This window comes from Triticum urartu, chromosome 6 (assembly GCF_003073215.2).
Source record: "Triticum urartu cultivar G1812 chromosome 6, Tu2.1, whole genome shotgun sequence".
Lineage (NCBI taxonomy): Eukaryota > Viridiplantae > Streptophyta > Magnoliopsida > Poales > Poaceae > Triticum > Triticum urartu.
In genome coordinates this window covers 233,769,355-233,841,443 of record NC_053027.1, presented here as the reverse complement: position 1 = coordinate 233,841,443, position 72,089 = coordinate 233,769,355, and the positions used below count along the sequence as shown (strand labels likewise).

At 44.0% G+C, this 72,089-nt stretch overlaps 1 protein-coding gene and 1 pseudogene across 1 annotated transcript; both read left to right on the top strand.

Moving 5' to 3' along the window:
- Nucleotides 1-13,750: 13,750 nt before the first annotated feature.
- On the top strand, nucleotides 13,751-13,889 carry LOC125517781 (annotated as a pseudogene).
- A 15,397-nt stretch (nucleotides 13,890-29,286) lies between these two features.
- LOC125512739 (protein SLOW WALKER 2) lies at nucleotides 29,287-40,208 on the top strand. The gene is made up of 16 exons (XM_048677827.1): nucleotides 29,287-30,290; nucleotides 31,478-31,553; nucleotides 32,274-32,393; nucleotides 32,779-32,854; nucleotides 33,860-33,928; nucleotides 34,092-34,172; nucleotides 34,284-34,355; nucleotides 34,563-34,655; nucleotides 34,930-35,124; nucleotides 35,275-35,358; nucleotides 35,461-35,604; nucleotides 35,806-35,895; nucleotides 37,269-37,351; nucleotides 37,427-37,708; nucleotides 38,116-38,353; nucleotides 39,166-40,208. Exons 1-16 carry the CDS (start codon nucleotides 29,432-29,434, stop codon nucleotides 39,844-39,846), a joined length of 3,243 nt encoding a protein of 1,080 aa, XP_048533784.1. The 5' UTR covers nucleotides 29,287-29,431; the 3' UTR covers nucleotides 39,847-40,208.
- The last annotated feature ends 31,881 nt before the right edge of the window (nucleotides 40,209-72,089 follow it).

The following is a 72,089-nucleotide window of genomic DNA, read 5'->3' as shown; positions in this document are numbered from 1 at the left end:
TGCACATGCGAAGTGATCGTCCTTCTTGGGTACCATGACAACATTGGCAAGCTGCTCGGAGTGGTAGATTTCTCGGATGAACTCAGCTGCCAGGAGCCGAGCCACTTCCTCCCCAATTGCTTTTCTCTTCTGGACGACGGACCGTCAGATATGTTCCTTGACAGGTTTCACTTTCGGGTCGACTCGCAAACGATACTCAGCCAGTCCACTGGGTACACCCGGCATGTCAAAAGGTTTCCATGCAAAGATGTCCCAGTTCTCACGGAGGAACTGGATGAGCGCTTCTTCCTATTTGCTATCGAGTGTCGTTGAAATATGAGTCGGAGCAGCATTGGGATCGGTTGGGTGAATATGAATCGGTTTCGTTTCTCCAGACGACTGAAATGCAGAGTCTGTGGCAGGCTTCTTAGCTCGCAGCAAATCACTCGGATTTGCATTTTTCTGGTACTCTTGCAAATCTACTACTGCCATTTGTGCATCGGCAATTTTTGAGCCCTTCTGGAAGCACTCTTCTGCCTTTTGCCGATTGCCAGTGATAGTGATCACCCCTCTGGGACCAGGCATCTTCAATTGGAGATACACGTAACATGGTCGAGCCATAAAACATGCATAAGCGGGCCTACCCAGAATAGCATGGTAAGCGCTCTTGAAGTCCACCACTTCAAATGTCAACTTCTCCTTGCGGTAATTCTTGGAATCACCAAAAACCACATCAAGTGTGATCTGGACAAGTGACTGGGCCTTCTTGCCAGGTATAACTCCATGGAAACTCATATTGCTTTCGTTAAGCTTGGACATCGGAATGCCCATCACTTTTAGAGTTTCAGCATAAAGGATATTTAGACCACTGCCACCATCCATCAGTACCTTAGTCAGTCGAGTGCCTTCAACAATAGGGTCGACTACCAGCGCTTGCCTCCCAGGGGTGGCTATATGTGCTGGATGATCTGACTGGTCGAATGTGATGGCAGTCTGGGACCACTTCAGATAACTGGGTGTTGCAGGAGCAACCATGTTGACCTCTCTGTTAATAACTTTCAATCGACTTTTGCTCTCAACATCAGCAAAAATCATCAGAGTGGAATTGACATTGGGAAAACCATCATCATCTTCTTCCCTTTCCTCACCCTTGTCCGACTCCTTTTCCTTCTCCTTGGGTTGTTTCTCTCGGAACTGCTGGATCAGGAGACGACACTGTCGAGTGGTGTGCTTAGGGTAAATGAGATTCCCCTCTTCATCTTTTTTGGTATGAATGTGGCATGGTAAATCCAACACATCATTCCCATCTTGATCTTTAACTTTCTTGGGAGTCCAGGGCCCTTTGGGCTTCCCCTTGAATTTCCCTTGGGCCACAACTAAAGCTTCTCCAGGAGCAGCTGGTTCGGCCTTGCGCTTCTGTTTCCGACTGGAATTCCCTCCTCCGGTTTCTTGGGCGACTGTTTTGTGCTTGCCGCTCCGGAGTCGGTCTTCCTCTTCACCATTGGCATACTTGGTGGCAATCTCCATCATTCGACTCAGGGACATATCTCCTGTCCGACCGAACTTTAGGTTCAACTCTCTGTACTTAACACCTTCCTTGAAGGCACAAACTGCTTGGTGACCCGACACATTCTCCACTGTGTGGTGCAATGTGATCCATCTCTGGATATAATCTCTCAAGGTTTCATTCGGCTTCTGCACATAGGACTGTGACTCTATCAACCCCGCCGGCCTTTTGCATGTACCTTCAAAGGTTCTAACAAACACTCAGGCAAGTTCCTCCCAACTATATATGCTGCCAGGTGCTAACTGATTCAACCACGCCCTGGCTAAGCCCTCCAACATCAAAGGAAGGTGCTTCATGGCTACTTCATCATTGCCGCCACCGATCTACACAGCCACTTGGTAGTCCTTAAGCCAAGTGTCAGGCTTGGACTCGCCAGTGAACTTGCTGACTCCAGTAGCCAACCTGAAGTTGGGAGGAATCACTGCTGCTCTGATGGCCCTGCTAAAACACTCGGGACCTGAAACATGCACCCTGCTTCTAGTCGGATAATCTCTATCATGGCCCTCTCTGTGTGCCCTGTTCCTGTCGACCAGACCTTGAACGAGAATAGATCTCGCATCAAAGCCTGGCTCTCTAGGGTCGACTGGAATTCTTCGTTCGCCGCTATGGGGGCGCCTGTCCTCTTGCCGCCGATGCACGTATGACCCACTCCTCGGAGGAGGCTTGGGCACTCGACGACGGTCATCATGGTCGAGTCGATGATCATACTGCTCACAGTTCCTGTACTGATCCTGCCGATGCCCACGTCCCTCACGCCGCGGAGGCGATCTTGGGCTGTGAGCAGATTGGACAGTGTCTGCCACCACAGATCTGCTATGAATCCTATTCCGCGACTGAGATACTGATGTATTCTGCTCTCCTACTGCCCGGAGTAAAGCCCGGATCTGCATCAAACCTTGGCCAGCTTCCGACTGGGAAGGCTGAATTGACTCTACTATTCGGGCTGCAGCTGTGAGATTCGGGATTGGAGTTCGGTATACCTGAGTCGGAGGCGGAAAAAGTTGTCATCGAGTGGACTCAGGAATTCGTTGCCGAGCACGCTCGTCGAGTGCGCGCTAGAGGTTCTCCAGTCGAGTGCGCCCTGCCAAGTTGGCCAGGAGCGCCTCCTCCAAGGCCCGGGCCTCGGGGGTTTCTCCAACGATAGGAGTGTGAAGTGCATCCATATTGCGGCGGCGAGGATCTTCCCTCTGCTGTGAAGAGAGGGGTTCGGGGCGGTACTCCTTGTGGACGCGCGACGGATCGCCGACTCCATCGCCACCATCATCGCGGGTGTAGCTAGGAGGACTGCATGGTCCATTGACCATCAAGACTTCCGCCGCGGGGTCACTGCTATCGCACTCGGATGCAGTCTCGACGGAGCCAGTCGAACAGGCCATAGAGAGTTTCATCGGGCTCGATTGCCGCGATTTGTGGGGTGGACGATTGGCGGGCCACCGCATGCCTCACCCACCGCTGGAGTCGTGACCGACTGGATCGCTTGCGCCGGCGAGCAGCGGGGAGCGAGGACGCCGTAGGAGCCGACTGATACCGAGTCGACGGCTGTCGAAGAAGGATGCTGCGGACGCACACACGGAAGTGCGTTGCCCCGCGGACGGGGAGCGCGTCGACGTCGAGTGGAGCCTCGTGGAGCCAAGCGGAGCCGTCGGCGATGAAGACGAGCGCACCAAGACGGATCTCACGGCCCTCAGCCAATCCTCCGCCGGAAACCATGATGATGGGAATCGGAAAAATCACAACTTCTCCAACAAACTGCTAAGACACCTGCCCCAAGGTGGGCGCCAACTGTCATGGATCTAAGACTGACAGTAGAATGGGCGGTAGGTATGAGGAGGCAAGATCCTAGCTTTGGAGTAGTTGTACACACGAGTTTACGAGTTCAAGCCCTTCACGAAGGAAGTAACAGCCCTACGTTTTGGTGCTCAGAGGCGGTCAACTGGATTATGTATATGTGTGTGTTTACAAAGGATGCAAACCCTTGTCCCAAAGGAGGGGGGTGACTTATATAGAGTACGCCAGGGCCCCAGCTCCCCTCCGTTACACAGAGTTCAATATACATTAAGAGTGGAAAGTTACTGGTAACGCTAGCATTAAGTGATATAAATGATAATTAAGTCTATGAGTAAACGCCCGACCATTGTTGCGTAGAGTGGCTTTAGGTCTTCTGTACATCGAGTGGTTTCTGTGACGGTCGAGTGTCATTGATTCTTCCGAGTGGAATGCCTCTGATCGAGTGGATGATGGTACCCTTCAAATGCTTCTGGCTTCAGGGCGATGACCTTGGGGAGGGCGTCCAGGTCGGGCCTATGACCCTACCCTAGGTACATAGCTTCATCATGTACTAAGTTTCCGGTTAGTACAATTCTAGCATGAATAATAAACATTTATCATGATATAAGTAAATATAAATAACAACTTTATTATTGCCTCTAGGGCATATTTCCTTTAGTCTCCCACTTGCACTAGAGTCAATAATCTAGATTACATTGTGATGATTCTAACACCCATAGAGTCTTGGTGCTGATCATGTTTTGCTCGCGAGAGAGGCTTAGTCAACGGGTCTGGAACATTCAGATCCGGTATGTATCTTGCAAATCTCTATGTATCCCTCCTTGACTTGATCGCGAATGGAATTGAAGCGTCTCTTGATGTGATTGGTTCTCTTGTGAAATCTGGATTCCTTTGCCAAGGCAATTGCACCAGTATTGTCACAAAATATTTTCATTGGACCCGATGCACTAGGTATGACACCTAGATCGGATATGAACTCCTTCATCCAGACTCCTTCATTTGCTGCTTCCGAAGCAGCTATGTACTCCGCTTCACATATAGATCCCGCCACGACTCTCTGCTTGGAACTGCACCAACTGACAGCTCCACCATTTAATAAAAATATGTATCCGGTTTGTGACTTAGAGTCATCCGGATCAGTGTTAAAGCTTGCATCGACGTAACCGTTTACGACGAGCTCTTTGTCACCTACATAAACGAGAAACATATCCTTAGTCTTTTTTAGGTATTTCAGGATGTTCTTGACCGCTGCCCAGTGATCCACTCCTGGATTACTTTGGTACCTCCCTACCAAACTAATAGCAAGGCACACATTAGATCTGGTACACAACATTGCATACATGATAGAACCTATGGCTGAAGCATAGGCAATGACTTTCATTTTTCTCTCTATCTTCTGCAGTGGTCGGGCATTGAGTCTGACTCAACTTCACACCTTGTAACACAGGCAAGAACCCTTTCTTTGCTTGATCCATTTTGAACTTCTTCAAAACTTTATCAAGGTATGTGCTTTGTGAAAGTCCAATTAAGCGTCTTGATCTATCTCTATAGATCTTGATGCCCAATATATAAGCAGCTTCACCGAGGTCTTTCATTGAAAAATTCTTATATATCCTTTTATGCTATTCAGAAATTCAGTATCATTTCCGATCAGCAATATGTCATCCACATATAATATCAGAAATGCTACAGAGCTCCCACTCACTTTCTTGTAAATACAAGCTTCTCCAAAAGTCTGTATAAAACCATATGCTTTGATCACACTATCAAAGCGTATATTCCAACTCCGAGAGGCTTGCACCAGTCCATAAATGGATCGCTGGAGCTTGCACACTTTGTTAGCACCTTTTGGATCGACAAAACCTTCTGGTTGCATCATATACAGCTCTTCTTTAAGATATCCATTAAGGAATGCAGTTTTGACATCCATTTGCCAAATTTCATAATCATAAAATGCGGCAATTGCTAACATGATTCGGACGGACTTAAGCATCGCTACGGGTGAGAAATTCTCATCATAGTCAACTCCTTGAACTTGTCGAAAACCTTTTGCAACAAGTCAAGCTTTGTAGACAGTAACATTACCATCAGCGTCAGTCTTCTTCTTGAAGATCCATTTATTCTCTATGGCTTGCCGATCATCGGGCAAGTCAACCGAAGTCCACACTTTGTTCTCATACATGGATCACATCTCAGATTTCATGGCCTCAAGCCATTTTGCGGAATCTGGGCTCATCATCGCTTCCTCATAGTTCATAGGTTCGTCATGGTTAAGTAACATGACTTCCAGGACAGGATTACCATACCATTCTGGTGCGGATCTTACTCTGGTTGACCTACGAGGTTCGGTAGTAACTTGATCAGAAGTTTCATGATCATCATCATTAGCTTCCTCACTTACTGGTGTAGGAATCACTGGAACTGATTTCAGTGATGAATTACTTTCCAATAAGGGAGCAGGTACTGTTACCTCATCAAGTTCTACTTTCCTCCCACTCACTTCTTTCGAGAGAAACTCCTTCTCTAGAAAGGATCCATTCTTAGCAACGAATATCTTGCCTTCGGATCTGTGATAGAAGGTGTACCCAACAGTTTCCTTTGGGTATCCTATGAAGACACATTTCTCCGATTTGGGTTCGAGCTTATCAGGTTGAAGCTTTTTCACATAAGCATCGCATCCCCAAGCTTTAAGAAATGACAACTTGGGTTTCTTGCCAAACCACAGTTCATAAGGTGTCGTCTCAAAGGATTTTGATGATTCCCTATTTAACGTGAATGCAGCTGTCTCTAAAGCATAACCCCAAAACGACAGCGGTAAATCAGTGAGAGACATCATAGATCACACCATATCTAGTAAAGTACAATTACGACGTTCGGACACACCATTACGCTGTGGTGTTACAGGTGGCATGAGTTGCGAAACTATTCCGCATTGTTTCAAATGAAGACCAAACTCGTAACTCAAATATTCTCCTCCACGATCAGATCGTGGAAACTTTATTTCCTTGTTATGATGATTTTCCACTTCACTCTGAAATTCTTTGAACTTTTCAAATGATTCAGACTTATGTTTCATCAAGTAGATATACCCATATCTGCTCAAATCATCTGTGAAGGTAAGAAAATAACGATACCCACCGCGAGCATCAACACTCATTGGACCGCATACATCAGTATGTATTATTTCCAACAAGTCTGTTGCTCGCTCCATTGTTCCGGAGAATGGAGTCTTAGTCATCTTGCCCATGAGGCATGGTTCACAAGCATCAAGTGATTCCAAAAGCCCATCAGCATGGAGTTTCTTCATGCGCTTTACACCAATATGACCTAAACGGCAGTGCCACAAATAAGTTGCACTATCATTATTAAACTTATATCTTTTGGCTTCAATACTATGAATATGTGTATCACTACTATCAAGATTTAGTAAAAACAGACCACTCATCAAGGGTGCATGACCATAAAAGATATTATTCATATAAATAGAACAACCATTATTCTCTGATTTAAATGAATAACCGTCTCGCATCAAACAAGATCCAGATATAATGTTCATGCTCAACGCTGGCACCAAATAACAATTATTTAGGTCTAAAACTAATCCCGAAGGTAGATGTAGAGGTAGCGTGTTGACCGCGATCACATCGACTTTGGAACCATTTCCAACACGCATCGTCACCTCGTCCTTAGCCAATCTTCGCTTAATCCGTAGCCCTTGTTTCGAGTTGCAAATATTAGCAATAGAACCAGTATCAAATACCCAGGCGCTACTGCGAGCATCAGTAAGGTACACATCAATAACATGTATATCAAATATACCTTTCACTTTGCCATCCTTCTTCTCCGCCAAATACTTGGGGCAGTTCCGCTTCCATTGACCAGTCCCTTTGTAGTAGAAGCACTTAGTCTCAGGCTTAGGTCCAAACATGGGCTTCTTCACTTGAGCAACAACTTGCTTGCTGTTCTTCTTGAAGTTCCCCTTATTCCCTTTACCCTTTTTCTTGAAACTGGTGGTCTTCTTGACCATCAACACTTGATGCTCCTTCTTGATTTCTACCTCCGCAGCCTTTAGCATTGCGAATAGCTCGGGAATCGTCTTATCCATCCCTTGCATATTATAGTTCATCACAAAGCTCTTGTAGCTTGGTGGCAGTGATTGAAGAACTCTGTCAATGACACTATCATCAGGAAGATTAACTCCTAGTTGAGTGAAGTGGTTGTGGTACCCAGACATTCTGAGTATATGTTCACTGACAGAACTATTCTCCTCCATTTTGCAGTTGTAGAACTTATTGGAGACTTCATATCTCTCAATCCGGGCATTTGCTTGAAATATTAACTTCAACTCCTGGAACATCTCATATGCTCCATGACGTTCAAAACGTTGTTGAAGTCCCGGTTTTAAGCCATAAAGCATGGCACACTGAACTATCGAGTAGTCATCAGCTTTGCTCTGCCAGGTGTTCACAACATCTAGCGTTGCTCCTGCAGCGGGTTTGTCACCTAGCGGTGCTTCCAGGACGTAATTCTTCTGTGCAGCAATGAGGATAATTCTCAAGTTACGGACTCGGTCCGTGTAATTTCTACCATCATCTTTCAACTTAGCTTTCTCTAGGAACGCATTAAAATTCAACGGGACAACAGCACGGGCCATCTATCTACAACAACATAGACATGCAAAATACTATTAGGTACTAAGTTCATGATAAATTAAAGTTCAATTAATCAAATTACTTAAGAACTCCCACTTAGATAGACATCTCTCTAATCGTCTAAGTGATCACGTGATCCATATCAACTAAACCATGTTTGATCATCACGTGAGATGGAGTAGTTTTCAATGGTGAACATCACTATGTTGATCATATCTACTATATGATTCACGCTCAACCTTTCGGTCTCAGTGTTCCGAGGCCATATCTGCATATGCTAGGCTTCTCAAGTTTAACCCGAGTACTCCGCGTGTGCAAAACTGGCTTGCACCCGTTGTATGTGAACGTAGACCTTATCACACCCGATCATCACGTGGTGTCTCAGTGTGACAAACTGTAGCAACGGTGCATACTCAGGGAGAACACTTATACCTTGAAATTTAGTGAGAGATCATCTTATAATGTTACTGCCGGACTAAGCAAAATAAGATGCATAAAGGATAAACATCACATGCAATCAATATAAGTGATATGATATGGCCATCATCATCTTGTGCCTTTGATCTCCATCTCCAAAGCACCGTCATGATCACCATCATCACCGGCTTGACACCTTGATCTCCATCGAAGCATCGTTGTTGTCTCACCAACTATTGCTTCTACGACTATCGCTGCCGCTTAGTGATAAAGTAAAGCAATTACATGGCGATTGCATTTCATACAATAAAGCAACAACCATATGGCTCCTGCCAGTTGCCGTTAACTTTGTTACAAAACATGATAATCTCATACAATAAAATTTAGCATCATGTCTTGACCATATCACATCACAACATGCCCTGCAAAAACAAGTTAGACGTCCTCTACTTTGTCGTTGCAAGTTTTACGTGGCTGCTACGGGCTAAGCAAGAATTGTTCTTACCTACGCATCAAAAACCACAATGTGGTATAGTGATTGCTTTTTGATCTTCAGAAAGAACCATGTTCATTGAATCCAGTTCAACTAAAGTTGGAGAAAATGACACCCACCAGCCACCTGTGTGCGAAGCACGTCGGTAGAACCAGTCTCGCGTAAGCATACGCATAATGGCGGTCTGAGCCGCTTCATCCAACAATACCGATGAATCAAGAATCAACTAGTGACGGCAAGCAATATGTATATACCCACGCCCACAACTCCTTTGTGTTCTACTCGTGCATATAACATCTACGCATAGACCTGGCTCGGATGCCACTGTTGGGTAACGCAGTAATTTCAAAAAAAATCCTACGCACACGTAGATCTATCATGGTGATGCATATCAACGAGAAGGGAAGAGTTATCCACGTACCCTCATAGACTATAAGCGGAAGCGTTATGACAACGCGGTTGATGTAGTCGAATGTCTTCACGATTCGACCGACCCTAGCATCGAAGGTACGACACCTCCGCGATCTGCAGATGTTTGGCTCGGAGATGTCCCGTGAACTCTAGATCCAGCTGAATGTCGAGGGAGAGTTTCGTCAGCATGACGGCCTAATGACGGTGATGATGAAGCTATCGGAACAGGGCTTTGCCTAAGCACTTCAACGATATGACCGAGGTGGATTATGGTGGAGGGGGCATCGCACATGGCTAAGACAATTGTCAACTTGTGTGTCTATGGGGTGCCCCCTCCCCTGTATATAAAGGAGTGGAGGAGGGGAGGGGCCGACCCTATATGGCGCACCCAAGGGAGTCCTACTCCCACCGGGAGTAGGATCCCCCCCTTCCCTAGTTGGATTAGGAGAGGAAGGAAGGGGGAGAGGGGGAAAGGAAAGGGGGGCCGGGCCCCCACCCAATTCGGATTGGGCTTGGGGGGCGCCCCCTCCTAGGCTCCCTTCTCCTCTCTCCCACTATGGCCCAATAAGGCCCATATACTCCGGTACTCCGATATATTCCTGAACTCACCCGGAACCATTACGATGTCCAAACATAGGCTTCCAATATATCGATCTTTATATCTCGACCATTTCGAGACTCCTCGCCATGCCCGTGATCACATCTGGGACTCCGAACAACCTTCGGTACATCAAAACACCTAAACTCATAATACCGATCGTCACCAAACGTTAAGCGTGCTGACCCTACGGGTTCGAGAACTAGGTAGACATGACCGAGACTCATCTCTAGTCAATAACCAATAGCGGAACCTGGATGCTCATATTGGTTCCTACATATTCTATGAAGATCTTTATCAGTCAAACCACATAACAACATACGTTGTTCCCTTTGTCATCGGTATGTTACTTGCCCGAGATTCGATCGTCGGTATCTCAATACCTAGTTCAATCTCGTTACCGGCAAGTCTCTTTACTCGTTCTGTAATGCAACATCCCGTAACTAACCCATTAGTCACATTGCTTGCAAGGCTTATAGTGATGTGCATTACCGAGAGGGGCCCTAAAGATACCTCTCCGATACACAGAGTGATAAATCCTAATCTCGATCTATGCCAACTCAACAAACACCATCGGAGACACCTGTAGAGAATCTTTATAGTCACCCAGTTACGTTGTGACGTTTGATAGCACAGTAAGTGTTCCTCCAGTATTCATGAGTTGTATAATCTCATAGTCATAGGGACATGTATAAGTTATGGAGAAAGCAATAGTAGTAAACTAAACGATCATCGTGCTAAGCTAACGGATGGTTCAAGTCAATCACATCATTCTCTAATGATGTGATCCCGTTTATCAAATGACAACTTTTTGTCCATGGCTAGGAAACTTAACCATCTTTGATTAACAAGCTAGTCAAGTAGAGGCATACTAGTTACACTCTGTTTGTTTATGTATTCACACATGTACTAAGTTTCTGGTTAGTACAATTCTAGCATGAATAATGAACATTTATCATGATATAAGGAAATATAAATAACAACTTTATTATTGCCTCTAGGGCATATTTCCTTCAAACGGATGCACGGTTTGCAAATGACAAGCAAAACAAGAATGATGCAAATCTACGATTAACAGCTTGATAGCACTTAGAATGCAACAAGAAACTATGCTACAGCACTCCAACATAGAAACAAAGCATATGAGCATAAAATACACATGAAGATCTACAAATCATGAACACTAAGCTCCTACTAGTTCCCACTAGAACAAGCTTAAAATAGCATGGCAAAAATGCAAAAGATATCAGCTTCACAGACTTAGAGAAAATACTAAGCATGACAAAACAGCAGCATATAGCAATCTTTAGAGCTAGCAAAAAACATTCTACAGGAACATATCATGGCAAACAAAGGCATGGCATGCTAGTGCTAAACACATAGAACAAAACTCCCTTACTAAACTTTAACCAAAGAGGCATGGAAAATGATGTGGCACCCATGCAAACATGGCAAGTTATATTAACAGTTTCAAACTTAAAAGAAAAACAAGACATGGTAGAAAAAGATTCATGATAGCCACTTTGCAAGCTCATGCCACTCACTACAAAGCATTTCATGGTATAGAAAGGTAACCAACATTAAGTAGACATATTTAAGTAACTAAACATGGCAAGAGCAAGTTCATTGGGTACATGCATCACTAGCAAAACACATGGCAATATGGATTATCATATTAACAATCTGCCAGAAATAATATTTAGCAAAAGTAGAGCAAGGCAATGACATGCTAGAGTACTCCATAATTTCAACCAGAAGCATGAATGGATATATCAATACCACATCTAGAAAACATGCTTACTGAACTATCTCAAAATATTCATGGATATCATGGTAGCAACAAGTTTACATGGCATCAAAATGTAGCAAGAAAAGGACTTAGCAAAATCACTAAGTGTCTGAAATCAGCAACATTATGAAGCCTATTTTGCATGCCTGTGCTAGTAACCACATAGATCACAAAAATACAAGACTTGCACCCCTTTAAAGATGGCATTATGGAGATCATGAAACATTTAGACATCATGCTCATAGGATGCACACACAAAATGCAACGAAAATGACAAATCATCAAGTTCTGCTAAGATCCAGCTGACAACATTTTATAGCACTTTTGCAATGATGATAATGGCATCAATATGGACAGTAACATGCATGCAAATGACTCTAACATGAAGAGAATCACGAGACGAACATTTCGATATATCATATGCATGATTCGGAGCTACGTTCGTGGAGATACGACATGATGAAGGAGGCATAAAATGTTAGGGATCTCCGGGACTTAGAGAAATATACCATCCGAGATCCAGATCTAGGGTTTGCGTGGATGATGAGGTTCACCGGGATCTTCACTGGAGAAGTGGCTGGAGTGGAAGGAGACGGTGGTCGGAGGCGGGGAAGCTCGTCGGAGAAGGCGTCGGCGAGGTGTCCGGTCGGGACGGCGACGGCTTCCGGCGAGCTGCGGGCACGGGGCGGTGGCGGCAGCGCGTGCGGCGAGGCGGCGGGGCCGGCGAGCGGCGGCGGCGCGCGGCGGAGCAGCGCGGGCCGGGCGAGGCGGTGGAGCGCGGGGGCAATGCGGGGCGGCTTGGGGCGGAGGGCCTCCCGCGGGCCCGGCGGGCTTCGGCGGCGGTGGGCGCGCGAGTGCCACGTGGCAGCATGCCGCTGGCTGTGGGCGGCGGCGGCGACTCGTTTGGTGGGATCCGGACGTGTCCAGCAGCGGAGTGGGCGATTTGCTAGGATTTGGACCCAAGATTTTGGGGGGAGATGCATATATATATATATATATAGGTAGAGCGAGCTAGGAGAGTCCAAATGAGGTGCGATTTTCGCCCACACGATCATGATCCAACGATAAAGAGTATGGAGGAGGTTTAGATGGGCTAGTGGGCTGTTTTGGAGGGGTGTTGGGCTGCAACAAGAGAGAGGCTTTTACGGTTACCCGGTTAGCCGTTGGGGCTTCAAACGACCTTCAAATGGAACGAAATTTGACAGGCGGCCTACCGGTGGTGTACCAAAGCCACTCGACAAATCTCGACCCATTTCGAGAACATTTTTCTCCTGCTCACGAAACAAGATTAGAGTGTTAGAATATTGTTAGAGATAGATCTTGATGTATTCGGTTAGCTAAGATAAAGCTAAACCGAACCCTAGGCTGTTCAGATTTGTATCTTATCTCTATCTTCTTGTACCACAAGTTTTGTAACAATCCCTCCATGTAAATGCCGTGATCAAGGGCTATTCTGATCCTATATAAACACGCAACCAGCGGCCTACTACGGTAGGTAGAAACGCTTCCGAAAATTCACATGGTAATCAGAGCCTTCCTTCCAAAATACATCTAGCTTTCCTTCCCAACCGCAGCCATGTCATCGTCCTCCCACAGCACCGCCAATCCCCTGAATAATCAGATCACAGAAAAGCTTACCCGTGACAATTTCCTTCTGTGGAAGACCCAACTCCTTCCCCAGATTCGTGCTGCTTCCCTTTTCGGATACCTTGATGGATCCATCCCTGAGCCGGAGCCTACCATATCCACCACAGACAAAGATGGCAAGGTCACGAACCTGCCAAACCCAGAGCATGCAGCCTGGGTCGTTCAGGACCAGCAAGTGCTGGGCTATCTCCTGACGTCCGTCTCCAAAGAAGTCCTGACACAGATGGTGTCGGTCGAGACGGCGCACGCGGCATGGACCGCCCTGACGAACATGTTCGTCTCCAATTCGCGCTCCCGCATCAACAATCTTCGGATCTCCCTCTCCAACGCAGAGAAGGGAAATCAGTCGGTGGTCGTCTACTTCGCCCGCATGAGGTCGCTTGCTGATGAGCTAGCGGCTGCAGGCAGACCCCTCCAGGACGACGAGCTCATCTCCTTCATCTTGGCCGGCCTCGACATGGAATACAACCCCCTGGTATCCGCCCTCGACGCTCGCACTGAACCTCTCACCCTCGATGTACTGTACTCGCAGATGGCCAACTTCGATCAGAGAGTTGAGCTCCTGCAACGATCCGGTGGTGGCTTCAAATCATCTGCAAACTCAGCTGCTCGTGGGCGTGGTCAGTAGCGCGGACGCGGCGCGCCGCGTGGCCGTGGTGGCGGCCGCGGCGGCGGCAGCCGTGGCCCTGGCAGTGCGCCCCCTGTCTACAACAACAATCGGGGGGGACGCCCTGGACCTGGCGGACTTGGAGGACCCGGGCCAAATGGTGGTGGTGGTTTCCGCAATGATCGCCCCCACTGCCAGATCTGCAACAAGCCCGGTCACATCGCCATGGAGTGCTGGTACAGGTTCACTGATGATTATCTTCCAGAAGAAAAAGTGGGGGGATCGGCCACTACATCCTCCTACGGGGTGGATACCAACTGGTATGCAGATAGCGGCGCTACAGATCACATCACCGGGGAGCTCGAGAAGCTAACCGTTCGAGACAAGTACCGCGGGCATGATCAGATCCACACTGCTGATGGTGCAGGTATGAGCATTAGCCATATTGGACATTCCTCTATTAATACCCCTAGTGATACTCTTCATCTAAACAAAGTTTTGCATGCCCCCACTGCCTCACGAAATCTTATTTCCGTTCATCGTCTCACCCTTGACAATCATATTTATATTGAATTTTGGCCTTATTTCTTTCTTATTAAGGATCAGGCCATGGGGAGGGTGCTGCATCGAGGCAGATGTAGAGGAGGACTTTATCCATTGCTTCCATCTAGGACATCAAATAAACAAGCGTTTGGTGCTGTCAAGATATCTTCATCGCGATGGCACGATCGCCTTGGCCATCCTTCTTTTCAAATAGTTCAACGTGTGCTTAGGAATAATAAACTCTCTTATCATGGGGAGCCAAACTTTGAGTCGGTGTGTGACTCATGCCAATGTACAAAAAGTCACCAATTACCTTATCCCGTGTCTACTAGTGTATCTACCAAACCTCTTGAGTTAATCTTTTCTGATGTATGGGGAGATGCCCCTCTTTCTGTTGGTAGATACAAGTATTATGTTAGCTTCATTGATGATTATACCAAGTTTTCATGGATTTATCTCATTAAGAAAAAATCTGATGTCTTTGAAGTTTTTCATAATTTCCAAGCATTCGTTGAACGTCAATTTGATGTCAAAATACTCACTGTCCAATCTGATTGGGGTGGGGAGTACGAGAAACTAAACTCATTTTTCCAAAAGATTGGAATTGCTCATCATGTTTCTTGTCCACATGCTCATCAGCAAAACGGATCTGCCGAAAGAAAACATCGTCATATCGTTGAAGTAGGTCTTGCACTTCTTGCAAACGCCTCTATGCCCTTAAAATTTTGGGATGAGGCTTTTCTTGCTGCCACATATCTTATCAACATTTTGCCAAGTAGTGTCATCAATTTTGACACCCCGTATGAACGACTATATCAAAAAAAACCCAACTATGAATCCCTACGTGTGTTTGGATGCGCCTGCTGGCCCAACCTCAGGCCATACAACACTCGCAAGCTTGCCTTTCGTTCCAAACAATGTGTTTTCCTAGGTTATAGTCCTCGACACAAGGGGGTCAAGTGTCTAGATGTCTCTACCGGCCGAGTATATGTCTCTCGTGATGTCATATTTGATGAAACTGTCTTTCCATTTGCATCACTTCATCCTAATGCTGGGGCTCTCCTACATAAAGAAATTTTGCTCCTTCCCGATCATCTTCACTCATCCACCTTTTTTGATCATGGGGGTAGTAATGGAGATGACCAAAATAATATGGCTATTACTCGTACTAATCTGCGTTGTCCAGATGATGCAGAAAGTGTAGGAGAAAATTTGGCAGAAAATGATGCAAATTTGGTGCCAAACGGACTAAATATGGGGTCTATACCGTATGTCACGCTAAGAGACAGCGGCACAAGATCCGGTGCAGGTCCGTGCATGCAATCCCATGCAGATATGGGTGCAGACAGCACGGGATCCGGCGCAGCGTCAACGCCAGGCAGTGGCGGCAGCGCGTCAACACCAGACAGCAGCAGCGGCGCGGAGCAATCAGCGGGCGACCGGTCAGCCAGTCCAGCGCGCGCCTCTTCATCTGGCCACCCGCGCCAACAGGCGGACGACATGTCAGCCGGCCCCGCGCGCGCCTCTCCATCCGTGATGAGTGCGCCGTTGCCATCGCAGGCCAGGCGACCAGGTGCTGTGCAAGACACGCTGGTTGGGCAAGAAAACCCGACTTCGTTCCCAGTGCCGCATGGAACAAGTGCTTCTGGATCTTCCGTGCAAAGTGAAGATTCTCCAACTCCAGAAGCTCCTGTTTTAGGGCGTACACGACTCCAAACAGGGATCCGGAAGCCACTGTTGCCTTCATACGGTACAGTTTTATATGAAAAAAATTTCAAAGTTAAATATGCTTCGTTATGTTCCACAGGTGAACCACAGAGTGTTCAAGAAGCCTTGGATGATAAAAGATGGAGAACAGCAATGGATGAAGAATACCAAGCACTCATGAAGAACAAAACATGGCATCTCGTTCCTGCAAACAGTGGTAAAAATATCATAGACTGTAAATGGGTATACAGAATTAAAAAGAAAGCTGATGGTAGCATAGATAGGTATAAAGCCAGATTAGTAGCAAAAGGGTTTAAGCAACGATATGGTATAGACTATGAAGATACCTTCAGTCCAGTTGTTAAAGCAGCTACTATTCGACTTGTTCTATCTATTGCTGTATCCAGGGGTTGGAGCTTGCGACAGCTAGATGTTCAGAACGCGTTCCTTCATGGTGTTCTGGAAGAAGAGGTCTACATGAGGCAACCACCAGGTATTAAAGTAAAAACTCACCCTTTCATGTGTGCAAACTGGACAAGGCACTCTATGGGCTTAAACAAGCTCCAAGGGCATGGTACGCTCGGTTGAGCTCTAAACTTCAGCAGTTAGGATTTGTTCCATCAAAGGCTGACACCTCACTTTTTATCTTCAATAAGTCCATGGTGACCATATTTGTTCTTATTTATGTTGATGATATTATTGTGACAAGCTCTTCTCAAGAAGCAGTGTCAGCATTATTAAAGGATTTGAGCTCAACCTTCACTCTAAAAGATCTGGGAGATCTGCATTTCTTCCTTGGCATAGAGGTAAAGAAAATTGATGATGGTATTGTGTTAACACAAGAAAAATATGCCTTGGATCTTCTAACCAAAGTGGGTATGAAAGACTGCAAGCCAGCACCCACACCTTTGTCTAGTACTGAAAAATTATCAGCTCATGATGGAGAGCTTCTTTCATCAGAAGATGGTACAAGGTACAGAAGTATTTTGGTGCATTACAGTATTTGACTCTTACAAGGCCAGATATCTCTTTTTCAGTCAATAAAATATGTCAATATTTGCATGCACCAACCACAGTCCATTGGACTGCAGCTAAAAGAATTCTTAGATATGTCAAGCACACTATGAATTCAGGATTAGCTTATAGAAAGTCATCCTCTACTCTTTTGAGTGCCTTCTCAGATGCAGACTGGGCAGGTGATATTGATGATAGAAGGTCAACAGGTGGTTTTGCAGTTTACTTTGGTCCAAATTTAATATCTTGGAGTGCCAGGAAACAGGCTACTGTGTCTAGATCAAGTACAGAGGCAGAATATAAATCTGTAGCCAATGCAACTGCAGAAATCATTTGGGTTCAGTCACTTCTAAAAGAACTCCGAGTATTTACTAGACAAATTCCATGTCTTTGGTGTGATAATCTTGGAGCTACTTATTTATCTGCTAATCCTGTGTTCCATGCTCGAACCAAGCACATTGAAATTGACTATCATTTTGTCAGAGAAAGAGTAGCAAACAAACTTCTTGATGTAAGGTTTGTTTCTTCAAAGGATCAGATTGCTGATGGGTTTACGAAGGCATTGCCTGTAAGAAACTTGGAGAACTTTAGGCGCAATCTCACCTTGACCAAGGTGTGATTGAGAGGGGATGTTAGAATATTGTTAGAGATAGATCTTGATGTATTCGGTTAGCTAAGATAAAGCTAAACCGAACCCTAGGCTGTTCAGATTTGTATCTTATCTCTATCTTCTTGTACCACAAGTTTTGTAACAATCCCTCCATGTAAATGCCGTGATCAAGGGCTATTCTGATCCTATATAAACACGCAACCAGCGGCCTACTACGGTAGGTAGAAACGCTTCCGAAAATTCACATAGAGGGGTGCACGAGAGAGCGTCGGATTGCGAAACGGACAACGGGGAAAATGACCGGATGCATGAGACGAACGCGAATGCAAATGAGATGCACATAATGACATGAGATGGAATGCATGACATGAACAAAATACAAAACGAGATGCAAAACCCAACCACGAAAGAAATATCATATCACATAGCACAAAATGGCAAGAGTCGGAGTTACAAATATGGAAAGTTACATCCGAAGTGTTACACCAATCCACTGTTTAACTAGATCAATGTTGCAAAACCAATCCCTGAGGTGTTTGAAGATGTGAAAACCATTTTTCAGCCGTATGGCTGAAAGGTAATGTTACATCATACCTAATTAATTAAGTTTTGACCATTTCTGAAGTGCACAGATGTAACATACTCCCTCCATTTCAGTATACATGTTTTTATTTATGCTTATGTTCAAGGATAGCTTGAATTATCTTGACATGCTTTGCTACTTCTGTCACTTTATAGGTCATTCATTGCCACTGTCCTTGACCTGATCCCGTCGCATTGTTTGTTCCTTGGCGTTATCGGATCTAAGCGCCCCCTGTCCTTGAGGCAGACACGAACAGAGATGATCTTCATGTTTACTACTGAGATCAGAGAGCAACTGAAGTAGTGATAGAACGGTACCCTTTTTAGGTTCTGAATCCAAACCTTCTTACAAACTTAGTCACACTTGTCACTTGTGTGAGCATAAGAAATCTTGATAGTCGGTTGCTTCTACTAAATGTACTTGGTGCATAAATTTGATTGCCTGCTGCAGATGCTGTAAATTTAGAGCTTTAATTGCCGGTATTTGGAGTACTAGGAGAGTTTCTAAACTACTGTCATGTCATCGTGGATAGGACAGCGAACTAATGTAACATATGTATGGTTGTGACCAGGATTTTACATATGCCTTGAAGAACAAGGATCTGAATGTTCAATCATGCATCGGTCACTCAGTTGTCTCAAGTTTCAAGAATACCTTTTGTGGTTATGCAAGAGTAGATGTTACAAGAGAATCATTCATTCAGAGAAGTAAAATCCGGTTTCAATCAATGATGTGATGTCCTTGAGTAAGATGGGGTGCAGGCGGCGGCCATGAGCTCGCCGACTGGGGACCTAATTACTGGCCCCAAATATTCAATTGACTCATCGTCAAAAAAGGGACATCAAAATAACTTTTCATAATGATTAAAAAACATAATTTGTAGAGGTATAAGGTTTTGAATCAAGGGCTGAGAGTTGGCTAGAATAAAAAAACATAATTTGTAGAGACGTAAGATTTTGAAAGAGGTCCGAGAGATGGTGACTAGAATAAAGGTGTAGAGGAAGATGAGTGCGCAAAATCGAAAAAACACAAAAAATAGAAAAGAAATAAAAAAGTTCTGATTTTTTTTGCAAGCAAGGTACTTATGTGCGTGATGTTCGTGCAGAATTTGGTGGAGTTTTGACACTAGAGGAGCACGGGACAAAAAAACAAAATTCGGCTATGTGAGTAAGGTTACTGTTCATGCACTGTTTTGGCCGGTTTTCTCATTTTTGCCACGAGCTCCACAGATGTTCAAATGGAAGTTATGTTTGCACGCACATCCTGCACTCGAACATCTTACAAGCAAAAAAACTTCAATTTCTTTTTGATTTTTTTCTATTTTTCATGGAGTTACTGTTAACTGGGTTCATCTGGACCCGGGCACCGAATTAGATTTTCGTGGAATAATGATATCACTTTGTTTTCTTGTAAAGAGATGGTACTTAACGAGACAAATAATTTCCTAGAATGAGGAGAAGGACAGAAAGTCAGTTTGTCATTATATATGTACGGAAACACAACATGTGGTCATACACGACACACATTATCTAAATTAAAACAAACTTTTAATCACTACTTTTTTTCCGGGGCAATGCACAAGCTTTTCCCTGTCCCACGCAGGGCTGCAGAGCGTAAGGGCTAGGGTGGAGAGCGAGGACGAGAGGGCGGCGGGAGATCGGGCCTAGAAAAGACGGCGGAGGGCCGAATAGAGGTGCACAAAGGTGGCCAGCGAGGGCCGACACGGGAGGCCGATGAAGCGGCAGCGGAGGAGGATGCCAAGCAGGATGAAGATGCGCGGCTTGGAGAGAAGCTTGTGGGCGAAGCAGAGTCGACTCATGTTCCACACACGATGTCCAGGACATTTGTGCCTAGGCAGCGATGCATCGCAAAGCTCGACGCCCCGCTCCATGATGCCCATGGCAGTCAGCTTTAAGGCAGCAACCATGCCGGGACTGTAGAGCGTCTGTACTACTGCGTTAACGACTTGGCTCACATGGACATTGGCAGCGGCTTCCACTCGATCATTAGATTCATCATAAGATTATTTTTCATATTTTATTCATTTAGTATTGTGGATGCCAATATGTTTGGCTCTGAAGTCGGTCCAAATTAAAGAAATTTGACTTAAAAAAGAACAAACACACCTTATATTTGGAACAGAAGGAGTTTTTTGTTGGTGAGTTAGGAAGATCATGGAGTGTGTTTTTCTTTTATTTATAATGCGGTGTTTTAGTGGGCCTTTCGAGGGATAATTACATGTTATCTGCTAATCAACCCATACTTGTGTTGGAAGATTTTCTACGCCTGTGTCTACATATACCATATTTGTGTTGTAATATCACATGTTGACGCTTCTTTTCTTTCTTTCTTTTGATGAGAGGGTGCACAGGTTTGATATATTTGTATATGCCGGTTGCCGCCGATTGATTTGGAAAAGTTGTTGACTCGGTCAAAATTATCGACCAAGTTCTGAATACCTCAATCGAATGGAAACTCCAAATTTAAAAAGCATGGTGACTTAAAAACATTAAATGAAAGAGCTTCTTAAAAAATTGTTGATCGGGTCAAATCGGATGGTCCAATTCTAAATTGAAGACTTCAATGGATGATGAGGCATTAAAACTTAAGGAGCATAGGATTAGTGAGCATGGTGTATTTGTAGAAGCATAGTGAGTATTCTTGACCTGGTCAAAATCAGATACCCAATCTCAAATTTGAGACCTCAATTGATTATGAGGCCTTAAAATTAGGAAGCATACCGTATTTATAGATATGCATTATAGCCTGTAATAACACACGGGTGTTCCACTAGCTGTCAAGGTAGTACAGTTAACCCTTGGGAAAAAATAGTACATTTAAGTATTAGAATAAAAATAATGTAATTTTGTAGGTCCTACTTTATTTCTATGGATGCAATGTACATGAGTACATCCGGGGTTATCCTCCTTTTCTAAAAAAGATTTGAGTACATCTATGTATATTCACATCGTTTTTAAATCACGTGTGTTACCAGCAAGTGCGCTTGGTCTCGAGTCTCGAGCCAGAAGCACTGGGCAACTACACAGTCATTGGAAACAGCTAGTAGGCTAGTTGTAATGGGAGTATCATAGGTAGTATCATGCATGCCAACTAGATAAATTTGATGAGGTGGCATAAAATTAAATGAAGAAAGAGAAAGTTAAGTATCATATAATGATACCGTATCATATTAAATGTTTTGCTACTATGTGTCATGCATGCTAATAAATAAAGTCATCTATAATAATAACATATGATACTATGCACTACGGATGTAGTATTATACACTAGTATGATATGACCAGCCGATAGAACACATATTTAATTCAAGGGGAAACGATGCTTTCGAATACCATTTTGCCGATCGAAAAAGGAACAAAAGTCAGAGTGATCCTCGCTGGAGCAGAAACTTGCTTCCGAGTGCGTGTCTGCAAGACATCAAGTTAAATGCCACGTGGTTCTGCTTGGTTGCGCGAAATTGAGCACACGCTGTCGAGCCTTAAACTAATCCTGCAGCTGCACTTGGACCCAGAAGGAGAGTGCGGCAACCGCAAGGAAGAAAGACTTGGAGTTTGGTTAATTAACCGATGAGCTAGCTCCAGGAACAAGAGATTCTTCTCGTAGCTAGGACATGCAGTTCTCGGAAGACTAGTTAATTAGGCCAAAGGGCAAAGACGTCCTTTTTTCTTTTTGACGGGACAGAGCAACTGTACCCTGAATCTGTGAATTCCTCCAAAATTTCCTACAGTTTGACTGTCAACTCTGCGCGTTGTTGAAATGCTCTGACATGAGAGGCCTGGCCTATTTATACACACCACCTACCTGCTCCACTCATGGTGAGGCTGTGACTGAGAGCAGAGCACAGAGCGAGGAAAAACGCAGCGATGAGGTTCCTTGGCCTTGTGAGCCTGGTTGCTCTGATCTTCCTGTTAAGCTTCAGGTCTTTGCTTCACCAGCAAGTGCTCGTTGGTAAGTTCGTAGAGCAGTAGCCATTGCTGTTACCTTGAGTAGTTCCTAGTATCTTTGCTGCATGAACATTCATTCACTGTCTGTTACTGAAGAAACAGAAGTTTTTTTCCCTTCCGTGCAAGGAGAAGGTGCTGCGACTGCGAGCCATGACGACGGCAGGAGGCAGCACGCCAAGGAGTGGGCCGAGGAGAGAAAGAGGATGAGGTGGTTCATGACCAAGGACTACGGTCATCCGAGGCGCCACACGCCGAGGCACAACCGGCTGCTGTAGAAGAGAAGCTTGCAACATGAGAGAGAAGGCCGACGGCGACGTGGGTCTTTCCTAGCTAGCTAGCTCATCTCAATTTGGTCCCATGCGTGCAGTCCTGATCCGCACGCAAATTTTGAACCCCCCCTGACCAAGTATTAGAGATGTTATTATTATGAACTTATGATAGTACGCACATTAGATATAGGAGTATAAAATGATGTCTCTTTTGGTAGATTCTGTAAGGAGTACAGAGTCTCTTGTAGCTTCATGGTTCCCACTATCTTTGATGGCTTATGAAAAATAGTCGCTTTGCTAAGTCGGTTATTGTTTCTGCCTGAACTCTGAAGTGAGAGTTCAAAGCTGCGTACAAGCTGGTTCATATCTTTTCTTTTCTTGAAGAACCTCATCGCGAGGGAAGAAGCTTCTTGCAATTCATTTAGGAGGATAAGAAAAAACGGATCCAAAAATCTAGCATTTTTCGGGTAATTAGGAAAGACTGAGTAAAAACCTCAAAAAACACAAGAAAAAAAGAAAAAAAAAACACTAGAGCTTGGGGACAGGGAATGGGAGAAGAGGAAATACCGATCATTCATTCAATCAATGTGCAGTTGATCTATCACTGTACTTGTATATGAGTCACTGTAAGCCCAAAGTTTTCCCTTGTTTATTTTGGTAATATTACTGTTGCTGCACTGACCCACAGTGCAAGTGTCGTTTATCATGGTACCGACAGTTAGTCTTTCCAACTGGGAGAAAGTCGGTGCTATTTGGGTGGCCCAAGTCCATGGCACGAGGCTTGTGCTCACCGATGTCTCACATGGAATGGACGTGGTCCTTTTACTCCTCTACTAGTAATAATACGTGAAATACATGTTTATATTAGGTAGGATATTAGTTGCACGTTATATTAGGTAAGATATATCTGCTGCATGTTGATATTTAGTAGTATATCAATTACCTTTTCGCGGGAATGGTAGGATATTAATTACATGACAGATTTCATGGGATAGCGTTGAGTCAAAACGTGTTTATAACCAATAGCAATGGTGGGTAATTAGAGCGTTAAACGTGTTTGGTGCTTACCATTGGAGGGATTTGAACTGTTAGATAACGTGATTTGACGGTTGAGATGATTCGGATCTGCCCCTTTGGATCTTTTTATATTGATATAAATATAGATTACCAAAGTGTTATGAAGCTCGCAGAGTAGACATGTTTTTAACCCAACCTTGGTGGCCGTTCAAGTCAAACGAGGCGGTCATTCCGTTGCCTTGAACCAAAGCAACGCCTCTAACTCTTCGCATCACTTCAGTTAGCAGCGATATGAAACCGACATTGAAATGATTATTTTAGACATAACTGATCCATACACGATGCAGTAGTATTCGATATCTTTGGTTTTGTTATGGAAGTACTCGATGCCCATACACGAGTGTGTGAGTCCTCTATCGTACAGATTTTTTTTCACATGGTAATACGTGTCTTAAAATTATAGTACAAGTCATGTACATACCGACCTAATAAAACTGAAAAGAAAACAGAACACTAGCCTTTGCACAAAGAAACGTCAACCAAGAAGGAAAATTACAATCAAGATTGAAAAATCCTCTGAGCTTAATATCAACGCTTGCCACATGCCTCTGGCACCATGACAACAAACACCAAAGGAAAAATAACAGATCACCTCTCACCCGAGCTCGATGTGACTCCATCGCTGATATACAGTTGTGTGGACCTCCAAAAAGGCACCAAAGACGAAACCATTACCGTTGAATGAATCAGACCGGGGCAACACCCCAGACACGCCATCAGACTCTGGATCTGGCACCCCCACTCGACTAAACATCCAAAGACGAAACTATACCTATCATCCACGAACCACGAACCTAGTGATGACCTGAAATTGCACAGGGTCATGTAGCAATTTCATGAGAAGTAAGGTTTATCGATTCCACCGGGAGCGAACAAGATGGCACCATAATCCCCGCAGCCGTGTTATCACTTAACACAACTACGCTCACACTCAAACCAGGGTTTGGAAACAGTTTACTTAATGAGTATGTTGCTAGGTAACGGTAAAAAGAGAGAATTAAACTCTAGATAATGGAAAATAAATACTAAAATAAACTAAGAAAATAAACTATGAGAAGTACGTGATGTTTTCGATGAGATTGCTGACACCTAGGTACGGCCTAGTTCGGCTCCGGCACGTTATGGAGTTCAACTTTTACGATTATGTCATGAGATGGCTAAGTCAGTACCTGCATTATAGGATACGATGGTCTACTTATGGTGGGTGCTCCCTCACATGACAATATCCCTCAAGACGCGCTATGTTGAGTTAACTCAATCGTCCTACTTCTTGTCTCATGCCTGCAGCTACTAACTTAAAAATATTAAGATCATGGGGATCGGGTGAAGGCAATAAGTTCTATGGACAACTGTGCTCCAAGAATAATTGTGTTCCCCTTAAGATGTTTGCACCTGTCACGTCGCAGGTCTGTTGTTTTTCACAACCATCTATTAACTTCATGTGTGGCCTTGGGAGTTCGATGTCTCCAACTGCGCCAATGGAAAGGGCATTTCCCGTCACTAAATTACCAAAGGCATTAAGCAACGCACATAATTTAAAAACACATATCAAATAACCACTTACTAATCGACCGACCCATAGCAAACAATTACTCAAGTAACATCACATAAAAGGGAGCTCAAGAGTTGTTACAACCCATCACAGAGACCGTGATGCAGGAGGAAGAAGGGATGTTGATGGTGGTGATGAAGGTGGCGCGGATGATGATGGTGATGACGGTGGTGTGGCGGCAGCGGCTCCCTCCAGTCTCCCTCTTGATCGCAACAATGGTGTTTTTGACGTGGACGACGGCTGGACATGGAGATGAATGATGAATGAGGCTTGATGAAGATAATAACAACGGGTAGGGTTGAAGGTGTGTGTATAATGGCTCTCTTAGCCTTGTCCGTTGATGTAGCATCTCTCCTTTGATCCAAGGGCTCTAAGTGAGCCATATCCTCTCCTAGGACATCCCTTAAAGACCAAGAAAGTCGTGAGAACAAACGGGGACGAAGTCCATGAAGAATTATGTCATGAGAGGCAACCTTCGGTGAAGTTTCGGGTTCATACGAGAGTCTGTACGACCATCCATGATCGCATGAAACGTCGTCTTTGGTACCGATGTCTCCCGGTAAAACGACCGTCATTTCTTCATACGAACTCAAAATTTGACGTTCTTGAGTTTGTTAGATTCATATGAATGATGCTGATCCATTTTTGATTTTAGATCTTAATTTTGAGCACTTTGCAAAAATGACTTTTTCACTCTTCGAAATGGCCAAGTCTGGCCCCCTAGATGTCCTCCGTTTGTACATCTTTCATCGTGCTAAGTGCATGGGAAGTCTGCATCACCTACATGACACACAAAGACAAAGAAAACTAGTAAAAACTAAAAGAATAAAGATTATGCAATGCTCACGGTGAAAAGAGTAAAAACTGAAAATCATGCATATGAACACATATTGGCTCAATGGGACATGATATAACTTGGTATACGTAGATAATGTGGAATAAATGAGCTCTAAAAATGTATAAAATATGGATACATCATCTAGCATACGATCCACCATCTTTCAGATGTCGCCGATGCATGCCACATTCTGCATCCGCTCTTGGACTACATCCCAACCACCGTGACGACACTAGAGTACGCCGTCACAACGACGATGCCCGAGGACACAGGTCCACCACAAGGATGCCGCCGCCACACCATCCTTGCTTGAGTAGATTAGTTTTCAAATCCATCCTCAACCATAGGACCAATCACCTTGCCGGGGTAGGATATGAAGAATCTTTATTCAGCACCGCCATCGCCGCCGCCGAAGTCAAGACGCTGAACAACCCAAAACATAAGCTACTAAAGCCTAAAACGATCCACACACATGCATCCGGTGACCCCCTTACCACCGACAACCAAAGTCGTCGGCAGAGGGGAGGCGCCGAAGGGGCGGCAGAAGGAAGCACTCGGCGACAGGTGAGATCGCTTTCTTTCTTCCTCTTGAAGAAAGAAACGGTACAAAGGTTTCTCTTAGCTTACAGAGGTTAGCTACACTGTGCAGATTATCCCTTCGTGGTATAATAACCTTCAATATTCTATGGTGTCACCCTAAAAAAAAGTATTCCACGGTGTCACCCAGCACTCCCCTTGTGTGACCATGCGCTTCCCCTGCTATACTTGTGCTCGTTTCTTCCCAAGGGACGGGTGGTGCAAGTCTACTTTGAAGGGAGCTTCAGAACCAGTTCCGACCCCTACAAGCTTGCAGAAAACGGTGTTCAAGACCAACCCCGACCAAGACGCATCCGAGCTCAGAAACCGGTTCAAGGACTACTAATGGTGTTACGGCGCAGGGGCGTCTCATCATGCCAGATGCTGGCCCATATAGGCTAGCCCATGGCCCCTAGGTCATCTTATGCCCTGGGTCGACGTATCGGCCCTTGACCCCTATAGAAGGAAGGACCCGAAGTACTTGGTGCGCAAGAGAAGAATTGGTGTCCTAGAGAACTGCTCCAACGACTAGCCGACTAGGACTTTTCTAACCCTATGCCTCCGACATCCTTTATAAGTCGGGGTCGGGCTAGTCGATAGGCATATCAAGTCATGACTTAGACACAAGTTAGAATCTCTTGATAGTCGGTACTTGTACTTTATATACTCCAATCGCAATATACAACACAAGTAGGAGTAGGGTTTTACCTCGTAAGAAGGGCTTGAACCTGGGTAAATCTGGTCTCCTGTCTACTCACCTCACCGAGACACTATACCAAGGGATCTGCCAGAATTAGCTCCAACATGTGTGGATGGTGACCATGAGACGTCAACGTCCACTTGTAAATTCACTAATGTCTTAGGTAGTCACTAACCATCTAGAGGAGAGGAGCTAATGTGTTGCTCCATGTAACATGCATCGATCATATTGGATTCATATAAGGTTGATTTTGGAATATTAGATGTCAGATATCGGGTTATATATCAGATGATATGTGGTAACTTGGTATATCACATATATGACTTTCATTACTAATCTTGTTTCAATGAAAGTCATATATGTCGCTCATGCCAAGCAAATGTAAGGAATGCATTGACGGGTCGACCAATTAGGATTTTGTTTTTTCAGGTTTTAGGAACCTCCTAGAAGGTTTTGGTACGGTTTCTCTCATCCCCTTTTTCTTTTCTATTTGTTTCCTCTATCGATTTTCTTTTCGTTTATATATATTTTTTGCTATTGCTTTTATTTATCTGTTCATATTTGTAAAACAAATGTTCTTGAAACTTTAAAAAAATGTTGACAAAAATTTAGAGGCTTTCTAGATCTTCTAAAACGTTACAAACTTTAAAAAAAATCTTCACAATATTTTTAAAAATATCCAAAATAAGTTAGGAACATTGTTCTTGGATTTGAAAAAATGTCGACATTGTCAAAATAAAATAAATCACATATTCTTTTGAAAAGCCAAAGTAAAAATTGGCTGAAAACTAATAAAACCGGAAAAAACCGGCTCTCGACAGGAAATCGCTACACGCTAGCGCTAAATGGTCGGCCAGAGGTAGCACTATGTGCGACTCCCCAATTTAGTCGCAGAGTGACACACAGGAGGTTTAGGGAATTCCTATTCAACGCTTACGGTGCTAGTTATAAGCTTATCGGTAGATAGCGCACACCCGCTCCAGCACGTTCATAGGGAATGGGCCAACCAGTCTAGGGGTTGCGTTTCAGGTTTGTGGTAACTCCCAACATCCAGTTTTGTGAAGCTTCTAGAAGCTTTCAATCGGGGTTTCTTTGTGTTTTCTACTGGTTTATTGCTCATTTTTTCTTATTTTATTTTTTATTTCCCTATTTTAAATTTATGAACTTTTTGTTCAGTTTTGTGTTTCTTGAAAATCTCAAACTTTTTTCAATTTCATGACGGATTTTCAAACATATTTTTTTCAAACCGATGAATATATTTTTCAAATCTGTGAACTGCTTTCCAAAATTCATAATCCTTGAACTTTTTTTCAATCCACAAACCTTTTTTAAATCTGTGAACATTTTTTAAATTTGAAAAACTATGAGCAGTTTGTTTTTCTTGAATAGGAGAGAAACACCAGAATAAAAAGGCTATCAAAAAAAAATTAAACCAGCAAATGGGCGGGCGATCGAGTGAGCATTTCTGCTTTATTGCAGGGACGCGGCACACTCGTAGTTCAACTGTGCCGGCCCATTTACTGTAGCAGATGGTTCCATAAACAATGGTTTATTGTGGTGGGTGATTCCAAAACAAATGTTTTACTGTATCAGACGGTTCAAAAAGTTGTGAACATTTTTTTCAATGAACCTTTTTTTTAAAACTTGTTTATTTTTTAACTTTGTGAACATTATTTGAAACATGAGCAGTTTTTGGACATCTCAAACATTTTCTAAAAGCGAAGACATTTTGAATTCCCAGAAAACAGTACTGAAAAGCTACGCTACGTTAGATAAATGGGCCGGGCCACCCAGAGAGCTCGCCTGTGCGAAAGGGCCATTTATTGGACGCATTTACCGGTATGTTTTTAGGCCGGGCCCAAGAAGGAGAAGGGGTTCGCGGAGAGGCGTTAGTTGCAAATAGGAGTTGCCCTGCCTGCTCAAGCACCCTCAGCCGCCGCCTCCTCCACCTCCAGTCCTCCCCCCACCGGCGCCACCCTCAGCCGCCGCCTCGCCCTCCATACCCCACCTCGCCTCTGCCTGCATATCTCGTCACCGCGGCATCTATCCATGACGGAGCTAAACCCTAAGCCCAAGTCCGCAAAGAAAGCGAGGAAGGCCGCCGCTGGTGGGGAGGAGGAGGGCATGGACTCGCTCAAGTCCGATGTAATCCCCAAGCTGAAGTCCAGCAAGAAATCAAAGAAGCCCGCCGCCGACGAGGGTGAAGAGAAGGGCGCGGACGCGCTCAAGTCCGACGTAAGTCCCGAACCGAATCCCACCAAGAAGAAGAAGAAGAAGAAGAAGAAGAAGCCCGCCGCCGGTGGGGAGGAGGATGGCATTGACGCGATCAAGTCCGACGTCGCCTCGTTCGCCTCATCGCTGGGACTTGTCCCCGGCGCCGGCAACTCCTCCGGGTTCGACGACTCCGACTTCCGCAAGTCGGGCCCCATGAGCGCCCCCAAACCACCCAAGCACCCCCAAACCCCAGAAGCGCCCGCAAACACCGATCCCCCCCAACACCCTAAACCTACCAAGAAGCCGCATCCTCTCGAGCTCCATGGCCCTCATACCGCCGCCACCACCAGTGCCACCACCAATTACCCGCTTGTAAAGGCCGGTGCTCTCTCCGGGCAGTGGTATGCTGATGCTGCTGAGCTGGAGGTCAGGGTCCTAGGCGACCGTAAGCATGCCGCACCAGCAGTGGGGCTTCAGGAGATGCAGCGGATGGTGGAGCAGAAGCGGGAGCTGGCGGAGAAGCTCATGGCGCAATACTCGAGGGAGTATGACTCGGTGCGGCGGGGAACTGGTGATCTGAAGCTCCTGGAGATGTCGGCCAAGTCTGGTACATCAGCCGATAAGGTGTCGGCGTTCACATGTCTAGTCGAGGACAATCCAATTGCAAACATGAGGGCGCTTGACTCTCTCCTCGGTGAGTTGCACTATTGAAATGCTCATCGTGGTTGCGTATTGAACAAATTGAGGCAATAATGCTTCGTAGATCATGGAAACAGAGCTAGATTACATTTGAGATTCTTCCTGTATCTAGACACTGAGCTAGGGAAGAATGTTTTGAAGTGATCCTGATTCCTGACAACTTATCAACTTTTACAATCACAGTGGCAGTTTTTTTAATCTCATGTAAGTATGTAATGCTTGAGTAAAAGTGGCATTTGGAAGCAATTTGATTGCATTAAATGTGACTGCAACTAGGAAAATATCCAGTGTTTCAGATCAAAAATGAATCATGAATGTTAGATGGAAATCGCATAAATGTTAGACCTTTTAAGATATAAAACCAACTTGAAGTCACTAGAAAAACTTAGATGAGTATCATATGTTTGTTATGTGCAGTAGGCTTTATTTAGTGGCAGATGCTCGCCATAGGTTTGGACTATTAGCATTGCTGTCATTCGGTAGTGTATGGTCGGCAACTTAGTATAATCAGTTAATCACTGCCACTGGTCTTATGTGAACACCAGCGAGGTCTTTGTCAGTGAATGCGTTCCTTGCCACTGGAGAAAGATTGCTCAGGTTTATGAGATGACTCACTTTGTTGAGTTGAAGTTACCATCTGCATCTACTTTCATCTTCTCGTAGATTTCCTTTTGAAAACTGAGGTTGCGGTTTTATTCTGGTACTTAATAATATAAGTATATAGTCAATCCTTTTAGAACTAGAACCTCGCCGGGCTATCCAGATACATAAGGCCATCATGACATCGATGAAGTAGCACAATTTTCAGATAAATTCCACCATCTATTGAAAAGTTAAGGTCTATCATGAATGGCAAATCTATATCGTTTCAAATCACAGGCTTTTAATTGTGAACTATCAGTTTTTGCTATATAACATGCAGTTCAGCTAAGATGGATATTGCTTGGACAAAGCTTTATGTCTGTGCATACAGGAAATTAGCTTTCTTGCAGTTCTAAGTTTGTGAAGCATGTTTTGTTTTGTTTTGTTTTGGGTTACTTCATATTTTTTGTTTGCAATCTTCGGTATAGCTGGACTTTCAATGTCAATATGCCGTTTTGGAGATCATCTTGTTTCTGTTCTCTTCTTTGATAAGTATTCTAAAGAGGTTCTTTCTGTTTTTTGGAAACGAAATTACAACAGGTATGGTAGCATCAAAGGTTGGTAAAAGGTATGCATTCACAGGCTTTGATGCATTGAGGGAGTTGTTCGAAATGAGGTTAGCATCTTCTGAACTCTTTTCTTTTGTTACCTTGTAGCTATAGAACCTTTCCCTCCTGAGGACACACTAAAGCAAAATCGGTGGCATTTATCTTGTTATATTTCTTACCTTATTTTCCTTGAATCTTACTGCCATTTCTCAAATTGGAACTCATCCTTGCGGGAGCCACTTGAATGGGCTGCACCATTGGTCTTTTATTAGGCGTAAAGGCTCCCTTCTTTACTGGTGCAAATATGCTTTCCAATTGATTATTCTTTGTTTTGTGTTTTCTAGACTGCTAGGCTTACACAAGTTCAGGCACAAGAAGTTACATGCCCGCAAAAGCATTTCGTAGCACATGCACTTGAAGCTTGCACGGCTTGATTTTCCCGCATAGCAATTTCTTGCTCTTAACATCTGACTAGACTGTCTCATGTTACTGGCTTTGGTTTCCATCTATTCCCTTGTTGGTTCGGGAATGATGTGCAGCTGTTCCATCCCCTGTTCTTTGGTTTTATTGAGACAGTCATGTGGGAATGCTAATTTTAGAAGAATCACGCTGCATGTGTACAAACGAATGGAGAGGGCCACGGCTGTTTTATGAGTGACACTTTCTCGAACATTAACCAGACTAATTAATTAGCACTGCCAGATTTATTTTCTTACGGCATAAGCTCTCTGTTTTCTTTTATTTCTTGTCATCGTGGTTATTGAATATTGATGACATTCTCTTGCTAGGTTATTGCCTGATCGTAAGTTGAAAAGTCTTATTCAGCGCCCATTAGACATTTTACCTGAAACAAAAGATGGCTACTCACTTCTCCTATTCTGGCATTGGGAAGACTGCTTGAAACAGAGGTATTTCTCACTCCACTATGTATCTGGCTATTTACATTTCAGTCATCCAGGATCCAAGTAGATGCCATATGTAGGTCCGGACTCTGGAAGAAATAAGCCTTCAATTTAGGAACACTTTATTATCGAATGAAGGCACTAGACTTTTTATCTTGCCATTGTTATATGTGACACCTTTATTATTATTCTATTGGTCAGCATTTTAAATGTGTCACATATAACAATGGCAAGATATATGTGACACCTTTCTCTTGCCTGGTCATTGTTATATGTGACACCTTGATGGCTGGCATGTGGGACCCATTACCATTGTTACATGTGACACCTTTATCTTGCCTGGTCATTGATTTTTTTTCAGTTTTGAATGTTATGATTAATACTATTACAGGTATGAGAAGTTTGTTATTGCACTGGAGGATGCGTTAAAAGATATGCTGCCAAGCCTGAAGGACAAAGCAATGAAGGTTAGCCCAAATCGTGGATTCATATGGAACAAACTTTTTTATTTGCTCTCATTCTGGGCAAAGACTAGCATTATACCGTCACAGAATGAAAAGAATCAATTGGGGAACTTATAGTGGGGCATATCCTATCATTTTCTACATCACATCTGATACTTGGAAATATCGAAAACAGTAAAGTAGTTGTGAAAAATCAAAACATAATCGCAAACATCCGGCAAGATGCATTGGAGCTGCGATAGAAATTGCTATTACCCCCGTTCCTAAATATAAGACGTTTTGGCGGTTCAAATTGAACTGCCAAAACGTCTTATATATAGAAACGGAGAAGAACAGTACGATTTTGAGGCAGCTAAGCATGGTTTGCCTCGACAAACTTGCATAACATCTAATCTAGCTTTGACCATATTGTGAGTGGAGATATGTTGATGCTGTACCAAATGTACTAAATCTCGGGATCAGCTGTTGAATTGATACCGCGTCATCTTTCAAACCGATTTAACACGGAATTATCAAGCCATAATAGAATTTCAAGTCAGTTTCTTATCCAGATATGTCTTACGTTTTAATATCTTGGCGGAAACTAGCTATTTCCTGCAGGGAACTTGATTCCTGGCAGGCACCAGAAAACTTTAAAACCAAACTAGTTTTGTAACTGAATATGAAGATTTGAGTAGAAGTTTCTGGCGGCAATTTTGTCGAACCAACCGAAGTTCTCCAGGAACTGGTGAAAGCAAAATTACCTAATTAAATAGAAAATCAGGAGGTTCAAAACTGGTCCTTGCCTGCAACTGCTTGGTTTCCAATTCCTGGTCAATCTGGAAGCTCGGCCACTGGTCCTCATGAGATCTGGGAAATGGCTGGCATTTTATTTTGAGGATTTACTTATCCTAGCCTCGTAAAATAGACATGCTTCCAGTGATTTGTGCTATTACTATCATTAAGAGTATTTTGTGTTTCCTTGTCATGAAATGTGTCTTGTTTGTTGTTTTCCTCTTTTCTCTGCAGACAGTTTCTGCCCTTCTAAAGAGTAAATCTGAACAGGAACGCCGGTTACTTACAGCTCTTGTTAACAAAGTAAGTTGTCACTTTTCTGCCATTTCTCCATTTTCACTTGTTATGATGTACCCAAAGCAGATATGATTAATTTATAGTGCAATGCTATATATATTACTTATGATAAGCAATACCTTACGGGCAGCGGCTTTATTCTTAGTCATCGTGATGCAAACTATTGCAGCTTGGAGATCCTGAAAGGAGGGCAGCATCAAGTGCCGCATATCTGTTAACAGGTCTTCTGTCCACTCATCCAAATATGAAGGTATATGCATTTGTGTCTGTTCGATCAGTATAGTTAACTACGTTATATTTTTCTCACGAAATCAATAAAAAACTTAACACTTGTGTGTTCTCGGACATTTTAAATTTGCAGATGGTTGTGATAGATGAGGTGGACTCATTTCTGTTCAGACCACATGTTGGGCTTCGGGCCAAATACCAAGCCGTATGTTATTGTTTCCGTTACTATTTTATTCAAACATTGGTTCTGAATTTCATACACAGAGCGCATTGGTAAATTGGTTTTCTTACAGATAACATTTGTGTAAAGTTTTACTTTCTGAATACCGGGATATGCTCATCTATCCAAACTATGATGCATTTATTTTAAATGTGCTATCTTGCCTTCTAAACTAAAGTTGTTATTGTACAGGTCAACTTTTTGAGCCATATTTTTCTTACCAGTAAAGGAGATGGACCTAAAATTGCAAAACGGTTGGTGGATGCCTACATTGCGGTTTTCAAGGTTTGGACGTGGTTCATAAGTGTATAATTCTTGCTGTGCTTAGGCGTACTTACTGGCGATGACCCTTCTCCTGCCAACGTTTAGTTTACTTTCATCACATCCTCAGTTCGCCATCTTGTTGGCCCTATTTTCTTTTAAACTTCTGAAGTTCACATCATATTTCAATTTTGTTTCTACGGCTTTATGTTCATCCTCATAGTCTCCTCACCTGTATGGGGTTAATTGCTTTTAAATATTTGAAGTTGTCTTTATTGTTCTGTGGCACTGTTGTCAGGTACTCATGTCTTGCCCTTGTGATAGTAAAGGAGAAAAACAAAGTAAACATGGCAAGAAAAAGGTTGAAAATGGGAAAACAAAGGGGCGAGAGGACAAGGTCAACGACTCCAATTCACATGGAAACCATGAAATGGATCCACCAGCAGGAACAGATTTAGAGATGGATTCCCGCCTTCTCTCTGCCCTTTTATCTGTATGTCTCACACTCTGCAGACTTGCCTAGTACTGTCTTCGCTTCGTCGTGTCATGTGCTAACAGTATGCTTACATATGCCCCTTTTTTTGTGCTCAGACTGGTTCCTGACTTGTGTCTCTAGTTCTTATTGATAGTTCATCTTATGCAGGGCGTAAATAGAGCGTTACCATATGTTGCAAGCTCTGAAGTTGATGATATTGTGGAAGTTCAGACACCAATTCTTTTTAGACTGGTGAGGTTATTAACCAGTGAAAGTACATTGCTGAGTTGTTCTCTGAAGGACATAATAGCTTCCTGTAAAGATCCTAACTAGCAATTTTTTTGTTGCATGTAGGTTCACTCTGAGAACTTCAATGTTGGTGTTCAGGCGTTAATGCTTTTATATCAGATCTCCACAAAAAATCAGATAGCAAGTGACCGTTTTTACCGCGCGTTATATGCGAAACTTTTGAGTCCTTCAGCTGTTACTTCATCAAAGGTTTCAGTTGCCGGCCCTTTTGCCATGCTTTCTGTGTGTTCTTTATTTTAGTGCACTTTGATCTTTGAACAATAACATGGTTTATAAATCTCTTCCCTGGCACAAGATAACCATGAAGAAAGTAGCTCTGCGCCTCACCCTTATATGTTGTTAGGCATCTTTCTATAGTTTACCTGACTAATCATGTCTTGCATATTTCAGCCGGAATTATTTCTGGGTCTGTTGGTGAAAGCAATGAAGAACGATGTAATGCTGAAGAGAGTAGCTGCATTTTCGAAGCGTCTGCTTCAGGTATGTTTTCTAACGATGCGAATATATTACTTAAATTTGCTAGAAGTTCGTAATCACAGAAATGGTTGTCGTGGGCTCCCGACATATAAGCCGATTATGCCTTAATCAGTTACCTGTCGCCCAGGACGAGCATAAAGGACTAACATTAGTTACGCTACTACTATACAGCACTAACACCACTGCCCACTGGAACTAAAAACTACACAGCTGCACATGAAAGTTCCAAGTGGAAATTCCCCAGAAGTTGCAAATTCTGTGCAAATGGGATTCATAAGTAAGTCCTAATTTGTAGTAATATGGAAGAGTATGTTGTACATAGATGCAATCATGCAAAATTTCAGGTCTAAATTACGTCATTTCCAACATACAAAGGTAAATACTTGAGTTGTATCACAGCTATGACCACCACACCCTAGGTTGTATCAGAAACGGTGTCTGCTATGCCTCTTGTACTAGTTTTGATGGGCCCACGATGGGGTTAGTCTTAGGGATATGATTACAGGGTGGGAGTGAACAAAAATATCGTTACAAACACTAAATAATAATAAAAAATCCCAATTTTTGTGTGGACAAAGATTCATGAGTGCGTGATGCCCGTGCCAAATTTCAGAGCATTTGGATGTCTGAGTAGCTCTCAGCAAAAAAGACAAATTTGGGGTCTGAAAAACTTTACTGTTTGTGCACTGTTGGGACCTGATTTTGTTGTTTTTGCTGAGAGCTACTCAGATGTCCAGATGCTTTGAAGTTTGGCACGCATCTCACGCACTCAAAGATCTTCCATGAAAAAAAACCCGGATTTTTTGAATTTACTGTTCACCGGGTGCAGATGAGCCTGGGTTCAGAATTGGATATTAGGTGATGTTGTCATTATCTGAGTACTAACCAGTAAAAGAATAAGATATGTTCCCGCAATATGATTAGAGCCAAGTTCACACTTGGTCACAAAACAATATTAACCACATGGTTTGTGCTGTTCTTATTTCTGTTTTACACCATTGTTGTGATAGTAGGATTGTCAAGTAGAAACTCCCACTGCAACTCTTATGCCTGTTTTACATGCTTCGTGATTTGTGATATTTTAGAAAAGAACTAGAACTGATATTTTGAAATATGACATAAAAGTGACAATATCATAAGGGATGCGTTTGTATTTTATTTATATATTATATTTTCCACCACCCACTTGTCCTACAGTGGGATGTGGGAAAAGGGAAAGAAATCTGGGCGAAGGCTTTTAAAATCTAATCGTTGTTTAGACTATAATTACAAATCCGAAATATTGAATCTTTTAGTTTTACCTGTATTATTTGTGATTATGGAATTGAATGGAACTAGGGAAGCTCTAATAACTAAATTGTGATGTCTCTGAACAGGTGGCTCTTCAACGCCCTCCACAGTATGCTTGTGGATGCCTTTTCATACTGTCTGAGGTCCTTAAAACAAAGCCACCATTATGGTATGTGGTTACTTGTCAATACCATATGATCTCACTGAATTTTATTGAGTACATAATTTACATCAAAATCTTCAGGACGATTGTGCTCCAGAATGAATCTGTCGATGATGGTATCGAACACTTCGAAGACATAGTAGAGAATCCTGAGGACCCTGCTATTGCTTCAACAAGTCCAATCAAACAGGATAGTATGTTGGCTTCACTTGAGAAATACAATTCTGACAGCGAGGATGATTCTGATGCTACGAAACAAGTAAAAGTGTCCGCTAGTGATGAGAAGGGTCAAACCAATGCATCAGCTGAGGGGTCGACATCACATGTATTATATAATCCACGACACAGAGAGCCTTCTTACTGGTATTGTCTTTTTAATCCTATATTTTGCATGAAATTTTCAGATTATGTTGTTTGATAATGCAAGGATAGAAATATGGGTATGCATCATGTTAATTTGGATTAGCTCTACTATCTGATCCAGGTGTATAATAAATTTCCGTTTATTTGTTTTGAAACGCTAGTGGCAATATCGTGTAGCATTCTTGATAATCTAGTTCATCTCGAAATGCTATACTGTTGCAATCCAATTACAAGAAAAAATTCAAATAGAATTGGCCACTTGGTATACAAAATCAGTCACCATTTTTTGACAAGATCCCTAATAATCTATAACATCATACTATTTCACAATTTTCTCTCCTTTTTTGTACTTTGTTACAAATACAAACAATGTTCTTGATCACTCGTGCTTTTTGTTGTGTTCTCAGCAACGCAGATCGTGCTAGTTGGTGGGAGCTAACGTTATTGGCCTCACATGTGCACCCGTCAGTATTTACAATGGCTAGGACATTGCTATCTGGAAACAATATTGTCTATAATGGTGATCCATTGACAGACCTGTCGCTTCCTGCCTTCCTTGACAAATTCATGGAGAAGAAACCAAAAGGAAACCGCATTGCTGAAGGGAAATGGCATGGTGGATCACAAATTGCACCAGCTAAAAAGGTATGAATTTGTTATTTGCCTTTACTTTCTTTTGTTGAATTTGAATTGTTCATCTTGTGTTGTTTCTCTTCTAAGATGTTTTATCTCTGGATTTTACAATGACTTCTTCATGTTTTTTATTTTTTAACTTGTGGAAAAAAACATCACCTATATAGCTGTCAACTTGTCATATGTTCGTTCTGTCATGGTTCCCATAATCTCTTGTAGCTTCACCAATATGAGGGGACCGCATTAGTATCATTCCAGTGCCTTTTGTCACGTAGCAGATACTGTCCGTGTGTGTCATGGACAGTACACTAGTAAAGTAGTAATCACTCGTATACTGTTCACATGTTCGTTACTTCCTTTGAGTTAGTGCTATCTTTTGTGTGCTTCCATCGTTTAGGCAGTGGCTGCATAAGAATATTCATTGTTACATTTGGAATTAAGTGAGAATATCCTGCAGCTATGGCCTATGGGCATGCGCCATTTAGGTCCAGTGACACCTTGATCAGGCCTAAGTGTCATTTCACAAGCATTTCCTGCATATGTATGCTCTTCATAATTAATTTGAACATTCATACGTAAAATCAACCTGTCTATACATCTGAAAGTACGTGATGATTTCTAGTTTGTCTTGGCAACTATAAAAATAACTGCATATGTTTTACCTGATCTCATGTTTAGTGATGACCTTTGACTATCTTTTCGGTTATGGATTCTATCATCATGTGACAGCACATGTGGCACTCCCTCTTCATATATACGAGTTGTCACTGCCGCAATTCTGTTGGCTGATCTATGTACGTCTGTGTGTGTGTTTGTGTCTGCAGCTTGACCTGAATCATCATCTCATTGGACAAGATCTGCTAGAATTGGCAGAAAATGAAGTTCCTCCAGAAGATGTTGTTTTCCATCGCTTCTACATGAACAAGACAGGCCCTATTAAGCCCAAGGCAAAGAAGAAAGCTTCAGTTCTGGATGAAGATACTGGAGAGCTCTTAGCTGATGACGTTGATGATGTCAGTGATGAAAGTGATGACGAGATGCAGGAGGTGGATGAAAGTGATGACGAGATGCAGGAGCTGGAAGATGAGTCTGCGGAGGATGGAGAATATGACTACGACAATCTGGACGCCAAGGCATTTGAGGAGGAAGGGGATTTGCTTAGAGATGACAGTGATGCTGATGTGTTGGATGACATTTCAGATGACGACGAGGATGATGATGAAGATGATGGTCTTAACATGTCATATGTGGACGAGAGTGCTGACGATTCAGATGATGATGTTACCGATGTAAAGGCTGCGGCTGCAGCCTGTGGGCAAAAGCGAAAGAGCCGCTCAACTCCATTTGCAAGTCTAGAAGAGTACGAACATCTCATGGAGGGGGAGGCTGAGAAGTCTACTTTGAAGAAGCAGCGGAAGCACAAGGAAGCTGGGGACAGTGTGGGCCGTAAGGAGAGAGGACAGAAACAGTCGGGATCACGAAGGAGGTCCAAGAGATCTGAATGAGAATGAGCTTATACCATGTTGGAAAATGTTTGTGGCGATGTTGCTCGCTAAAGTTTTGTAGTTTTGGAAGACGCAAGCGGCTGGCAACATGTTGGTCTTACCTTCTGGCACTCGCCGCCACCAGTTCCTCTCCGCCCGTCCTTTTGCCGGTGTGGACGCGCTAGCTCTTGCAGGAAGAAAGACCGGCGTGTGATCAGGCTCGGAGAATTAACCAATCAGTCATCATCTCGTCTAGGCGTGTAACAGCTTGGATTCTCTAATTTTGACATTTTTTGTATGTTGCATACATTTTTTTCCTACATTATGTAAACCGGGTGCATGAAGAAGCTATATCCACCTAAATTTGTTATTGTTTCATAAAATATCTGGGAAATATCTGCGCTAAACATATAATAAGAACATCCACAGCATGGATAAAATGGGTATCCTTAAATCCGAGAGCCATAATAGACATGGAGATTATTATTGTTACTAGGAAAACCCTCCGAGAAAACTGCCAAGATCTCCCACCCTTAGCATGGAAAACTGGCAAGCAATATTCAACATGTCACACTGCACATTAGAGGCCTCTATCTGACAGAGGGGCACGCCCAATGTAAATGCAAAATGTTTAGGGTCTGTCTATATTACATCTGGAGTAGATGATTATCTCACATCTAACATGATGCTACACCCTTTTTGTGGCCCTCTCATTGACAACTTCCTCTCGCTGGTTTGTTATTTTCTGTTTGTTTGATGGTTGTCCAGCTTTTTTTTTGAGGGGATGATGGTTGTCCAGCTAAGTTTATCCTTTGATGCTAAACAAGCTAACTGCGTCAACGATTGGGCCGGTACACAGCTACGCACCGAGGTGTGCTGGTTTGTAGCACACGAGAAAAACTCGTAAGTGTGCCTGTTTCCTCTAAAATAAAACGAGAAAAAGTTATCGAAAGGATAAGGGCAGTTAAGCAGGAATCGAACTCCCAAGCTACGACTCTTAACATGTCTTATAGCCTCTAGAACAAATGGATGTTTGTGACAACTGATCAGCGCAAATATTTGACAACTCACTGCAACGATCAGATTTGAAGCCTTTTTTGAACATTTATTGAAAATTCGTGAAACATTTATAAATGACGAATATTTTTTTAAGTGTGATCAATATTTGTAATTCCAAACATTTTTTGAAAACACATTTTTTAAAACGTGATTTTTTCTTGAAATCTCGAAAAGTTCCGTGTACGACGAACCTTTTTAGTTTTCTACTCCCTTTGTTCCTAAATATTTGTCTTTTTAGAGATTTCAAATGGACTACCACATATGAATGTATATAGACATATTTTAGAGTGTAGATTTACTCATTTTGATCCGTATGTAGTCACTTGTTCAAATCTCTAGAAAGACAAATATTTTAAAACGGAGGGAGTAGTACGTATTTGTATGCACGGATCATTGTGCATGCCTTTTACCGGCCCTGCCACCTCCGCCCCCGGGGCTGCCGCCGGCTGGCGCGGTCCGTGTTGGCGTTCCTTGGAGCCAGGTGGTGAGCGCCGGGTCTGTGGCTGGCGTGGCCGGTCCAGGCTTCTCGGTCCCCTTTGCACCGGTGGAGTCACTGTCGGTGTCAAAACCGACAGATCTCGGGTAGGGGTTCCCGAACTGTGCGTCTAAGGATCGAAGGTAACAGGAGGCAAGGGACACGATGTTTACCCAGGTTCGGGCCCTCTTGATGGAGGTAAAACCCTACGTCCTACTTGATTGACTTTGATGAGTATAGCGATTACAAGAGTTGATCTATCATGAGATCGTAATGGCCAAATCCTAGATGTCTAGCCTGTATGATTTATGACTACCTCTACGGACTAAACCCTCCGGTTTATATAGATACCGGAGGGGGCTAGGGTTTGTACAAAGTCGGTTTACAGAGAAAGAAATCTTCATATCCGAACGTCAAGCTTGCCTTCCACGCCAAGGAGAGTCCCATCCGGCCCATCAGTCTGGCCCACGTCACATAGTCCGGACGCCCGGGGACCCCCTAATCCAGGACTCCCTCAGTAACCCCTGAACCAGACTTCAATGACGATGTGTCCGGCGCCCAGATTGTCTTCGGCATTGGAAGGCGGGTTCCTCCTCCGAATACTCCAAAGTAGCTCGACCAAGAAAACTATATCCGGCTCTGTACAATAGTCACAACCCTGAACCACAAAGGCAAAATACTTAAGCAAAAAATAGGTCATGTCTTTTGACAACTTTTTTGGCGAGGCATTGAATCCCAGCCTCATTATTATTTTGAACCATTTTTTCAGCCTCCTGTTTCGCGTTTCGAGACGCAACTCCCAGCGACACGTCTTGTCAAAGTAAAGATCGCGTCCCCTTATTGCGGGATTTTCATCAATGAGGGTTTGGGTAATCCAACCGTGCCATCCGCTCGACCCCTTGGGAATAGGCAAATTTTAAGGCTTTTGCGGGGTCGCTTGACATTCGTTACCTTTATAAAGGGATAATGACCCATCTTTTACCCCACGCCTTCTCCTTCCTCAGCCTTCCCATCCTTGAGCTCCAGCGCCCAAGTCTCAATCCTTATCCATTGCCACCACGCTCTCTGACCATGTCCGGATCTGGTTCGCAAGGAAAGTGGGTGGCCTCTTCCGTGACAAAGAAGGATATCCAAGGACTCCGTGAGGCGAGGTACTTAACCGCGGAAATCGCACACAGACTTCCGATGAAGGGGCAAGTCATCCCTACTCCGGAGCCTGGCGAAAGGGTCGTGTTCATCCCCCACTTCCTCCGCGGGTTAGGGTTTCCCCTTCACCCCTTTGTTCGCGGCCTCATGTTCTACTATGGGCTAGATTTTCATGATCTAGCCCGTAACTCCTTCCTCCATATCTCGGCGTTCATCATCATGTGCGAGGCATTTCTCCGCATCCCCCCACACTTCGGCCTGTGGCTCAAGACCTTCAACGTGAAGCCGAAGATGGTCGACGGGGAGCACGCGGACTGCGGCGGAGCCATGGTGAGCAAGCTCCCTCACACTATCTGGCCTAAAGGGGCCTTTGTGGATACCGTCAAGACATGGCAGCATGAGTGGTTTTTGAAAGTTCTAGTTATCGACTAGAGGGGAGGGGGGGGGGTGAATAGGCGTTTTTTTATGAAAGTCTTCAAAACACGGGGGCTTTGAAGACAAACGATAGAAGTGAACCTATTGATATGCAACAGAAGGTAGACTACACTAGACAAGCCATAGTCAAATAAGCAATGAAGTGAAACCACGAAGACTATCAGCAGCTAGGTAGTATGGCTCAGGATGGAAGATCGTATGAAGCCAAACAGTAAAGAGTCTTCACTTAGTGAAGTCAATCAGATCATACATGCATGCAATGACTTCACGAAGACAGTCTGTAAAGTAAAGGAAAGTGAAGGATAGAACCAGTAGCTTGATGAAAACAAGGATTTGGTAGACCAGTTCCAGTTGCTGTGACAACTGTACGTCTAGTTAGGGAGGCTGAGATTCAACTCAGAAGACCGCGTCTTCACCTTATTCCCCTTGAGCTAAGGACACACAGTCCTCGCCCAATCACTCTAGTAAGTCTTGAAGGTAGATTTCCAAACCTTCATAGACTTCGTTCACCGGCGATCCACAATGACTCTTGGACGCTCAGAATGTGACGCCTAACCGGCTGGAGGATTCACAGTCCTCAAGTGTAACAAGTCTTCAGATCACGCAGACAGAAAGACTTCAATCATGCCTAACACTCTTTGGCTCTAGGTGTTTAGGGCTTTGTCCTCGCAAGGATCTCTCTCTCTCTCAAATGCTTCAGAGGTGGGTTGCTCTCAAACGACAAAAGCCATGCACTAACTCTGAGCAACCACCAATTTATGGTGTAGGGGTGGGCTATTTATAGCCAGGAGGCAACCTGACCTGATTTGTCCGAAATGGCCCTGGATCACTAAGGAACTAACACGTGTCCAAACGGTCAGATTTCAAACACTCACGGCAGCTTGACTTGGGCTACAAGTAAAGCTGACTCATCCATCTCTGGATAAGATTTGCACTCATTGTCTTCGCTCAAAGACATAGGATTTGGTTGAGCATCACATCAGTCACTCTGACTTTGTTCACTTGGACCCCACTTAATAGTACAGTGGTTCCTATGACTCAACAAAGAAGAAAAGGAAACTACGAAACAACTATGTCTTCGTACTCCATAGTCTTCACGTGAATGTCTTCTCAAGTCATAATCTTCGTTGTGAATATCTTCACAGATCCCCATTTGTCTTCAATGTCTTCACACATTTTAGGGTCATCTTTGGTAGGTAAACCGAATCAATTAGGGACTTCTACCTGTGTTATCCTGCAATTCTCACAAACACATTAGTCCCTCAACCACGTTTGTCGTCAATACTCCAAAACCAACTAGGGGTGGCACTAGATGCACTTACAATCTCCTCCTTTTTGGTGATTGATGACAAACTGGTTGAAGTTTTCAACGGGGATAAAAGTATGTGAAAGTTTGAGAATTAAGGCATTGTATTCATAAGTAGTAAAAGGCTCCCCCTGAAGATATGCATATAAGTAGTTTGCCTTTGAATGCAAATGCACATGGCAGGTTTTACTTTGTGGAGATCCTCTTCACGTATGAAGACAATTCATCATGCATATAAAAATATAACGAAGATAATGACATGCATAATGAAAAATGGACGTCTGCAAAATGACTTCATGCGGAATTTATCATTGCATCACAGAGTATCAGAAAAAGTAGCAGACGACCATCGAGTTTAAGTGTTACAACCCCAAAGAACCAAATGTATCAAAAGACGAGAGTTGTAAACACTTGGCAAAAAAGTAGTGCAACCACCCATAAGGACCCGCTTGAAGACTATCAACTCATACGCTTCTCCCCCTTTTGTCAGTAAGGACCAAAAAGGTTTGAAGACATAGAGTATCTACTCGTTCCCATCAGGAGTAGAAGCAGGTGCAGGGTCGACGTTGGAGTTCGGTGGTGTAGAAGGGCCTGGTGCAATGTCGAGATGCATTGAAGCCATGGTTGGTGAAGTGGCATCGTCTTCTTCATCGACGACTCTCGCAACAACAGTTGCAGCCGAAGATGAATACTCAGAATCTACAATGGATGGAGTGTGGCACCAGCTTGCATTGCGTGGAGGAGTGGAATCAAATTTGAAACCCTCAGCGAAGCCATCTTCGCGAAGATCTTCTCCAGGCATAGTAGTGTGAGACTCTTCCAGGACCTCCGACAGGCTTCATGGGCAACAAATGAGTTCTTGGTGGCCAAGTTTCTGATGTGATTGACGTCCACCAAGATACCCTGCATCTGACGCTTTAGCCAGTCCTGATGCTTATCCTGCTTCTGATGTAGGGCCACAAGAAGCTCTCAGTCATTGAGTGCACGAGAACGCTTGCGAGGCCTTTGAGAAATTGTACTCTCAGTGGCTTCAGTGTTTGCATGATGGGGCACACGCATATTGCCAGCCAGAGGATAAGAAGGAGTTGCAGCATTTGGAACATGAATCCCTTCCATTGGTTGCGTGAAGCTTTGATGATCAGCATTGTGAAGATATAGCGGCTCCTTGGCAGGCTCTGGGTAGATGGCTTCGATGGACAAATCAACCTCAGGCAGAAAGACAAGATGGTTGCGCGCTGAGGGCTGATAGTCAACAGTAGAGTGAAGCTTGATCAGGCGCATCATCCATGGAGCATAAAACTTCAGGACAAACAGATCAATCCCAGATGCAGCAAGTTGTCTGATGAAGAAATCCCGGGTGTTGAATCTGATGCCATTGATGATGTAAAACACCAAAGTCTTCATGGCTCCTTCAAGTTTGGATTCAATAGTGTATCCCTTGATCGGCCATAGAGTACGCCATAGAATGTGATAGACTGTGCGGGGTAAGTACTCGAGGTCCTTGACAAAGAATTCCTTGGGATATTCAGCATCTTGAGGCAATGGCTTCATCATGCTGAGCATCTGACTCATATTTGGTTCAGGCCGCTGAAAGATACTCTGCAGTTCATTATTGTGAAGCTAACAACCAGGCTCATACAAGTCACCTGGAGTGGGCAGGGAAGTAAGCTCATAATGTCTTGAGCTTTGGCTTCATGGTGCACATTGCCTGACATCCACTCAAGGATCCATGTCTTCGGATCCCTGTTGTAGCCACGAATGTGAAGAGTGGCATAGAACTGCAGCAAGAGGTCTTCATTCCAGTGCTCCTTGTCAGTGACGAACTATAGAAGACCAACCTCCCTGAAGCGATCAAGGGCTTCTTCCAGACAGGGCAGCCCAACAATGGCTTCACAATCAAGATGCATGTGTTGAAAGATTCGCTCTTGATTGTATAGGATGCATGAGTACTAGCTGCGCTGCTGATAGCTCCAGAAGCGATTAGAAGAGATCTTGGGCTTCGAGTATGGATTCTTGGCACTGTCAAAGAAGGTATTGTGTGCCCTGAAGCTGTTCACGGTGAACGATCCTGGGGAGGTTTCAACTCCTGGAAGCCTTGGCAGCCTGGGCTTTGGCTTCTGAACTTGTGGCCTCTACTCCACATGATAGTCATATTGAGGTCCGGGAGCAGTGGAAGGCACCATGACGGGCCATTTCACAGTGACCAGCTCAATCTTGTGAAGATAAACATGAAACCAAATCAGTGTTGAAGACAAACCAAATGCGAAGACTATGCAATCAGGACGCCATTGAAACACACCAAACAAGAATTTGGTGGTGGGGTTACCCACCGTATAGGAAGTATTAGACCCAGACACGGCGCACAATTATCGTGGTGCTCCAAAGTCAAATTCTGCATTAATGTATTCACACTTAGAGTGTATGTCTTCATTGATTGAAGATATACGTTACTTCGCGTGTTGCATATCTAAGTCATCAACATGCATAAGCATTAGGATGTGTGTCCAATCACACGACATTTGAGGATTCTAAGATATTTAGCTCACACCGCAACTTGCAAAACCTTTTCTCATCCAAGGGCTTTGTGAAGATATCTGCTAATTGCTCTTCAATGAATGATATCAATATCTTCCTTCATGACATGAACTCTGAGAAAGTGATGACGGATCTGAATGTGCTTTGTCTTCGAGTGCTGGACTGGGTTGTTGGCAATCTTGATGGCGCTTTCATTGTCGCAGTAAAGTGGCACTTGCTTCAGGTGGATGCCATAGTCCTTGAGAGTTTGCTTCATCCATAGAAGCTGAGCTCAGCAAGATCCAGCAGCAATGGTTCAGATTCAGCAGTGGAGAGAGATACACAGTTCTGCTTCTTTGAAGACCAACAAACAAGAGATCGTCCAAGAAAATGACATGTGCCTGATGTGGACTTGCGATCAACCTTATCACCAGCATAATCAGCATTTGAGAATCCAACTAGATCAAACTCTGAGCCCTTTGGATACCATAATCCTGGTGTTGGGGTGTAAGCCAAATATCCAAGAATTCGCTTCACTGCTAAGTGATGTGATTCCTTTGGTGCCGCTTGGAATCGGGCACACATGCAAACTCTAAGCATTATATCTGGCCTAGATGCACATAAATAGAGTAAAGAACCAATCATGGAGCGGTATACCTTTTGATCAAACTCTTTACCATTGTCGTCGGGGCCCAGATGACTTTTGGTTGGCATTGGCGTCGTGTATCCTTTGCAGTCTTGCATTCCAAACTTCTTCAGGCAATCTTTGAGGTATTTCTCTTGAGATATGAAGATGCCATTGCTCTACTAACGAATTTGAAGACCGAGGAAGAATTTCAGCTCAGCTATCATGGACATATGATATTGCTCTTGCATCATGCCCAAACTCATCACTGTATTTCTTGTCAGTGCAGTCGAAGATAATGCCATCCACATAGATCTGGCACACAAACAGTTCACCATCGTATGTCTTCGTGAAGAGAGTGGGATCCAGGGAACTGGGTTTGAAGCCTTTGCTCTTCAGGAAGTCTTTGAGTGTGTCATACCAAGCGCGAGGGGCTTGTTTGAGGCCATACAATGCCTTATTGAGCTTGTATACCATGTCAGGATGTTTTGGGTGTTCAAAGCCTGGTAGTTGTGCAACATACACTTCTTCTTCAATCTTGCCATTGAGAAAAGCACTCTTCACATCCATTTGGTACAGGAGGATGTTGTGATGGTTGGCATAGGCTAGTAGTATGCGAATGGCTTCAAGCCTAGCCACCGGAGCAAATGTTTCATCGAAGTCAATCCCTTCAACTTGAGTGTATCCTTGAGCAACGAGACGAGCGTTGTTTCTGACAACTTGACCCTGCTCATCTTGTTTGTTGCGATAGATCCACTTGGTGCCTATGATATTGTGCTTGTGAGGATCAGGACGCTTGACCAGTTCCCACACATTGTTCAGCTCAAATTGTTGAAGCTCTTCTTGCATAGCTTGAATCCATTCAGGTTCCATGAAGGCTTCAACAGCTTTCTTTGGCTCAGATATAGAGACAAATGCAAAGTGCCCACATAAATTTGCTAGCTGTGTTGCTCTTGAACGAGTGAGTGGACCAGATGCATTGATGCTATCAATTATCTTGTCAATCTGTACTTCATTTGCAACACGAGGATGTACTGGACGAAGACTTTGCTCTGGCTGATCATTGTCTTCATCATCAGTATTGACTTCGGGCTGAGCAGTGTCTTTGGGTTGATTAGGTGCAGAAATGATGAGTTCTTCTTCAGCCTGTGCCTCTGAAGGTATGATTTCTCCAGTACCCATAAGCTTGATGGATTCACTTCATGAGACTTCATCTAGCACATTTGGCAGGTGCTCTCTTTGCGAGCTGTTAGTTTCATCGAACTGCACATCCACAGTTTCAACCACTTTATAGTGAAAGAAGTTGAAGAATCTATAGGAGTGTGAATCCTTTCCATAACCAAGCATAAAACCTTCATGTGCTTTCGGTGCAAATTTTGAAGTGTGATGCGGATCCTTGATCCAACACCTAGCACCAAATACTCTGAAGTAGCTTACGTTTGGCTTCTTACCAGTTAGTAGCTCATATGATGTCTTCTTTAGAAGCTTGTGAAGATAAACACGGTTGATGACGTGGCATGCAGTATCAATGGCTTCAGGACAGAACTTCCTTGGAGTCTTGTACTCGTCAAGCATCGTCCGAGCCATCTCAATGAGGGTTCTATTCTTGCGCTCCATGATGCCATTCTGCTGAGGTGTGTATGGAGCTGAGAACTCATGAGTGATGCCCAACGTATCAAGATAGGCGTCGAGGCCAGTGTTCTTGAACTATGTGCCATTGTCACTTCTGATGTGCTTGATCTTGATGCCATAGTTCGTCATGGCATGATTGGAAAATCGTTTGAAGACATCCTGCACTTCAATCTTGTAGAGAATTATATGCACCCATGTATATCTTGAGTAATCATCAACAATAACGAAGCCATAGAGACAACCAGTGGTAGTAAGAGTAGAGTAATGAGTAGGGCCGAATAGGTCCATGTGAAGCAGCTCGAAGGGACGTGATGTCGTCATGATTGTCTTCGAGGGATGCTTGGCCCTCGTCATCTTTCCAGCTTCTCAGGCACCACACAGATGATCCTTCTTGAACTTGATGCCCTCGATGCCTACGACATGCTTCTTCTTCGCGAGAGTGTACAAGTTCCTCATGCCAGCATGCCCTAGCCTACGATGCCAGAGCCAGCATTCTGAAGCTTTTGCTAGAAGACATACGACCAACTGTGGTCCTGCTGAGAACTCTACCATATACAAACCTTCCTTTCGATACCCTTCAAATACTAGAGATTTGTCAGATTCCATAAGCACAAGGCAACGATATTTTCCAAATATCACAATCATGTTCAAGTCACAAAGCATTGAGACATACATTAAGTTGAAACCAAGGGATTCAACAAGCATCACTTTATCCATGTGCTGATCCTTTCAGATTGCAACTCTACCTAGACCCAATACCTTTCTTTTACCAGTGTCAGCAAATGTGATGTGACTCTTGTCAGATGGTCGTAGGGTTGAGTCCATGAGAAGACTCGGATCACCAGTCATGTGGTTAGTGCATCCACTGTCCATAATCCACTCAGAAGCCTTTGGTGTCGTACCCTACAGTGCAGTTTGGGGGATAGGCTTCACAAAGGGAAGTGTGAAGCATAAACATTTGTCGAACAAGAATATTATCAAAGTTCAGATCACGTTTAGGATAAGTAGGATGTATGTCAAGGAATCCTGGGACGAAATACATAATAAGACCATTTGGGCATTTTATCTTGTGCCCCACAAGATGTTTAAGGTCCCCAGCATAAGCATTAGATGCCTTTGATTTCAGGATGGAGACCTTTCCCTGCAAAAGAGAGTTAATTTTTATTAGCCACCCACATCCTCAGGGGTGGCTTCGAAGCAATAAGTCTAAGTGCAGCATTTGAGAACTTTGGCTTTGGAGCCCTAGCAAATATCCTTGCAAGAGGTGAATAATACTCATAAGAATAAGCAGAGTAGTTCTTGGTCTTATGAACATGGCGGTTTGATGAAACACGCTCATATTCATAGGCCTGAGTATGGTTTCCCTGCAAAACATTGGTGTTAGTGTGACTCTGGTGAGTCCTCTGTCTGTATGAAGCCTTTGGACCATATGAAGCCTTTGGTCTGGGGTTTGTCTTCTTCCCAGGTGGTGTCATGATGACATTCACCTGAAGATTCTCAAGACAACTTTTGGGTACCCAGATCTTCTTCAAAGGTGGTCCATTCCTGCAGTTAGTACCAATATACCTGGCAAACACTTCACCATTCTGATTCTTAAACAGTTTATAGTTTGCATCGAAGGATTCATCAATGATAATCAGGTTAGCACAAGTGAAACCAGATAAGGTAGATGGATCCACTGAAGGTCCCTTTGCAACAACCCATGTGGTTTTGGGGTACTGCTCAGGCTTCTAGTAAGAACCATCAACATTCATTTTCCTCTCGAACCCTACACCCTCTTTCCTAGGGTTTTGGTTCAGAATCTGTTTCTTGAGTACATCACATAGTGTCTGATGCCATTTGAGACTTTTGTACATTCCTGTCTCAAGCAATGTCTTCAACCTGGCATTCTCATTAGCAATAGTTGTGGTATCCTTAGTAGAGGGGTTAGTTACCACATCAGCAGTTGAAGATATTGCAATAGTAGCAGCAATAGAACGTCCAGCAACAGAGACAACATTATCACAGTCAAGACATTTTAGACATGGTGGTTCAAATCCTTCCTGAGCAGAACTGATCTGTTGAGCGCGGAGTGACTCGTTCTCCTTTTGAAGATCTTCATGAGACAATCTCAAGTTCTCAAGCTCTTGCTTCCTTTGAAGATAATCATAGGAGAGCTTTTCATGAGTAGTTGAGAGCGTTTCATGACGACTTTCAAGTTCTTCGTACTTAACATGAAGATTTTTAATGTCTTCTATTAAGGACTGAGATCGGGTCATTTCCACGTCCAACAGGTCATCGTTTTTGTCTAGCAATTTTTGAATATGTCCCATAGCATTCTATTGCTTAGTTGCAATTTTAGCAAGTGTTTTGTAGCTAGGTTTAGATTCACATTCAGAGTCATCTTCACTTGATGTTTGAAAGTAAGCATCGCGTGAGTTTACCTTGGCACCACGTGCCATGAAGCAGTAGGTGGGAGCAGAGTCATCCTCATCATCAGCATCAGCGTTGGTGTCGAGGCCATTGTGTAAGTGCATCTAGTGCCACCCCTAGTTGGTTTTGGAGTATTGACGACAAACCTAGTTGAGGGACTAATGTGTTTGTGAGAATTGCAAGATAACACAGGTAGAAGTCCCTCATTGATTCGGTTTTCCTACCAGAGATGACCCCTAAAAATGTATGAAGACATTGAAGTCAAAGGTGGTATATGAAGATATTCACATTGAAGACTATGACAAGAGAAGACACCACATGAAGCCTATGGAGCTCGAAGACTTAGATCTTTCGTAGTTCTCTTTCTTTTGTGTTGAGTCATAGGAACCACGTACTGTTAAGTGGGGTCCAAGAGAACCAGTCAGAATGACTGAAGTGATGCCTAACCAAAAACCTATGTCTTCGAGTGAAGACTATGAGAGCGAATCTTGTCCAAAGTCGGACAAGTCAGCTTTGCTTGTAGCCCAAGTAAAGTTGCCGTTTGAGTTTGAAATCTGACCGTTGGAACACGTGTCAGTTCCTTAGTGACCCAGGGTCATTTTGGACAAATCAGGTCGGGTTGCCAAGTGGCTATACATAGCCCACCCCCTACAGCCATAAACGGTTGGCTGCTCAGATTGAGAGTATGACTTTTGTCGTTTGAGAGCAACCCACCTCGAAGCCTTTGAGAGAGAATTCCCTGCGAGGATAAAGCCCTAACCACACAGAGCCAAAGAGAATTAGGCATCACTTAAGTCTTCTTGTCTGTGTGATCTGAAGACTTATTACACTTGAGGACTGTGCATCCTCCAGCCGGTTAGGCGTCGCGTTCTGAGCATCCAAGAGACTTTGTGGATTGTCGGTGAACAAAGTCTGTGAAGGTTTGGGAGTCTACCTTGAAGACTTACCAGAGTGATTGGGCGAGGTCTGTGTGACCTTAGCTCAAGGGGAATACGGTGAGGACTGGGTGTCCTGAGCTGCGTGTTCAGGACTGGGTGTCCGGGACTGTGTGTCCTAAGGTTTAAATACCTAGCCGCCCTAACCAGACGTACAGTTGTCACAGCAACTGGAACTGGTCCAACAAATCATTGTCTTCAGCGTGTCACTGGTTTCATCTTCCCTTCCCTTTACTTACTGTTACTCCTTGTGAAGTCATTGTATGTTCGCACTATCTTTTGTCTTCACTGAGTGACTGCGTGTTCTGTGTGGCCTCATAATATCTTCCTACCTGATCCTTACTACATTGCTGCTATTAAGTCATTGTGCTTTCACTCTATTGAATACTTGACTATGGCTTGCCTAGTGTAGTCTACCTTCCGCTGCAGGGTAATAGTTTATTTCTATCGTTTGTCTTCATAACTTCCATGTTTTGAAGACTTTCATAAAAATCGCCTATTCACCCCCCTCTAGTCGATATAACGCACTTTCAATTGGTATCAGAGCAAGGTGCTCCCTTATTCTGTGTGATTCGGTTTAACCACCTGGAGTTTTAGCTATGTCGACTGCAGGGATAATTAAAGTCTCCGCTGCGTGCCCCGTCTTCGATGGAACTGAATATCCCTACTGGAAGAATAAGATGCGCATGCATCTTGAAGCCATTGACGTCGACCTATGGTATGTCGTCGAAAACGGTGTTCCCAAGGCTGGAGAAGGTGTCACTGCTGCTGATGTTAAGAAATTCGTTCAACTGGACTCTACTGCCAAGAATATCATCTATGGTCATCTGACCAAAGGACAGTATGGCCGTGTGAGTGCTTTGAAGACATCTAAGCTGGTCTGGGACTGGCTCTCCAAGGTCAATGAAGGCATCTCAACCCAGAGAGATCAGAGAATCAGTGTCCTTCGCAACCTCTTCAACTGCTTCAAGCGAAATGACAATGAGAATGTCCAGCACACATTTGACTGACTCACTGACATCACAAATGAGCTTCAAGCCCTCGGCTCTACTGAGATCACCAAACATGAAGTCGTCAAGACACTACTGAGATCACTTGATAGTTCGTTTGACATCCTAGCCCTGATGATTCAAGAACGTCCTGATTTCAAGACACTCGATCCGTCTGACATACTTGAGAGGCTCAACACACATGAGTTTCAGCTTTCTGAGAAAAGAGATATCTACGGTCCAAACTATGGGCGAACTCGTGCCTTGAAGGCAAAAGCTGTCTCCTCATCTGAATAAGAATCTGACAGCATTTCTGATGATCCTGAAGACATTGGAAGGGAACTTGCTATGCTTGTTAAGAAGTTCCAAAAATTCACCAAGAAGAAAGGCTTTAGAAAGTCTTCCCGATCAAGCTCAAGGAATGATGAAGCTTGTGCTCATGACTACAAGAAGAAACCATGTCACAAGTGCAAGAAACTTGGCCACTTCATCTCTGAGTGTCCACAGTGGGACAATGAGAACAAAAAGAAGAAGAAGAGCAAGGAATATGACTCTGACGACAACAAGAAGAAGAAATACTCAAAGTCTTCTTCCAAGTCTTCCTCAAAGTCTTCATCACACAAGAAGAGCTCATCTGGCAAGGCACGTGCGTTTGTTGGCAAGGAAATGGATTCAGAGGAGGAGACTGCTTTTGAGGAGGCGGAGGTGGAGTCTGAGGAGGAGTCCGATTCAGGCGTCGCAAGTCTGGCTACAGCATACGTTGCCAAGTCCATCTTCAGCACTGAAGACAATGACTTCATCACCGACACCGATGCAAATGACAAGGACTACTCTGCTTCTACCTACTGCTTCATGGCACACGGTGCCAAAGTAAACACACGCACTGCTCACTATCAAACATCTAGTGACGATGACTCTGATTGTGGTTCAAAACCCAGCTACAAAACACTTGCTAAAATTGCAACTAAACAACAGAAAGCTATGGAACATATTCAAAAACTGTTAGACAGAAGCGATGATCTGTTAGGTGCTGAAATGACTCGATCGGAATCCTTAATTGAAGACATAAAAAATCTTCACGTTAAGTATCAGGAACTTGAAAGTCGTCATGAAACTCTCTCAACAACTCATGAAAAGCTTTCCTATGATTATCTTCAAAGGAAGCAAGATCTTGAGAAATTGAGAGCGGCTCATGAAGATCTTCAAAAGGAAAGCGAGTCACTTTGCGCCAAACAGACCAGTTCCGCTCAGGAAGGATTTGAACCACCATGTCTTAAATGCATTGAGCGTGATAATGCTACTTCTGTTGCTGAATATTCTACTGCTACTACTGTTGCAATATCTTCAACTGTTGATGTGGTAACTAACCCCTCTGCTGAGGATACCACCGCTATTGCTGATGAGAATGCTAGGTTGAAGACATTGCTTGAAACAGGGATGTACAAAAGTCTTAAAGGGCATCAGACACTATGTGATGTCCTCAAAAAGCAGATTCTGAACCGAAACCCGAGGAAAGAGGGTGTTGGGTTCGTAAGGAAAATGAATGCTGATGGCTCTTACTGGAAACCTGAGCAGTACCCCAAAACCATGTGGGTTGCTGCAAAGGAACCTTCAGCAGATCCATCCAATCTATCTGGCTTCACTTGTGCTAACCCCATTATCATTTATGAATCCTTTGATGCAAACTATATACTGTTTAAGAATCAGAATGGTGAAGTGTTTGCCAGGTACATTGGTACTAACTGCAGGAATGGACCGCCTATGAAGAAAATCTGGGTTCCGAAAAGGTGTCTGGAGAATCTTCCTATGAATGTCATCATGATACCTCACGTGAAGAAGACAAACCTCAGACCAAAGGCTTCATATGGTCCAAAGGCTTCATACGGACAGAGGACTCACCTGAGTCGCACTAACGCAAATGTTTTGCAGGGAAACCATACTCAGGCATATGAATATGAGAGCGGTTCATCAAACCGCCATGTTCATAAGACCAAGAACTATTCTGCTTATTCTTATGAGTACTATTGTCCGCCTGCAAGACTGTTTGCTAGGGCTCCAAAGCCAAAATTCTCAGATACTGCACTTAGACTTATTGCTTCTAAGCCACCCTTGAAGATGTGGGTGGCTAAGGAAGCTTAACTCTCTTTTGCAGGGAAAGGTCTCCAGCAGAAAACCAAAATCGTCTGACGCTATTGCTGGGGACCTTAAACATCTTGTAGGGCGCAAGATCAAATGCCCGAATGGTCTTACTATGTACTTCGTTCCTGAATCGCTTGCTACTCTCCCTATTAGTCCTAATCTGGATCTAAGCTTTCATAAACCATTGGTTCATCAAATGTTTTTGCTTCACAATGCTCTTGGTGAAGCCTATCCCCCTAACTGCACTGTAGGGTACGACACCAGTGTCTTCAGAATGGATTATTGATAGTGGGTGTATAAATCACATGATTGGAAAAAGAAGCCTTCTTATGGACTCAACCTTACGTCCATCCGACAAGAGCCACATCACATTTGCTGACACTGGTAAAAGTAAGGTATTGGGTCTAGGTAGAGTTGCAATCTCAAGGGATCAACACATGGATAAAGTCATGCTTGTTGAATCCCTTGGCTTCAACTTAATGTCTGTCTCAATGCTTTGCGATTTGAACATGATCGTAATATTTGGAAAATATCGTTGCCTTGTACTAATGGAATCTGACAAGTCTCTAGTATTTGAAGGGTATCAAAAAGATGATTTGTACGTGGTAGATTTCTCAGCAGGACCACAGCTTGCCGTATGTCTCCTAGCAAAAGCTTCAGAATGCTGGCTCTGGCATCGGAGGCTTGGGCATGCTGGCATGAGGAACATCCACACCCTGGCAAAGAAGAAGCATGTCATAGGCATCGAGGGCGTCAAGTTCAAGAAAGATCACTTATGCGGTGCCTGTGAAGCAGGGAAGATGACGAGGGCCAAACATCCCTCGAAGACAATCATGACCACTACTTGACCCTTCGAACTGCTTCACATGGATCTTTTCGGTCCCACTCATTACTCAACTCTTACTACTACTGCTTGTCTCTATGGCTTTGTCATTGTTCATGATTATTCTAGATATACTTGGGTGCACATAATCCTTTACAAGACTGAAGTGCAGGATGTCTTCAGACGCTTCGCCAATTGAGCTATGAACAATTATGGCGCCAAGATAAAGCACATCAGAAGTGACAATGGCACTGAATTCAAGAACACTGGCCTTGATACATATCTTGATACCTTGGGCATCACACATGAATTCTCAGCCCCGTACACGCCACAGCAGAATGGCGTCGTCGAACGCAAGAACAGAACACTCATTGAGATGGCCAGAACGATGCTAGATGAATACAAGACCCCAAGAAAATTCTGGCCTGAAGCCATTGACACTGCATGCCATACAATCAATCGTGTTTATATTCACAAGCTTCTGAACAAGACATCTTATGAGCTCCTTACTGGCAAGAAGCCAAATGTCAGTTACTTCAGAGTATTTGGCGCAAGGTGCTGGATCAAGGACCCACATCACACCTCAAAGTTTGCACCAAAAGCACATGAAGGTTTTATGCTTGGATATGGAAAGGATTCGCACTCCTACAGAGTCTTCAATCTCTTTCATTACAAAGTGGTTGAAACAGTGGATGTGCGGTTCGATGAGACCAACGGTTCACAAAGAGAGCAACTGCCAAATGTGCTAGATGAAGTTCCATCCAGTGAATCAATCAAGCTAATGGGAACTGGAGAAATTATACCTTCTGAAGCCCATCCTGAAGAAGAACTTATCATCTCAGCACCTGATCAACATGAAGACAATACTCAGCCTGAAGACATTCCTTCTAACAACGACAATGATCAGCAAGAGCAAAGTCTTCGCCCTGTACATCCTCGCGTTGCAAATGAAGTGCAGATTGAAAGAATAATTGATAGCATCAATGCACCCGGTCCACTCACTCGTTCAAGGGCAACTCAGCTAGCAAATTTCTGTGGGCACTTCGCATTCGTCTCAATAACAGAACCCAAGAAAGTTGAAGAAGCCTTCATGGAACCTGAATGGATTCAAGCTATGCAAGAAGAGCTTCAACAGTTTGAGCTGAATAATGTATGGGAACTGGTTAAGCGTCCTGATCCACGGAAGCACAATATAATAGGCACCAAATGGATATACCGCAACAAACAAGATGAGCATGGTCAAGTTGTTAGAAACAAAGCTCGTCTCGTTGCTCAAGGATATACTCAAGTGGAAGGCATTGACTTCGATGAAACATTTGCTCCTGTGGCTAGACTTGAAGCCATACGCATACTGCTGGCCTATGCAAATCATCATAACATACTTCTATATCAAATGGATGTGAAGAGTGCTTTTCTCAATGGCAAGATTGAAGAAGAAGTGTATGTTGCACAACCGCCTGGCTTTGAAGATCCAAAACATCCTAACATGGTATACAAGTTCAACAAGGCACTGTATGGCCTCAAACAAGCCCCTCGGGCCTGGTATGACACACTCAAATACTTCCTAAAGAGCAAAGGCTTCATACCTGGTTCCCTAGACCCCACTCTCTTCACGAAGACATATGATGGTGAACTGTTTGTGTGCCAAATATACGTGGATGACATTATCTTTGGCTGCACCAATCAGAAGTACAGTGAAGAGTTTGGATATATGATGCAAGAGCAATATCAGATGTCCATGATGGGGAGCTGAAGTTCTTCCTCGGTCTTCAAATACGACAACAACGCAACGGCATCTTCATATCTCAAGAGAAGTATCTTAAAGATTGCCTGAAGAAGTTTGGTATGCAAGACTGCAAAGGCTTCACAACACCAATGCCAGCCAAACATCATCTAGGTCCCGACGACAATGGTAAAGAGTTCGATCAAAATGTATACCGCTCCATGATTGGTTCTTTACTTTATCTATGTGCATCTAGGCCAGATATTATGCTTAGTGTTTGCATGTGTGCTCGATTTCAAGCGGCACCAAAGGAGTCGCATCACTTAGCTGTGAAGCAAATTCTTCGATATTTGGCTCACACCCCAACTCTAGGATTATGGTATCCAAAGGGCTCAGAGTTTGATCTGGTTGGATTCTCGGATGCTGATTATGCTGGTGACAAAGTTGATCGCAAGTCTACATCAGGCACATGTCACTTTCTGGGACGATCACTTGTATGTTGGTCTTCAAAGAAGCAGAACTGTGTATCTCTCTCCACTGCTGAATCTGAATACATTGCTGCTGGTTCTTGCTGCGCTCAGCTTCTGTGGATGAAGCAAACACTCAAGGACTATGGCATTCATCTGAAGCAAGTGCCACTTTACTGCGACAACGAAAGCGCTATCAAGATTGCCAACAACCCAGTTCAGCACTCGAAGACAAAGCACATTGAAATTCGTCATCACTTTCTCAGAGATCATGTTGTGAAGGAAGATATTGATATCATACATGTCAACACTGAAGAGCAATTGGCAGATATCTTCAACAAGCCCTTAGATGAGAAGAGATTTTGCAAGTTACGGTGTGAGTTAAATATCCTGGAATCCTCAAATGTCCTGTGATCAGGCACACATCCTAACCCTTATGCATATTGATGACTTAGATGTGCAACACACGACGTGAAGTATATCTTCAATCAATGAAGACATACATTCTAAGTGTGAATACATTAATGTGGAATTTGACTTCGGAGCGCCATGATAATTGTGCGCCGTGTCTGGGTCTAATACTTCCTATACGGTGGGTAACGCCACCACCAAACGTTCTATTTTGAAGTGTTTCACTCATGGCGTTACCTTTCAATGTCTTCACATTTGGTTTGGCTTCGATCTCAACATATCTTCATGATTATCTTCACTATGTTGATTATAGATATATATATATATATTAGTGTTCTGTCCTCTACAGCATTCACTTATAGCTATGTCTTCTTGTTGAATCTTTTGAATTAAGTGAATGTGATCGGACCCTAACCTCTCTATGCTTCCTATCTCAAATTCTATCTCTCCAAATCATATGCATTCTATTGAAACTGTCGAATGTCTTCTCCGCGTCCTTGTCAGCAGAAGATACAGAGACAACCATCAAGTCCGTTTTCAATGCTCATTCCTTCACATGAAACCCAGAGAAGTAGGAACGACCACCCGGCAATCAAGGCGTGCGTGGGACGTGGAACAAACCCCAAAATTCCGCACAATGGCCACGTGTTCCTCAGATGTGAATCGCCAGGGGCACCTGTGTAATAGCGCAGTGCCGCCCCTGTACCTATAAATACACACTTCACAGCGGTCATTATCTCTTCTTCCACTCTCGCACGAACCCTAGCGCCACCGCTAGCCCTCGACGACGCCGGCGACGAAGCGCTTCGCTGCCGCAACCTCTCCGACGCCGTCTTCACGCCGACCGCGGACATCGTCCTCTCCGCCGTCGCCGTAGGTGTCCTCCGTCGCCAAGTTAGGGCACGGAAGATCGAACTGCTTGGCCTCATCTTCCACTCCGTCTAGCAGTTCTTAGTGTGGTAAATAAAACTTCCTTTTTACAGCACCGTTGATCCTATGGATTTGTCACTTTCTACCACAAGCAGTTTCTATTCACACAAGTTAGATCTCTCTCATACTGCATCTCATGACATGCCTAGTATATTCACTTGTGCTTCACAAAGTAGTTAGATTCCTCACTTGTACTGATCTGTGGATTCGTACAAATCTGGAACCAACTCCTTATCTATGAGTGAATGTCTTCGCACGATGAGGTCAATGTCTTCTAAAATGATTTATCTTCAAAATCTTCTGAGAATGCATATGACCTCTTCCCCTTCCCTCGCACCTTAATGCTGTCACAGGTACATGTCCGTGGGAGAATCCTTTGGTTCTCATAGTCTGCATTCATTTGCAGAATTCTTACAGCATCACATAAATTCTCCTGAAGCCAGTTCCTATTGGTCCAGCAAGCGAAAACCTTTGAAGCCTTTGAACGTGTTGAAGCCTTTCAGTTTAAAGTTTATGGCTTCAGAGAAAACAGCAAGGAAGGGTGGCAGAAAGCGTCGTGGAGAAACATCCAGAGATCTGCCAGATGACCTCTCAGAACTGTACAAGACAGATCCTAAAGAGGATTACAATCAGCGCAAGACCCGAATCCAATGGATTCGAAGATATTGGGCAGAACAATGGTTCAAATACCGATTTGTAACCCAGGAATATGCTGAGAAAAATGCCATCAAGAGACCATGGGGAGACATCCTATACAAGAATCTTCTATCCAGGTCCAGAGATCAAGCCATTGCACAAGGCTTCTATCCCTGCATGGTCCGTGGGCCACAGCCTGCTGATGCACACCCATCGTCACTACTATGGTGTCGTGACGACAATCTATTCAAGCGCAACTTCCAGTTTGCCCAGAACTCAGCGAAGCAGAACAAGAAGACTTTGGGGTTAGACTTCAACCCCGGTCCCTCAGCTCCAAGGGCTGATGGCACACGACATGCAGAACCCAATGTCATCGGTCCTTTCTACAACCTTGAAGGCCTCATCACCCACATCTTGGTTCAAGGGACTGCAGTGAATGAGCCTGCAACTGACGCTGAATCAGAAGAAGCGCCTGCAGTGCCGAAGCCAAAGCAGTTGAAGAAGCCTAAAGCTTCAAAACCTGCCCCTTCACCAAAAATTTCACGGGCGAAGCCACTGGCAACTACACCTCCTGAAGACAGTGTGCAGTCTGAAGACTTATCACGCATCTCCAAGCCCCAGAAGGTCAAGATGCCTCTGCCACACACCGGCCAAGAGCTAACTGTTGCTGCCATTCTGCGCAATGACGCCATTGATCTGTCAAGTGATGAAGATCTAGCAGATGACGCTCTTGAGCAACTCATCAAGAGCAAAGAAGAAGCAGAAATCTTCAATGATCTGCCTCTCTTTGATGTGACCATTATCCACAACTTCATTAACGAGTGGTTTGACACGCCAAACATCAGCTTTGAAGATCTGCAGCTACCCATTGGCCTCAGTGTCGCCTTCCAAGGCGCCATTGCTTCAGAACTAGCTGTCGCCCAGCGCATTGTTGAACTGAAGCAAAAGATTGACTATGAAAAGGCTCAGTTCAAGAAGCACATGGCCAAGCTCAGTGTGCAAGAAGTGAAGAACTTCAAGATCATGATGCACGAGCTCAAGGAAGCCTATCTGAAGAAACGTGCCGAAGCTCAGGGTTCGCGTGAGCGCATGAAGACTCTGGCTGACAGATGTGTGCAAGCCTACAATGAGGCTGAGAAGCGCAAGGCCCTTGGGCGTCCTGGCATCGACCCCAGGATGGCCGCAAAGAAGAAGAAGAAGCCTGCTACGGCTAAACCCGACACACCAAGGCAGGAAGCAGTTCCGATTGTCTTCCCAACTAGACTGACTGGCTCGAAGCCAAAAAGCTGGTCAACTGCTTCAGAGATCAAGAAGACAAGGACTGCTGAGGCTGAAGCTAGGAAGAGGAAACATTCTGAAGCCTCTCCAACTGCCCCCTCCAAGAAGAAGAGGAAGACCAAGAAAGATCGGGCTGCTCCCACAGAGCCTTTGATAGTTGAACCTATTTCGATGGTCTATCCTGAAGCTGAACGACAACTGACAATCCATGAGCCTGCTTCCACAGAGGCTCATGAAGCTGAAGATTTTCCAGCAGCTGATCCCACCGCTGCTGAAGACATTGGTCAACAGGACCATGTAGAAGATGGTGCAGTCCTTCCTCAGCTTGAGAACATCGAACTCATCAGCATTGGTCGTCCACTGACGCCAATTGCACAGGATGCTTCATGGGCGGATCGCCCACAAGAGGAAGAAGACTATGAGGCCCAGCCCACTCAAACTCCACAGGCGTCGCCCGCGTTGCGCAGGCTTCGCAAAGGTCCAAGGCCTCAAGTCTCTACTGAAGACAATCCGGCTGCATCAGCCGCGGAAGAAGAAGTCCCACAAGTTCCCACTCCCCTGTCCCAACAAGAAGCAGTTCTCAAGGAGAACGTGCTTGTGACCGACGCTCTAACTCGTCAAATGGAGGATGAAAATCTTGAGGCTGCCACAACCACCAATGAAGCTAATGTGGAGCCCTCCCCAACGGAAGAAGAAGACAGCGAAGCCACTGATCCCGTCACTTCTATTCCTGAGTCTGCTGCCGGTCCCCAGTTCGACTATCATGTTGAGCACAGGCCTCAGGTACAGAAGCCAATCCCAAGATTGCCAAGGTTCCCAGGTCCTGCATCAGCACCTGGATCCTTCAATATCAATAGCTTCAGGGCAGACAACACATTCTTTGATAGCTCCAGGAACCCCTACTCAAGGGAAAGGATATCATCTGATCGGTTCTGGAGCTATCCTTAGCGAAGCTATTACTCATGCATTCTTTACAACCAAGGTCGCATCTTCCCACACAAGCGCCTTGACATTGAAGCTATAGCTGGTCTGCCCTGTCTAGAAGAAGCTTTGGATTGCTTCAAGGAAGTTGGACTACTGCCGTTCGTTACTGACCAAGAGCATTGGAATGAAGAGCTGCTGCTCCAATTCTATGCCACACTTCACATCCGCGGGTACAACAGAGATTCGAAGACTTGGGTCCTGGAGTGGATGACCGGAAACGTTCATCACGAAGCCAATGCATTTGACATCATTGAGCTCACTGGTTTGCCCACTCCTGGCGATCTCTACGAGCATGGCTGTCAGCTGCATAGTGAAGCTATTGAGAGCATCTTTCAGAGGCCTGAACCTGATATGAGTCAGATGCTCAGCATGATGAAGCCATTGCCCCAAGATGCTGCTTATCCCACGGAGTTCTTCGTTGAAGACCTTGAGTATCTGCCAAGAACCATCTATCACATCATCAGGCGAACTCTATGGCCCATCAAGGGGCACTCTCCAAATGCCAAGCTTGAGGGTGCAATGAAGACTTTGGTCTTCTATATACTTCATGGAAAATGCTTCAATGCACAGGACTTCTTCATTCGCCAACTTGCTGCATCAGGCTCTGATTTGTTTGGCTTGAAGTTCTACGCCCCATGGGTAATGCGGCTAATTAAACTTCACTCCGACATCTCATATCAGCCATCTGCTCGCAATCATAGGATTTTTCTGCCTGATGTGGATATCTCTATTGAAGCCATCTATCCTGAGCCTACAAAGGAACCTCTAAGTCTTCAGAATACAGAGCATCAGAGTTTCTCACAGAACATTGAAGGAGTTGAAGCAGTCACTCGGGTGTATCCTTGGCACTACACGTGCACCACACCCTGCTTCCACTGAAGCCACTGATAGTACAACTGCTCCAAGACCCAAGAAGCGCACTCGTGTTCTCAACGACCGAGAGCTTCTTGTGGCTCTTCATCAGAAACAGGATAGGCATCATGACTGGCTGAAGCGTCAGATGAAAAGCCTCTTGGTGGATGTTAATCGCGTTCGCAATCTTGCCACCAAGAATGCTTTCGTTGCCCATGAAACCTGTCGCCGCACATGGAAAGGGCTGACGATGATGTGTTCTGAAGATGATCTTCAAGAGGATGGCTTCACTGAGCGATTCAAGTTTGACTCCACACCTCCTCGAAGGGCTGTGCTGCTAGGAACTCCATCCCTTGAAGACTCTGAGTTCTCTTCCTCTGCTGCAACAGTGACTGCCAGAGTTATCGAGGATGAAGACGATGCTACTTCACCGCCACCTCCTTCAGCATGCTTCAACTCTGCGCCAAGCTCTTCAGCACCGCCAAACACCACCAATGACCCGGCTACTTCACCTACTCCTCATGGGAACGAGTAGATGCTCTATGTCTACAAACCTTTTTGGTCCTTACTGACAAAAGGGGGAGAAGCATATAAGGTTGATAGTCTTCAAGCGGGTCCATATGGGCGGGTGCTTTATATTTTGCTTCGTGCTTACAACTCTCGTTTTGCTACATTTGGTTCTTTGAGTTGTAACACTTAAACTCGATGGTCGTCTGCTACTTATCTGCCACCTTGTTTTGCGACGATAAATTCCGCACTTAGATCATTCTACAGACATCCATTTTCCATTATGCATTGTCATTATCTTCATATACTTTCACATGCATAGCGGATTGTCATCATAAGTTGAAGTGCATCTCCACAAGTACAACTTGCCATGTGCATTTGCATTCCAAAAGCAAATTACTTATATGCACATCTTCAGGGGGAGCCCTTGCAACTTATGAAGACAATTCCTTATCCTTTACAATTTCACAGATTATATTCCCCGTTGAAAACTTCAACTAGTTTGTCATCAATCACCAAAAAGGGGGAGATTGTAAGTGCATCTAGTGCCACCCCTAGTTGGTTTTGGAGTATTGACGACAAACCTAGTTGAGGGACTAATGTGTTTGTGAGTATTGCAGGATAACACAGGTAGAAGTCCCTCATTGATTCGGTTTTCCTACCAGAGATGACCCCTAAAAATGTATGAAGACATTGAAGTCAAAGGTGGTATATGAAGATATTCACATTGAAGACTATGACAAGAGAAGACACCACATGAAGCCTATGGAGCTCGAAGACTTAGATCTTTCGTAGTTCTTTTTCTTTTGTGTTGAGTCATAGGAACCACTGTACTGTTAAGTGGGGTCCAAGAGAACCAGTCAGAATGACTGAAGTGATGCCTAACCAAAAACCTATGTCTTCGAGTGAAGACTATGAGAGCGAATCTTGTCCAAAGTCGGACAAGTCAGCTTTGCTTGTAGCCCAAGTAAAGTTGCCGTTTGAGTTTGAAATCTGACCGTTGGAACACGTGTCAGTTCCTTAGTGACCCAGGGTCATTTTGGACAAATCAGGTCGGGTTGCCAAGTGGCTATACATAGCCCACCCCCTACAGCCATAAACGGTTGGCTGCTCAGATTGAGAGTATGACTTTTGTCGTTTGAGAGCAACCCACCTCGAAGCCTTTGAGAGAGAATTCCCTGCGAGGATAAAGCCCTAACCACACAGAGCCAAAGAGAATTAGGCATCACTTAAGTCTTCTTGTCTGTGTGATCTGAAGACTTATTACACTTGAGGACTGTGCATCCTCCAGCCGGTTAGGCGTCGCGTTCTGAGCATCCAAGAGACTTTGTGGATTGTCGGTGAACAAAGTCTGTGAAGGTTTGGGAGTCTACCTTGAAGACTTACCAGAGTGATTGGGCGAGGTCTGTGTGACCTTAGCTCAAGGGGAATACGGTGAGGACTGGGTGTCCTGAGCTGCGTGTTCAGGACTGGGTGTCCGGGACTGTGTGTCCTAAGGTTTAAATACCTAGCCGCCCTAACCAGACGTACAGTTGTCACAGCAACTGGAACTGATCCAATAAATCATTGTCTTCAGCGTGTCACTGGTTTCATCTTCCCTTCCCTTTACTTACTGTTACTCCTTGTGAAGTCATTGTATGTTCGCACTATCTTTTGTCTTCACTGAGTGACTGCGTGTTCTGTGTGGCCTCATAATATCTTCCTACCTGATCCTTACTACATTGCTGCTATTAAGTCATTGTGCTTTCACTCTATTGAATACTTGACTATGGCTTGCCTAGTGTAGTCTACCTTCCGCTGCAGGGTAATAGTTTATTTCTATCGTTTGTCTTCATAACTTCCATGTTTTGAAGACTTTCATAAAAATCGCCTATTCACCCCCTCTAGTCGATATAACGCACTTTCACATTGTCTTCAGTGTTGAAAATGGACTTGGCGATATATGCTGAAGCTAGAGCCAGGCTTGCCACGCCTGAATCAGATTCCTCTTCAGACTCCACCTCTGCCTCCTCAGATGCAGACTCCTCCATTGAATCCATCTCCTTGCCAACAAACGCACGAGTCTTGCTTGATGAGCTCTTCTTGTGTGATGAAGACTTCGACGAAGACTTGGAAGAAGACTTTGAGAATTTCTTCTTCTTCTTCTTCTTCTTCTTCTTCTTGTCATCAGAATCATATTCCTTGCTCTTCTTCTTCTTCTTGTTCTCATTGTCCCACTGTGGACATTCAGAGATGTAGTGACCAGGTTTCTTGCACTTGTGGCACGTTCTCTTCTTGTAGTCACGGGAGGAAGCTTCATCATTTCTTGAGCTGGATCTCAAAGACTGTCTGAAGCCTTTCTTCTTGGTGAACCTCTGGAACTTGTTCACCAGCATGACAAGTTCCTTTCCAATGTCTTCAGGATCCTCATAAATGCAGTCAGACTCTTATTCAGATGAGGAAACAACCTTTGCCTTCAAAGCGCGAGTTCGGCCATAGTTGGGACCATAGATATCTCTTTTCTCAGATTGCTGAAACTCATGTGTGTTGAGCCTTTCAAGTATGTCAAACGGATCGAGAGTCTTGAAGTCAGGGCATTCTTGAATCATCAGGGCCAGGGTGTCGAATGAGCTGTCAAGCAATCTCAGAAGTGTTTTGGCGATTTCGTGCTTGGTGATCTTAGTGGCATCGAGTGCACGAAGCTCATTTGTGATATAAGTGAGGCGATCGAATGTGAGCTGGACATTCTCATTGTCATTTTGTAAGTGCATCTAGTGCCCCTTAGTGATTTTGGTGTATTGAAGACTTATAGGTTAAGGGACTAATGCGTGTGTGAGTGTACACAGGTCTATAAGTCTATGAGGAGTTTGATATTTACAGGAAAAGTCGACCCCTAAAAATGAATATCTTCGACTAAAGATTTTGGTATTTTTGAGGACTTTCATGAAGACTTTGAAAGTGAAGAAATTGGTGTGTCTGTGAAGACTTGATATTCATGCGAGGAATATGAATCTTGAAGACTTTCGTTTTCATAGTTTTGTTTTTCTCTTTCTTGAGTCATAGGAAACATCGTACTATTAAAGGGGGTCGAGGAAATACTAAGGAAAAATTTCCATGTGATGCTCAACTAAAAATCCTACACCTACCAATCCCTTCGAGTGAAGCCATTAGAAATCTCATAAAGTTCAGTCAATTTCTTCAGTGACAGAGACGAAGTTCTTCTGGTCTCTGAGAAATTTGTCCTGACTGAGGAGTTAGGAATTCGCCAGGGCGGATTGCCTACACAGTGAGGAACATGATAGCCCTGAGGATTTTGGTACTCAAAATTCCGACCGTTGATGTGCTATGCGCCAGCTGTTCCAAAATATCTATCCACCTAACAGTCATATCATTGAAGGGCATTTATGTCTTATCATGTCGGGCTGCTCCCTAGGCTATAAATAGCCGCCCCCTAGAACCACTAGCCGGTTGAGGCTGCTCCGAGAGAAACCGACACTTGTCATTTGAGAGCAACCCATCCTCCGAGGACTTTGAGCGAAAATCATCAAGTGAGAAAAACCAAAAACCCAAACACCTACAAACCCCAAGTGATTGAGCATCACTGAAGAGATTGATCCTGAGTGGATCCGACGCTTGTTACCTTTGAAGACTGTGCTTCTTCCAGACGGTTAGGCGTCATGGTCTAGAGCATCCAAGAGGAATTGTGGATCGCCGGGTGACCAAGTTTGTGAAGGTTTGGAAGTCGCCTGAAGACTTACCATGAGTGATTGGACGAGGTCTATTTAACCTTAGTTCAAGGAGAATATGGTGAGGACTGGGTGTCTTGGACTAAGTGTCCTTGACTGGGTGTCCGGGACCGAGTGTCCTCGAGTTTAAATACTCAGCCGCTCCAACCAGACGTACAACTGAGGCTACAGTTTGAACTGGTCTACCAAATCATTGTCTTCACCGAGCTTACTGGTTCTATTTCCTCAACTCTTTCATTTCCTCATAACTGTGCTGTATGTTTGTTCATATCTGTGTTTGAAGACATTGACTGAAGACTTTCCCAATTTCCTCAGATTCAATTTCTTCAGTCTATTTGTCTTCATCCTGTGTTATCCTGTGATTACGCTTCCCGTACTCTGTGCCTGTCTTCAATTCATCATGATGACTATGCTTGTATTCTGTTATGTTTACCTTTGAGTACTTATTCCGCTGCTAGTAGTTCTTCGCTAAGAAATTTCCTCACCGGCAAATTACTCAGTGAAGAATTTCATAAAAATTGCCTATTCACCCCCCTTCTAGTCGATATAACACACTTTAAATTGGTATCAGAGCAAGGTCTCCCTTGTTCTGTGTGATTTTGGTTTAACCGCCTGGAGTTTTAGTTATGTCGACCGCAGGTATGATCAAGGTCTCTGCTCGGTGTCCTACCTTCGATGGGACGGACTACCCCTACTGGAAGAATAAGATGTGAATGCATCTTGAAGCAATTGATAATGATCTCTGGTATGTTGTGGAAAATGGTGTTCCCTCAGTCACACCTTCTCTGAATGCTGCCGATGTGAAGAGATTCAAGCAACTCGTCTCTCAAGCGAAGAATATCATATGTGGCCATCTGAGCAAAGGAGAGTATGGCAGAGTGAGTGCTTTGGAAATAGCGAAGCTTATCTGGGATAGGTTGTCCAAAGTGAATGAAGGAGTCTCAACTCAGCGTGACTCTCGAGTTGATGTTCTTCGCAATATCTTCAACCGCTTCAAAAGACTTGACAATGAAAATGTTCAACAAACCTTCGATCGCCTCACTGACATCTCAAATGAGCTTCAAGCACTTGGTGCCACTGACATCACCGACCATGAGGTGGTGAAGAAATTGCTGAGATCGCTTGATTCTTCATTTGACACTCTGGCATTGATGATACAAGAATGTGCTGAATACAAGTCACTTGATCCCGCTGATATTCTCGAGAGGCTAAATACTCATGAGTTCCAACTTGCTGAAAAGAGAGATCTCTATGGTTCAAGCTATGGCAGAACACGTGCACTGAAGGCCAAGGCAGTATCTGAGTCTGAAGATGAAGACTCTGGTAGCAGCCTTGGTGATCCTGAAGAACTGAGCCATGATCTGGCTCTGCTCGTGAAGAAGTTTCAAAAGTTCTCAAGACGTGGTCACCTTGGAAGATCCTCAAGTAGCAATGATTCCTCATCCAGTGACTACAAGAAGAGGCTCTGTCACAAGTGCAAGAAACCTGGACATTTCATTCAAGATTGTCCTCAGTGGGAAAAGGAATCAAAGAAGAAGAAATACAAGGATTACAGTTCTGATGATGCAAAGAAAAAGAAGAAATCCACAAAATCCTCATCATCAAAATCCTCAAAGCCTTCATATCACAAGAAGAGCAGCTCCAAGAAGGCCAGGGCATTCATTGGCAAGGAAATGGACTCTGAGACTGAATCTGAAGAAAATGAGGAAGAGGAGTCATCTGAGGAATCCGAATCCAGAGTGGCGAGCCTTGCTCTCGCTACTGCATTCGTCAGCAAGTCTATCTTCAACATTGAGGAAAATGACCTCACCAACAAGGCTGATGAAGGGGATGATGACTACGCTCCCACCTATTGCTTCATGGCAAAGGGTGCCAAGGTACTCAAATATACCTCCTCTGAATCAAGTGAGAATGAATCTGATGAAAACCTTAAGCCCAGCTATTCTAAACTTGCTAAGATTGCTATAAAACAACAAAGGGCTTTAGAAAAGGTTCAAAACATGATAAATAAAAGTGATGATATGTTGGGTGAAGAAATGGATCGCACTGAAAGTTTGACTGCAAATCTTCAGAGACTTCAGTCCAAGCTTGACAAACTTCAAAGTCATCATAACACTCTCTTATCGGATCATGAGAAGCTTTCTTATGAATTTCTTCAAAGAAAGCAAGACCTTGAGAAGCTAAGAGTGAGTTATGAAGATCTTCAGAAGGAGCGCGATTCATTACTTGCTCAACAAATCAGCGCATCTCAGGAAGAATTGGTTCCTCCATGCTTGAAGTGCATTGAACGTGAATCTGCTAATTCTTTAACTAAATGTTCAAATGCTGCTAATGTTTCAAATTCTTCACATGCCTCTGCTATCACTAATTCCTCATCTGAGGACATTGCTAGTATCACTGACGATGCAGGGCTGAAGGAATTGTACACGACAGGAATGTACAAAAGCCTCAAAGGGCATCAGGCTCTTTGTGATGTGCTTAAAAAACAAATCCTCAACAGGAACCCTGGGAAAGAGGGTATCGCCTTTGAGAGGAAACTCAATGCTGATGGTACATATTGGAAGCCTGAGCAGTACCCCAAAACTACATGGGTTGCTGCGAAGGGACCTCTAGTTGATCCATCTAACTTATCTGGATTTGCATGTGAATCTCCTCATTCTGATGATGAGTCAATTGACTCCAACTATAAGCTATTCAAAAATCAGAATGGTGAAGTATTTGCTAGATATGTTGGCACTAACTGCAGGAATGGCTCCCCTGTGAAGAAAATCTGGGTTCCCAAAAGATGCCTTGAAAATCTTCAGGTGAATGTCATCATGATGCCACCTGTGAAGAATAGGAACCCTAGATCAAATTCTTCATATGGACCAAATTCTTCATATGGATCAAAGTCCTCATATGAACATCATCGTGCTAACCCGTCTGTTTCGCAGGGAAGATCTAAGGATTATGGATATGTGCATTATTCTTCAAATCATTATGTCCATAAGTCCTCAAAGAATTTCTCTGCTTACTCTTATGCTTACTCTAACCCCTCTTATGTGAAACGAAATGGACTGGCTTCTATGCCATCCTTCTCGTATGGAGCTCGCAGAGTGATGAACTCTTTGCCACCCCTTCAGATGTGGGTGGTGAAGAAAAAGAACTAATCTCTTCTGCAGGGTCAGGTCTCCAGACACACGTAATCGTCTGAAGAATTTGCTGGAGACCTGAGCATGCCTGAAAGGACGCAGGCTAATCATGAAGAAATGAACTTTCATTTCTCACGTCCTCATATTGCTTTATCAATTCTTTTACTTGATGAAATTGATGTGATGAATTGATGTCATATTCTTCACTGATGAAGTATATGAGTTTGTAAGCTGCACTAATTCATCTGCAGGATGATCAACCCAAAGCCACTGAGTGGGTCCTCGATAGTGGATGTACAAACCACATGACTGGTGACAAAAATCTATTGATGGATGCTCCATTATCACCGTCGCATCTGAAGCATATCATCTTTGCTGACAAAGGCAAAAGTCAGGTATTGGGTCTAGGTAAGGTTGCGATTACAAAGGATCGACACATGGACAAAGTCATGCTTGTTGAGTCCTTAGGATGCAACCTTATGTCTGTCTCAATGCTTTGTGATCTTGATATGGTTGTTGTCTTCGGCAAGTACCGTTGTGTTGTGGTTATGGAAGCTGACAATTCCAAAGTCTTCGAAGGCTTTAGGAGAGGAGACCTGTATATTGTTAATTTCTCTACAGGACCACAACCAGCCGTGTGCTTACTTGCAAAAGCTTCAGAAGGCTGCCTCTGGCATCGACGACTTGGTCATGCAGGCATGAGGAATTTGCACACGCTTGCGAAGAAGAAGCATGTCATTGGCATCGAGAATGTCAAATTCCTCAAGGATCACCTATGCGGAGCCTGTGAAGCTGGGAAGATGACCAAGGCCAAGCATCCAGCGAAGACTATCATGACCACCACTCGCCCATTTGAATTGCTTCACATGGATCTCTTTGGTCCTAATCATTATTCTGCTATCTCAAATGAAGCATCTCAATATGGCTTTGTTATTGTTGATGATTATTCTCGTTACACATGGGTACACCTTGTTACTTACAAACATGAAGTGCAGGAAGTCTTCAAACGATTTTCCTCGAGGGCTTCAACCAACTTTGGTGTGAAGATCAAGCACATCAGAAGTGACAATGGCACTGAGTTCAAGAATTCTGGTCTCGATGACTATCTTGATGAACTTGGTATTACTCAT

Excerpts from the sequence above, each read along its gene's own strand:
- LOC125512739 (XM_048677827.1), top strand. The coding sequence starts at position 29,432 with ATGACGGAGCTAAACCCTAAGCCCAAGTCCGCAAAGAAAGCGAGGAAG. Across the intron at positions 34,656-34,929 it reads CCTACATTGCGGTTTTCAAG|GTACTCATGTCTTGCCCTTG; the intron begins GTTTGGACGTGG and ends CACTGTTGTCAG. Across the intron at positions 35,896-37,268 it reads TTTCGAAGCGTCTGCTTCAG|GTGGCTCTTCAACGCCCTCC; the intron begins GTATGTTTTCTA and ends GTCTCTGAACAG.